The 72,089-nt window shown below is 38.7% G+C and overlaps 1 protein-coding gene across 1 annotated transcript; it reads right to left on the bottom strand.

Moving 5' to 3' along the window:
- Positions 1–21,667: 21,667 nt before the first annotated feature.
- On the bottom strand, positions 21,668–26,907 carry LOC136226183 (aquaporin PIP2-1-like). Its single transcript, XM_066014532.1, has 4 exons — positions 26,483–26,907; positions 26,098–26,393; positions 22,656–22,796; positions 21,668–22,060 (listed from the first exon to the last, which is right to left on the bottom strand). Exons 1-4 carry the CDS (start codon positions 26,787–26,789, stop codon positions 21,938–21,940), a joined length of 867 nt encoding a protein of 288 aa, XP_065870604.1. The 5' UTR covers positions 26,790–26,907; the 3' UTR covers positions 21,668–21,937.
- Between the last annotated feature and the right edge of the window lie 45,182 nt (positions 26,908–72,089).

Below are 72,089 nucleotides of genomic sequence, written 5' to 3'. Positions count from 1 at the left end.
AAGAAGAAGTTGAAGAATAAGTTGAAGAATTGAGGATTTAGTTACTTAAATACTGATTTTTTTTTGTCCAAAGATTTGATTATCACATTCCACGAGCGTTTGCAGCTTTTGTATTTCACGTGTTTCTTCAATTGCAGTCCGTGTCAGCAATTTAGGGTTCTGTTTTACAATTGGACAAGTTTGATGGGTTACGTTTTACAATTGGACAAGTTTGAGAGATAAGTTGTTACAATTGAAAGTTGGAAGGGGCAGTTGCAACATTTGTACAAGTTCAGGGATTATTTGTGTATTAGGCCTAATTTATAATTGACAAGTCTCTCTCACCTGATAAACCTAACATTACAAAACATAGATGAAGAGAAATGAAATGGAATCGAGCCAAACTGCTGCGTAATGCTAGCTACAGGGAACCGACAGTTCAGGCGTGCAAAATGTGGCATAAACCGGCACCTAATCAGCTATCATACTGCGTTGATGCAGCAATTTTTGCTGCTGAAAATGCAGCAGGCGTCGGCATCATTGTTCGAGATGCGGAAGGGAGGATTGTGGCGGGTAAAACGGCAAAATTGCAGTGTTGCCCGCGGGTGAAGGAGGTGGAAGCTGAAGCGCTGCTGCAAGCAATGCTTTGGGCGCAGGAACAGCAACATCAGTTGGTGGTCTTCGAATCTGATGCAAAACTTGTAATAGATGCGATACAAGGTTCGAATGGGGACGAATCGGAATTTGGAGACCTCATCTCGTGCTGCAAGGAAATTCTTCTTACAAATGACCTATTCTCAGTCAAGTGGATCCACAAACAAGCTAACGAGGCGGCTCATGCCATGGCAAAGTCGGCACGTTTAAACACTTGTCCGTTATTCTTTAATTCTTTACCGAGTTATGTTTCTTCAAATGTATTACATTCTTGCCAATTAATGGCCCATTAATTCATTAATTCTTTGATTCAAAAAAAAAAAAAAAAAGAAATCATATTGAATATGAAGTACTAATAAATTAACTAATTATGTATGTGCTCCTTAATATTGCAGATACAAACAAAAAAAAAAGATATATAATTGAGAAAAAGTAAGAAAGCTATATATGTTCCTGATAATGGAAGTTACCATGCATCTGCATCTTGAATCAAGGGATGATGGATAAATCAGTGGGAGGATAACCAAATGTTGAATTAGCAGCTTCACCATAAGTTACAGCATTCAATGATAGTACTATATTATTCAGAAAACCAAATGAAGATATCAGAAACAACAACATTGTTGTTATTGGAGCCATTTCCATACTTCTTTATGTTTCATCCATTTGATTTTTATATATGGAATATTTTCTATGTACTTTAATAAGACATGTTTTAAAAAAACTAAACTACTTACAATAGTTGCTTTTATTAGATTCTTCATAACTCTCACTCCACTTAGACTTAACACATATATATAACAATTACCATCTCCTTAATCAACTAATTTTTTTGTCAAATTAATTGTGATATTCAATTTTCATTTCTATATTTTTATTTTTTATTTTTTTTATTTGGTTTTATGATATTTTTCTTTGTTATGTTTTCAGAGGAAGAAGTACAGTGTCAATTTTAGTATAGAGGAAATTATATCAAAAATCAGATTTTAATTTTTATTTGCATTTATGAAAATCATTTTTATGGATTTTATCATTATATGATTTTCAATCTTAAAATATCAGAATATCACAACTTTAAATTTTTTTTTGTCAATTTTTCAGTTAGTCATTTATAGGAACAAAAAACCATCAGATTTGATATTTTAATAAATTTGTTTAAGAGAATGAGACACTTGTAAATAATTTATTAATCCTGATTATTGTGTATCATTCACTTTTTTTATATATAAAACATTAAAATATTTTCATTGCTAAAGTTGACTTGAATTTTGACTTAACTACTTTTTTTTGTAAGAAGGGAAGAAAAAAAAAACAAACAAACAAAAACCTAACCCGGGATCAGTCTAGGAAGACTGACCCCAATCCTATCCTCAAGAAGAGAAGGTAACAGAAAAGAATGAGAAACGGAAAGGGTAGAAACACCTAACATCCCCCCATGCCCAGCAGTTGCCAAGCGATCCGCCACGCGGTTTTGCTCCCTATAAATATGGGAGAAGGTAAGAGAATCGAAGGCAGGACGAAGCCTCAAGATGGCTTTAATGAGATTCTGACTCTTAAGACAAACAGCCTGTCTATCCAAAATCCTGTTGATAGCCTCCAAATTGTCAGACTCCACCGAAAGTCTTTTAACACCCATGCGAATGGCGAGTTTAATGCCAGACAAGATGCCCCAGAGCTCCGCAGTAAAGGAGGAGTCTGTACCTAAGTTATGGGTAAACCCAGCCAGCCAGGCGCCACCAGCATCCCGAAGAACTCCACCAGCAGCAATTCTGCCATTACTAAGGCAAGAGCCATCCGTATTCAACTTGACAACCCCTTCCTTGAGCTTCCTCCAACCAACTAACTGGACCTCTTTAACCGGGGAGGGGTGAACCAGGGGCTCTCCTTCAAAACTCTTTGTAATAACAGAGAGTTTTTTCGAGAAGTAAAACCGGAGGTCAGGAATAAAGACAGTCTTCTCAGCAAATAACTCTTCATTCCTCCATTTCCACATTTGGTGACAAATAATAGCGAAGAGAATAGCCCCGTGCTCCATACTGGCCAATAAATTCCCATTAACGCCTTCAGAGAACCAGTCAATATCAGAGAACCCTATAAAGGAAGGAAGGATGTGGTGAGGAAGGACCCCTTCCCAAACCTTTCTACTATTCAGGCAATCCCTCAAAGCATGGCACAAGGTTTCCACATGGCCGATGCATCTGCTACAGGCACCAGATACAGCCAAGTGCCTTCTGTGTCTATCTGCATTCGTGAGGAGCCTGTCTTTGACTCCCAGCCATAGGAAACTGCTAATGCGGTAGGGGACTTTGAGGGCCCAAATGGACTTCCAAATTTCCAAAGGAGGATCAGCCCTATTAGGGGTAAAAGCTTCATAGGCCGATTTGCAAGAATAAGAACCATTATTAGTCAAGGCCCAGCAGTGCCTGTCCTTATCCTCCTCCTGATTACTAATCTTCACACCTCTAATATTAAGGAGGGTCTCCAGGCTAAGAAAGGAGTCGAACTTAGACCAGATCCAGTCTCCCTCCGAGTCTACCACATCAGCAATTCTCCAGGAGAGGAGATCATTCGGCGGAGGGGCGATGCACACCTCAATCAACGGTTTGTCACCAATCCAGGTGTCATACCAGAAACTAATGGATCTCCCATTACCCACCTCCAAGCCAATCCCCGTACAGAACTCAGCAAAAACAGCACTAAGCCCTTTCCAGAGGAAGGAACAGCTGACAACCCTCTCCTTCGGGCCACCAAAGATTCTATCTTTCCTATACTTGCCGCACAGAAGACGAACCCAAAGGGAGGAGGGGGATTGCCACATTCTCCAAAGAAGCTTCATTAACAGGACTTTATTATTGTCCTTAGCTTGCCTTATACCAAGACCCCCCCTGCTCTTAGGCTGGCAGGCTTCCTTCCAAGGGACCAAGTGAATCTTCCTCCCATCCCCAGACTCTCCCCACAGAAAACGCCGATTAATTTTATCAAGGTCGTTGAGGACCGGCTCAGGGAGCTTACAGGCTTGCATGATGTGATTTGGAGCAGCGCAGTTGATAGACTGGATTAAAGTAAGGCGACCTGCAAGGGAAAGAGAATTAGCTTTCCAGCTAGCACACAAACCGTTAGATTTGTCCAAAATGTCTTTAAAAGAGACTTTGGACAAAGCATACGGGATTTATGGATGTTAATCTTCTGGCCAGAAGCCTCACAAAAGCAGTCGAGGATATCCATTACAGCCTTAATTTGCAAGTAAATGAATTTTTAATTTAATTTAAAACTTTAAGTGCGATTATCAAAACAAAAATTTTAAAAAATTAATAAATAATAATAAAAAAAAGTTGCAAGTAGTACAATTGTATAAGTTAGTGTTGGAGCATAAGATAAACTTTTAACTATTATAACATAATTTTGTTTCAAAAAAAAAAACTATTATAACATAATACAAACAGGGCCGGCTCGGGACTACTTGAGGCCTTAGGCGAAATATAAAATATGGGCCTTTATATACTAGCAAAACTATAAAAATAAATAGATGTATTTAAGTATAATGTCATTCTCTCTTTTGGCGGAGGAATACCTTACAACTTTTATAAATAGAAAAAAATATATATTTATATACATGAAATTATAAATTTAATATTCATCTAAAAATTGCTCTAGTCCGTTGAGATGCAAAATCACTAATTAAACTTTTATATTCAATATCCTTTAATGTCTCATTTTCAGTAGACAATAAAGCTAATCCATTTAATCTTTCGTGTGACATAGCAGAACACAAATAATTTTTAATTAACTTTAATTTTGAAAAACTTCTTTCTGCAGATGCAACTGTTCATATTTTCTCTTCATTATAAATTGCAATTTTCAATTTAAATAAAGAAAATATACAAAAATAACAAACAAAATATGGAAACTATAAAAAAATATATAGCAAAGTCACCTAAAGAAAAATCAAAGGAAGTATTAAATGGAGAACAATAATTTTATACTTGATAAGATGAATCCGTGAACAAATATCAATCCAGATTAGAATAGTTTAGCAAAATTGTAAGTGAGTATAAAAAAGAACTTGTAGAGAACCAGATTAGAATAATTGTAGTTGAGCATAATTGTAAGTGAATATAAAGAAGAATGTGTAGTAGAGAAATTTAATTGTATAGAACTCAATTTGTAAGGACTAATGCATATAAACACATTGTCTTTTCAATTTTTTGAACGTTAGAAAACTGATAACAATTGAATATGTTTTCCTTTCCAAGTCTGTGATCAAACACAAAAAAGATGAGATTATAATCTACTTACTAACATTTAGTCAATTGAGTGGAGCATTTTTTATCCTTCTAAAATAATAAAAAATGGCAATATTTTGTACTTTCCAATCTCCACATTAAATGAAACTGACAATTTTTTTTAACTTAAAATCGTATATATATAGCAAATTTACTCCAGCTCTCTTTTTTACCAATTAACTAAACTAACATATATATGGGGCCCTAATTGTTAGGGGGCCCTAGACAATTGCCTTGGTTGCCTAGAAGCCCAGCCGGCCTGAATACAAATAATACAAAGTTTCTAAATTCATAAAATTAAAGTGATGAAAGATAATCGAAAAAGATTCAAGAAAGAAAAAGTAAGAAACTATGGATTCAAGAAAGAAAAAGTAAGAAACTATGGGTTTACTGGCCTATTTTTCAGAAACACGTAGAGCTGAGAAATATGTTTTTTAGCACGTTTTTACTCGGAATTATATAGGTCCATTTCTGTAGTTCTTCACGTGTTTAAGAGTTCATAGAATACTTACAGAATCAAAATGGAATTGTATTTTTTTCCGCCATTTAATCAACTACTATCCATGATTTTTTTGGTACAAACATGTTCGTAAGGACTAAGAGAACATGAAATAAAATTGGTGGGATTAGTGGAGCAGTGGATAGACCTGTTCATAAACCTGTTGGTCCGTCCAGTTTATACAAACCTATTTTTTTTATGGGATGGGTGTGAACATATATATTTGGAAAAATTACACAAAAATTCATTTTTTAGAAACTATTTACAACTATATCAAGTTATAATTTTAGATTATGTCAAACTAGTAAAATCAGTACTTTTAATATATTTTAAAGATTATAATTTATAAATTAGAAGTCTAGAATATTTTTTTAGGATTTATGATTTATAAATTGGAGTCTAGAATTTTTAAATTATGGTGTAAAATCATAATATATAGAGAATAATGACATATTAAGAATTAAATTTGGTGATATAACTTAGTTGTAATTTTATACTTAATTATGATATTCATGTAATTTGACCCGGCCAATCCAAACCCATAAAAACCCGAATATAAAATAAGTTAGGTTTGTGATTTATCTCAAAACGCAAGCGAACCCGGCCCATCCCACACATTTATAAAAAAATATTATCTTTTTTTTGTGGGTGGGGGGGGGGGGGGCGGGCGAAACCTCAAATAGATTAACGGGAAGAATTTGCATCTTCCAAAATAATGTTTGACAACCAAACAGGTAAAACAGAAAAAAAAGTAATCGCTAACATTGGAACAGGCCCGCCTAGCTACCAAATGAGCAGCCTTATTCGCTAAACGAGAAACAAAAGAAAGTTTAAAATCGGGTTGAGAGTTTAAGATATCCCTACAGTCTTGAATAATTGATCCAAACTCTGAAAGATCTTGACGTCTAGAGGCAATAACATCAACCACGACTTTAGCATCAGACTCAAAATCAACTCTAGTGAAGTTTTGGCTAGCCAACCAACATAGACAAGTACGAAGAGCAAGTGCTTCCACAATTTTAGCCTCCTTCAATGCTGAAATAATGCAGCTACTCCCAAACATAAAAGAACCAAGCGCATTCCTAACCCCAGCTCCTAATCCACACTTTCCAAGTTGTGTAAAAATAGCTGCATCCATATTGTACTTGACTACTCCAGTAGAAGGTGGGACCCAATAGCTCATACCTGTGCGACCCTAATCAATATCTGAAGAGACACGTTCCCCTAATCCCACAACCTTAGTCCTAGATCTACTATCCCGAGATGTTAACCCTGAACCATGGCCTACCAAGCTAGGCTTGTTTGGCACATAGGCTCGATAAGCAATCCAATCCCAAACTTCATTCCTTACCTCATTCCAACTTAGATCAATTGGCCACCACTCTTCTTTCCAAACTACTTTATTTATGTGTTCCCATATTATCTTCAAGACACAACATATGTGAATGATCTTTTTTTTATAAAGACACTAAATCCTTTAAAAGCTATTGAGAAAACTGCATATCTTCCACTTGTGGCACCGCCAGACCAGCAACTCTCCAAGCTTCACCTGCAAAAGAACAAACTGTGAATAAATGTCGATCAGTCTCATCATCCTCAACACAGATTGGGTATTCCAAAGATAGTGGAACCCTTCTTTGAGCAAGTCTTTATCGAGTTGGCAAACATTTTGAGCACACCTTCCACAGGAACATTTTCAACTTTGGTGGGATCTCTAACTTCCATAAAACCTTCCAACCCTCACTTACCACAACACCAACCTCCACATTCATGCCAGAGGTATACCCAGATTTTACATTATAAAACCCATCCTTAGACCAATGCCACCTCAAAACATCCTCTCTATCCCTTAGAGGTAATATAATATCACATATAGCAGCAACCTCATCTTCACTAAAATAGTCTGTCAATTTATTCATATCTCAATGCCTCCTGTCTTCTTCTAAAAGATCACAAACTCTCAAATCCTCAAGACCCGGTATCAGAAAAGAATGAACTCTAAACCCCTCTAATTTAGGGGCCCATGGATCTTTCCATACTCTAATTTTATTTCCATTTCCCACTCTCCAAGATAAAACCTTTTTCCAGAATACTCACCCCACACCAAATACTCCTCCAAACCATACTAGGATTATTGCCTAATTTGGAAGAAAGTAAGTCCTCCTTAGAAAAATATTTAGCTTTTAAGACACGACTCACTAAAGCATTTGGGCAACTGAGTAACTTCCACCTTTGTTTCCCTAACATAGCCAAATTAAAAATGTGCAAATCTTTAAACCCCATACCTCCAACCTCTTTAGGTCTACATAATTTAGCCCAATCAAACCAATTCAACCCCTTTGACCCATCCATTTTCCTACCCCACCAGAAAGAATTCATAAGCTTTTGAAGCTCATCACAAGTAGATAAAGGAATAAGAAAAGTACTCATACAAAAAGTGGGTAAAGCTTGAGCAACTGATTTCAACAACACTTCCTTTCCAGCTTGGGACAAAAAACGAAAGCCCCAACACCCAAATTTCTTCCTCAATCTATACACCAAAAAGGTGAAAATACGCCTATTCGATCTCCCAATAAGCGATGGAAGACCAAGATACCGACCCGTGTCAAGAGGAGTCGAAACTCTAAGAATAGTTTTAATATCCTCCCTACACTCCACCCTAACATTCGAACTAAAAAATATACCTAACTTATGTAAATTTACAGCCTGACCAGATGCTTTCTCATACTCAGCTAGTATGCTCATAATTGTTCTTGCTTCTTGACTAGAGGCACCAAAAAACAAGAAACTGTCATCAGCAAAAAATAGATGTGAAATAGCCGGAGCCTATCTGCAAATTTTGCATCCTGAAATCAGATTCAACCTTTCAGCCCTCAAAATAAGCTTAGATAAGACCTCTGCACACATTATAAACAGATATGGGGAAAGAGGATCTCCCTGCCTAAGCCCCCTCTTTGGCACAATCTCATTAGATAATTCTCCATTCACTGCCACTTTATACTTAACAGTAGATACACAAAGCATAATCCATTTCACCCAAACCTCATTAAATCCCATTCTTTCCATAACAGTTTTTAAGAAACCCCAATCAACTTTGTCATAGGCTTTACTGATATCAATTTTAAGAGCCACATGTCCTGAAGCTCCCCTATTTTTCCTTTTCATATAGTGTATGGACCCTAAAGCAACCTACACATTATCAATTATGGATCTTCCAAGGACAAACGCAGATTGAGTCTCACTAATCAAATCAGGAAGAACAGACTTTAATCGATTTGCCAAAGTCTTTGCAACAATTTTATACAACACATTGCAAAGTGAAATCGGTCGAAAATCCTTAAGCAGAACCGCCTTTTCAACCTTTGGTATAAGTGAAATAATTGTATCATTAAGACCATGTGAAAATTCTCCCTGACTTAACCACACAATACAAGCATACACTAGTTCACTCCCAATCGTATCCCAAAAGGCTTGATAAAAACCCGGGTTAAGACCATCCGATCCAGGAGATTTATTAGCACCCATTGAAGACAAAGCATTTTTAAACTCATCAACCTCAAAAGGAGCAATAAGTATTTCATTCATAGAATCATCAACTATCCAATCCACCACATCCAATGTCTCATTTTCCCTCACTTCACCTTCAGAATAAACATCATTGAAATACCCTTGAACCATCCTAAGCATAGCACCCTGTTCCTCAGTCTCCTCCCCAAGACCATTACCCAATACAACAATCTGATTTCTCTTCCTTCTCTCCACAACACTAGCATGGAAGAATTTTGTATTCCTATCTCCCTCAGATAACCAAAAAGCCTTTGCCCTTTGCTTCCAGAAACGTTCCTCAGACTCCAAAATCTCATTCAATTTTCGTTTTGCCATAAAAAATAGAGCAATAGAATCCCTATCTTTCTTCCCATAAGAAGTCTCCATTTTCTTTTTCCAAAACCTGATTTGACTTTGAAAACGGGAATTAAAAACCCTACTCCAATCCTCCATAGACCTGATGCACTCTGTAAGTTTTATTGGTACATGCTTTACTCCCTGATTCCTCCAAGTCCCTCTAACCAACTCCCCAAACTCTCTTTCTTTTAACCAATTATCCTCAAAATAAAACCGTTTTTTTCTTTTTTCTACTAGTACCAGTTTCTAAATTGAGAATAATAGGAAGATGATCAGAATAAGACATCACTACTGAAGACAAATTATAATCAATAAAACGAGAGATCCAATCACTGGATGCAAATCCTCTATCCAATTTTTCACGGATCCAATTATTTGAATCCTTGCCTCTCTCCCACGTAAACTGACTACCCTTTAGCACTAGTTCATGTAGCTTACAATCACCAAGCACCTTTTGAAAATCCTGCATTAAATGACTAGAGAACTTTGCACCTCCCTCTTTCTCTATTACCCTCAAGATGCAATTAAAATCACCCATAATAACCCAAGGAAGACTAGACACACTAGCCAACTGTCTCAGCAACCTCCAGGAATCCCCATGCTTACTCCGATTAGCATAACCATAGAAACCAACAAACCTCCAATCTCCCCTTACATGATCAGATATCGAAGCATCAATATGATGATCCGAATAACTAACAATACTAACTTTCCAATCTTTTTTCCATAACAAAGCCAACCCTCCACTCCTCCCTCTTCTATTTATAGAAAACACTCCCCCAAAACCCATTTTCTGTTTTAAAGAAAGCATTCTATTTTCCTCAACCAATGTCTCAATCAAAAATAAAAGTGCCGGTTTTTGGGATCTAACTAACTCTTTAAGGGATAGAACTGCTTGGTAGTTTCCCAGACCACGACAGTTCCAACTTATGCAACTCATTGGGCCCGGTGGCCCTGACTACGAGGGCTCACCGATCTCTCATCACAAGAAACCCTCCCATCTATAACTGGAACAGAGGATCCTTCTTTCTGATCATTCACCTAACTTTCCTTCCCTTTTCCTTCCTCTCTCCTCCTTTTACGAGCTTCAGTCAGCTCAAGCTCAGTATCCTCAAGCATATGATCCCCAACCCCCTCCTCTTCCTCCACCTCCACCTCCACCCCCTACTCTTCTTCCTTAATCTTCACAAAAGACCCAACATTGGGCAAATCCCTACTTTAAAATCACCCACCCTCATTTGAAGCATATCTCCTCCACTCAACTTCTCCTTACCCTTATTCACAATATCCCCCAAGGCACTTCTTCCCCTTCCCCGCCTTCTAGAAAACCCAACACCCTCATTTATGCCTATTCCACTTCCCTCCCTCAACCATTTAGCCCCACTTTGATTCCCACCTTTACGGACTTGAGCCTTTAACCACTCACCCTATTCCCTCACCACTTCACCACCTTGCAAATCAAAAAGCTTCTCGCAATACCGATCTGTATGCCCCATCATTCCACAAATATAACAAAATATTCCCAACCTTTCATATTTAAACGTGACCAACACCCACTTCCCTTCCCCACACTTGATTTTCTTAAATCTTTTCAACGGGTGTCTACTATCAATACCAACCCTCACTCTCATATACTGCCTATGGAAGCCCATATTATTATTCATATCATATTCCATGAACGAGCCTAGAAAATTTTCCAACTGCTTACCAACACTTTCCGACATCGTTCCTACTGGCAAACCATAAATTTGCACCCAAATCGGCATTTGAAACAACTCTATCTGATCCAGACTATCTCCCCACTTCCAATTTTCCATAATTAGGTTGTAATTATCAAAAGACCAAGGACCCTCATCTAAAACTCTATCTCTATCCACATGATGAAAAAACACAATAGAATAAATATTATTTTTAGTCACCTCCTGAATATCCACCCCCCTCCCTAGCCTCCACAACAATGCTAAACGATTTCGTAACGTCATAAAATTCAATGGCCTATCTGAAACAAACCGAGCCAAAAACCTCAAACCAGTATCTACCCTTCCATCCCCTTGATTTTGAACTTCCACTTCGATGGACAATGCATCATTCCCCTCTATAGACATTCCTGCTAACCTAGTCTCCATATCTCTCTTATGAAATACAAAAACAAATCAGCAAAAATAACCAGCGCAAAAAGCCCAACACATCACACAATCATCACAAAAACAAATAACCAGCGCACATCACCCAACAACAGAATATTCTCAAATCAAACTCAATATATCAACCAGCGCCAAAAATTCCCACCAACAAATAATTCACAAACAACTATATCAGCTAACCAGTGCAGAGACGCCCAACAGAACAATAATCAGCAAAAATATGTCAATTTTATCTTCCAAAGAAAACAAATCATCCCATTTCTTTAGCAAAAATCAAAACACAAACTTGAAATTGAACTCCAAAAACAAAAAAAAAACTTTAAGCCACAAAACCAATCTAGCCCAAAGGTTTGTAATTGAGAAAACAATAGCAGATTTGCTAAAACACTCTCACAACCGGATTATGTCTAATATTTTACTTTTCATTTTAATATTATTTATAAATTAATTTATTAGCTAGCCATACAAACCAAAGTTCGATTACTTATGTTAGAAAAGATTAAACCAAAAACAAACAAACACAGAAAGAAAACATCAACAGTAAACAAGAAATTAAAAAGGAACGAGTTCAGACAAATCTGAGGCCTGTATTAGCAGTTTCCTTAAGACAGATGTTGTCGCTATTGACAATCGTCTCCCAAGATACAACAGATACGCAAGCGAACTCTTACCAAGTGTATAATAGTTATCACCGGAGTAGAACAAAACAACAGGTACAGATAGCAGAAATGTTTCAGAGAATAATTTCAAAGTATATCAATCTGACAGTTCCATCATGTATATATAGAACTTGAATGGATGTCTGTTCTCTAATGAACACGACTATTCATGAACGAACAAGATTGTTTATGAACTGACACGACTAATCATGAACGAACACAACTGTTCATGAACCAGGATGACTATTGGAATTTATACTAATTTCATTTATATATATAAATTTTCCAACAATCCCCCACATAAATGAAATTGGAAACGAGACGATTTGGATGTGGTGATAACTTTCTACAGCTGATATCTGCATAGGATAGGTAGCTAATGTGCCTTGAACCTTCCCTTGTGAAAGTATATTTACTTTACTAGCTGACTAGTAGACGTGATGCTTTGAACTATTCTGTCGTTTGTGTAAACGATGATATACCCCACACAGATACCAACATAACTCGGTATAGGTTCTCATGGTTATGTTCGTTATGGTCATGAACATCGCCTGGTTCTACGAGAGTTTAAGAGTACTAGGCCCAACTAGTCTCCATCGAAGCAATCCCACTTCACTCTAACATAGGTGATTTTATTTGCTCAGAATTTCTGACGCACAATGTATCATTAAAAGCATATAGCTTATCCTTTTTCCGTTGGTGTCACTGTTTACATCTAGGAATGGACTAGGGTTTAACCCCCTATAGTGAACGCATAAGGTTTATGCAATTAGGTTGTCCCTTTGAACCTAGATCTTGGGATCTCCAGTCAACTAGGTAGGGTTTTCCTTCACATAATGCCTCTTCTCTATGGGCTTTAGTCCCATTCCTTTCGATGATTTTTCAACTTGATCTCTATTTAACCCTTTGGTTAGCGGATCCGCTGTGTTATCCTTTGATCCAATAAAATCAACAGAAATAACAGTTGTTGAGATCAGTTGTCTAACGGAGTTATGTCGACGATGCATGTGTCGATGTTTACCGTTATATATCCCATTCCGTGCACTCTTAATCGTTGCTTGATTATCACAATGTATACAAATTGTGGGCACAGGTTTGGGCGACATAGGAACATCCTCCAAGAAGTTTCTTAGCCACTCGGCTTCTTCTCCTGCTTTATCTAAAGCTACAAACTCGGACTCCATAGTGGATCTCGTTATAATTGTTTACCTTGAGGATTTCCAGGATACTGCTCCTCCTGCTAGAGTAAACACATATCCACTCGTGCCTTTGGAATCTTTTATATCAGATATCCAACTTGCATCAGAGAATCCTTCTAACACAGCAGGTTCTCTCGTATAGTGCAATCCATAATCACGAGTATATCTTAAATACCGAAGTATTCTTACAATGGCCTTCCAGTGGATTTCCCCTGGATTACTCGTGTATCTACTTAAACTGCTGACAGTAAAAGCAATATCAGGCCTTGTACAACTCATGAGATACATTAGACTGCCTATAACTTTTGCGTATTCTACTTGGTTAACGCTTTCAGCTTTATTTTTACATAAATGTTGGCTAGTGTCGATTGGAGTTCTGGCGATACAAGAATCATTCTTACTAAACTTGTCAAGAATCTTGTCCACATAGTGTGACTGAGTCAAGATGATACCACTAGGTGAACGTTTGATTTGGATACCCAAAATCACATCTGCGAGTCCCATATCTTTCATATCAAACCGTGAATTTAACATGTCCTTGGTACTCTTCACCATCTTGTCATTACTTCCAACAATAAGTATGTCATCAACATACAAACACAAAATGATATATCCTTCATTTGTAGTTTTGACATAAATACATTTGTCACACTCGTTTATTTGATAGCCGTTTGTCATCATGACGTCATCAAACTTCTTATGCCATTGTTTTGGTGCTTGCTTTAATCCATATAAAGACTTCACCAATTTACAGACTTTTCTTTCTTGACCTGGAGCTACACAACCTTCAGGTTGTTCCATGTAGATCTCTTCATCAAGATCTCCATTCAAGAAAGCTGTCTTAACATCCATTTGATGTATTTCAAGGTTCCGTAAAGTGGCGATTGAAAGTATCATCCTAACAGATGTTATCCTAGACACGGGAGAGTACGTGTCAAAGTAGTTAAGACCTTCTTTTTGTCTGTAACCTTTTATAACCAATCTGGCCTTATACTTATCAATTGTTCTATCTGCTTTCATTTTCCATTTGAAAATCCATCTAGAGCTTAGTGGTTTTGTTCTCGGAGGAAGGTCTACTAATTCCCATGTATGGTTTTGCAAGATGGATTCAATTTCACTCCTTATAGCCTCTTTCCACAAAGGGCTTTCCGTTGAGCTTACAGCTGCCTTGTAGGTCTGAGGCTCTGCCTCTACCATATAGGTTAGAAAATCTGGACCAAATGATTTTTCTACCCTAGCTCTCTTACTCCTTCTAGGCTCAGCCTCTTCCTCAATTTCAACATCAGTTTCTTGTTGAGGGTCCGGACTGTTATCATCAACAGTTTCTAAAGCCCGTTTGGGTCTCAAACCATCTTCTTTTTCCTTACAAGGAAATATATTTTCAAAGAATGATGCATTCTTTGATTCCATTATGGTGTTCTTATGAATCTCAGGATTTTTAGATTCATGAACAAGAAATCTATATGCATTACTGTGAAGCGCATAGCCAATGAAAATACAATCCACCGTCTTTGGACCTATTTTCATTCTTTTTGGCAATGGAGCCATTACCTTAGCAAGACACCCCCACACTTTAAAGTAATTATAGGTAGGTTTTCTTCCTTTCCATAATTCATATGGGGTCTTGTCTAATTTCTTACGGGTCACTCTATTTAAAAGGTGATTTGCCGATAAAATAGCTTCCCCCCACATGTTCTATGGCAACCCAGAACTGTTTAGCATTGCGTTCATCATTTCCTTTAAGGTACGATTTTTACGCTCCGCCACTCCATTAGACTGAGGAGAGTATGGTGGTGTTACCTCGTGAATAATACCATGTTGCAAGCAAAATTCCCCAAATGGTTCAACATATTCACCACCACGATCACTTCTAACCACTTTAATCTCTTTATTAAGTTGGTTTTCCACCTCTTGTTTATAGAGAATAAATTTCTCTATAGCCTCGTCTTTGCTTTTAAGCAAATATACATAGCAATATTTGGTACTGTCATCAATGAAAGCAATAAAGTATTTATTACCTCCTCTAGTTTGAATAAACTTTAAGTCACAAATATCACTATGTATTAGATCAATTGGTTCTATTTTTCTTTCCACGGAATGGAATGAACATTTTGTTAATTTTGACTCTACACAAATTTCACATTTATGTTTATAATCAATTGGGAATGAAGGGATATGATCTAAATTAATTAATCTACGCATCGTATTAGAATTAACATGTCCAAGTCTACCATGCCATAAATCAAATGACTCAATGATATAAACGAAAGAAACGTCATTCTTATTAATATTCATTGAACTTGGATTACAAGAAATTGCATTAAATTTCCACATCCCATTGGATACATATCCTTTTCCCACATACATTCCCCCTTTAATCAAAATAAACTTTTCGGCTTCGAAGACCATCCTAAAACCATGTGTACTAAGGATGCTTCCTGAAACCAAGTTCTTCCGAATTTCTAGAACATACAAAACATTCTGCAGTTTCACTTCCTTTCCAGAAGTCATCTTCAGAATTACAGTCCCAATCTCCTTGATCTTAGAGGTAGCAGAATTTCCCATAAAGAGCTTTTCTCCAGTTTGAGGAGTCAGTTTCACAAAGGAATCCTTATCACAACAAACGTGACGTGTGGCACCAGTATCTAACCACTATTCCCTTGGGTTGGAATCAATCATGTTGACTTCCGACACCACAGCACATAAATTAATGTCTGATACATCTTGTTCTATGGTTTCCATTACATGTGCTTCATTTGGCCTAACCCTCTTTGGTCGCTTGCAATTAGATGACATGTGACCCTTTCTATTACAATTGTAGCATTTTCCATTGAATTTGGTATTTTTGGATATGCCACCTTTAGGACCCCATATCGGCTTCTTGCCTTTGCCTTTCTTGGAGTTCTCATTCGTCTCCGCCATATTTTCTTTAGCCACAGACTGACTAGACATATTGGAGACTTTCTTCTCCGTGCCTCTATTATCCTCCTCAATTCGGAGTCGGACAATAAGTTCCTCAACTGTCATTTCCTTTCGCTTATGCTTAAGGTAATTTTTGAAATCTTTCCATCCAGGCGGCAATTTTTCTATTATTGCTGCCACTTGGAATGATTCAGAAATTGACATACGTTCGGCATGTATTTCATGGATTATTAGTTGTAAATCTTGTACTTGACTTACAACTTTCTTAGAATCTACCATATTATAATTCAGAAATTGCCCAACTAAGAATTTCTTAGCCCCAACATCCTCTGATTTATATTTATGGTCCAGAGATTCCTATAATTCCTTTGTCGTTTGCTTGACTTGGTAAACACTGTAAAGTGCATCAGTCAAGCCGTTTAAAATATAATTACGGCAAAGGAAGTCAGAATGCTTCCATTGCATTAAAGGCAGTAGCAGCATCTACCTCATCCTCTCTTACAGGAGGATCATCCTTTAAGCATTTAGCCAAATTAAGCATAGTAAGGTAAAATAACATTTTTTGTTGCCACGTTTTAAAATTCACACCTGTGAATTTTTCAGGACGTTCACTGTGGCTGACAGAAGTTGGCACAGATACTGGCAGACGAAAACAAACACAGAAAGAAAACATGAACAGTAAACAAGAAATTAAAAAGGAAAGAGTTTAGAAAATCTGTGGCCTGTATTAGCAGTTTCCTTAAAACAGATGTTGTCGCTATTGACAATCGTCTCCCAGGATACAACAGATACGCAAGCGAACTCTTACCAAGTGTATAATAGTTATCACCGGAGTAGAACAAAACAACAGGTACAGATAGCAGAAATGTTTCAGAGAATAATTTTCAAAGTATATCAATCTGACAGTTCCATCATGTATATATAGAACTTGAATGGATATGTCTGTTTTCTAATGAACACGACTATTCATGAACGAACAAGATTGTTCATGAACTGACACGACTAATCATGAACGAATACAACTATTCATGAACCAGGATGACTATTGGAATTTATACTAATTTCATTTATATATATAAATTTTCCAACAACTTATTAGTAGTGTATTTTTTGTTGTGATTAGTAATTATTATTTATGTTCTATTATGTACTTATTGTCTTTTTTTTTCTATCTGATATTACAAATAACTAAACTTATTACTTATTTGTTTATACATTAAATTTAATTGTTTTTTTTATTAAAGATTACATTCACTAGATGAATCAATTAACTGTATTTTATTATATATTTTTAATATAGATATATTAGTGGACGGGCCGGGTTACGTTAGGGTAGGTTTGGGAATTATTATTTTAGCTTGATCCAGCTCGGCTCGAATCCGATATAAATATAATGCAGGTTGAGCTGGACTTGGACAAGTTAATTAGGTGTCAAGCCCACTTAAACCCGGTCCGAACCCGATCGGGTGCAGCCCATAAACAAATCTAGTAGTAGAACATCACATTTCACCTATAAAAATCATTCTTCACCATGAATAAACCACAAAACAACACATCCAAACTAAAAAACTCTCCCAAACCTATTTGCTCTTATTATTTCAACCTTTTGTGGGCTCATCTTTCCTTCTTCTTCCATAATTTCTCTTCCTTTTTTCACTAATTGTCGAGTTTGCCAAGTTCGTGACTTGAAAATTAACACTGTAAAAAAACTCCATCCCAGCAGTTGTTCGGAGTCTTCATGTTATTAGTTCTTTATTAGCTAATCAAGTATTATGCGTATTCTTGATTTGCAATTTCTCAATTATTTGCTCATTCATTTGCTTAAAAGCTAGAACTGTTAAATAACATCAATTACTGATTGCAGGGATCCGCAAATTCAAAAAAGTCAAAGGTTGAAATTAGTATATTTGTTAAAATATCGCTAAAAAATTTGGCATGCCCAATGAGACACATTGGAATGACACCATGAAAGCATATGGGAAAAGAGCATGTTACTTTCGAATCAAAAAAAACTCAAACTCAAAATCAAAATATGGAGCACTCTGAAGCTCTGGTCGCTGAAATGGTAAGAAACTTAGAAAAAGATAGTCGCCCACCACTGCCACCGCCACCTAATGCGTGAAGAAGAAAATGTCTCAAATTATGTATTTTCCAAAATGAGTTGAAAAGACGGATGGAGGTCATGAACAATATGATCGATAAGAAAAACAAACCATGATTCTACCATAGAAGAAAAGCTTGCTGGGTTGACGGAAGACGTCAACGAAATTCCAAAAAAGCATGCGAAAATAATAACTCAAAAATCTGCTACACAAAGTGCAACAAAGACTGGGAAGGAGGTCCCAAATGTGACTGAAAATATAAGCACCTGTCGGTATGTGAAGAAAACTCAAAATATGATGGCGAAGCAGGTGAAAAATATCCTGCTGGCAATGATGCCATATCACATCAAATCTTAGACCGGACCTAATAACCATGTTGAGTGCTGTGCAAAAACCAGTATCCATGGCTCAGGGTAATCTCGAAGAATCGTGGGTTTAATGCACCCTTTAATACTCTTATCGTGTATAATGAACCAAGTCCCAATGTCAATGTCCTTAATGACGAAGAGCGAATTCACAACATAGTAATGAGATATATGGGCCTGCGATACCTATTAGAATTCCAGAAATCCTATCCAATAGGAGGATTTTGACCCAAAATGGGTGTTTTAATAAAAATAATTCTCTATAAAGAGTCCAGTTAAAATATATTCCCACTGTAGGGCTCCTTTTAACTCGGTTCGAAACCGGAAGACTAACTTCCGGTTTCAATTTGCAAAGACACCGGAAGTTAGTCTTCCGGTTTCTATATATTATTTTTTTTTTTAAATGCAAAAAATTAGAAACCGGAAGCCTGTTTCTATTAATATAATTTTTTTTTTCAAAGCTTTCAAGTCCACTTCCGCTTTTCAAAAATTTGTTAAGTTAAATTTCAAAAAAGTCCCTTTATTTTTTTTAAACTTTTAATTTAACTTCAACCTTTAACTATTTATTTTTAAATTTATTAATTAAACATTTCCTTGTCAAATTAGTAATTAATAAATATCTAATTCGGTTAAAAATGTTTTATTCTTTTAAATGTGAATTTGAAATTATATTTTTAACAGTTTAAATTATGGTTTTTACAGTTTTTTATAATTTCAAACGTCACCGAAAAATTACGGTTCAAAGTGACAGTTAAATAAGAGTTAAACTATTTTAAACTGTAATTTAAAAGGTTCGAAATGACAGTTTAAATTACGGTTCGAAGTGACAGCTTAGATTACGGTTCTTTATAAACTTAACCGTAACATTATGGTTCGAAGTGACAGTTTAAATTACAGTTTCTTTATAATTACAGTTTGAAATATGGTTTTTTGCACTTTGAACATTTAAACCGTAATTTAACTGTCACTTCGAACCGTAATTTAAACTGTAAAAACCGTAATTTAAACTGTCACTTTGAACATTTTAAATTACAGTTTGAAATGGTTTAACTGTTATTTAACTGTCACTTCGAACCGTAACTTTTCGGTGACGTTTGAAATTATACAGAAACTGTAAAAACCGTAATTTAAACTGTTAAAAATATAATTTCAAACTCACATTTAAAAGAATAAAACATTTTTAACCGAATTAGATATTTACTAATTACTAATTTGGTAAGGAAATATTTAATTAATAAATTTAAAAATAAATAGTTAAAGGTTGAAGTTAAATTAAAAGTTTAAAAAAAATAAAGGGACTTTTTTGAAATTTAACTTTACAAATTTTTGAAAAGCGGAGGTGGACTTGAAAGCTTTGAAAAAAAAAATTATATTAATAGAAACGGGAAGCTTAGATTACGGTTCTAATTTTTTGTATTTAAAAAAAAATAATATATAGAAACCGGAAGACTAACTTCCGGTTCCGGTTTCTTTGCAAATTGAAACCGGAAGTTAGTCTTTCGGTTTCGAGCTTAAAGGAGCCCTACAGTGGGAATATATTTTAACTGGGCTCTTTAGAAAGAATTATCTTTATTAAAAGACCCATTTTGGGTCAAAATCCCCAATAGGAAATTATCAGCAATATGCATTACGAGATAGATTTTGAATTCCGAATTTCACATTGTTTTCAAGAGAAGAAGGGCAATCCACCAAGGAGCATATGTTCGATTCAATTTCCACTATAGCAGGTTAGTTGGCAAACCAATTTTTTTTTTTTTTTTTTTTGATAGTATTGGCAAACCAAATTTTGATATGCTTCAATTGTGTGTGTGTTCCCTGGTGCTCTTTTAGGTACAACATTTTCTTGGTGCACCATGCTACCATGAGAGGCTATATTGGAATCGAGAACCATGGAAAAATTCTTCCATACCAGTTTTATAGAACTCAATTAGAGGTATGTGTCATCGAGTTATCACGTATGAGAGCAAGCCAAGAAGAATTTGTTTTATCACCGGATTCAAAAAGATGATAAATCTTTTACAGGTTCAACATTCCAAAAATTTAATTTGTGAGGATAACGTAAAGGTGGCTAGAATTTGAAAATCGGGAGAAATTTCAGGGTATCGATTTTTAAGCTTATTATGGGCTCGTCCCAAAAGTATCTGAATACAAAGAACTCATGAGAAAAGAATATCGTAGGAAGAAAATCACGGGCGAAAAATCCCAAATCCTTAGATAATCCCAAGAAAAATACTATCTCTCACTATACTTTTAAGATATAAAAAATAGAAAATATTTTCAATTATTTGTTGAACCAAAAAATCATCATGCTACCACCTAGGCATGTAATCTCATCCAAAGAAGACCAAGAGTGTAAGTATCACGATTTTTGGAATTATAATACTCATTCATGTTGGGATTTTAGAAATGTTGTGGAAGGTAGAATCAATAGAGGAATCCTCAAATTTTCGCAAAAGAAAGAGATCATGTTAATTGAATGATGATCATTTCCCTGCGATAGTGATGATGATTCATGCAACCTCTATGGATATGTAGTTGATGTAAAAATACAAAAAAACTTTGTCTTTTATGGGGAAATACAGATTCACAAGGAAATATATATGGATTCCTAAGCTAACTGTTCATGAATCATAGATAAAATAAAATAAGGACCAATGAGGATAAAGTTTGTGTGGTCACCACAATATTAAAATGGATAAAGATGTAATTTACCCTCCCAACAATATACACTTCAGCATTCAATTATTTATTTCCCATCTTTTGTTCCTCATTTCCTCTTGTTGTCTAGCCTTGTTTTGTTTAATATTATCACTTTATAGGAAAGTGTCACTAAATGTTTAGAAATGTTTTTTTTTAAATGAAGATTGAAAAGAAAGTACATCAATCAAACTTATGAATAGGCAAATGAGAACTGAAATTGAAAATATAATAATTGTAATGATGAAGAAGAAGACAAGATGGCCTAAAAATTTCATATAAGCAAAGCAGCAGAATTTACCAAAGTACATACCCAGAACCTATCTAAATAATAACAATAATGGCAAACTGCAAACAACAAAAATCAAAGTGGAAATCATGACATTTTTAACTGGTTAAATAAAATGACAAAAATAATAATAAAAAGTAAAAAACGAGCCCCCTTTTTTCAAGATACTTTTTTTTTCTTTTTCATCTACATTTCCTCGACCTTCATTAGAAAAGGCTAAAGAAACCCACATTTTTACAAAATTAAGCAGATTGGTGGTGGCTCATGAATGATCCAAGTGCCTTGGCTGCTCCTGCTCTCAATATGAACTGGTGATAGAATGCTGCTATTGCTGCTCCAACCATTGGTCCTACCCAAAACATCCACTGCACCCAAAATTAAAAATTAAAAAATAAATAAATAACTTTTGCCCTTTTTAAGTATATTTCTAATAACAACTTCGATTGATCAAATACTCGTTCTTTGTATACAGTGGCGGAGCCTCAAAAGATAGTACAAAGATGCAATTGCAACACCTCTAGATCCCCTCTATAAAGGTAGAGGGTCCGCTTGTAACCACTCATCCCATGGTGGATTTTGGCAATAGTCATAATGTCTGTATCTATTGGGTCCATCTCGTTAAGGTCCAAAAATCTCTAATACTCATTTTTATAGGAAGGATTGGAAGAAAAATTATCATTCCCAAAAATGGATCAGGACAGTAACAACTAACCTCTTTCCATAAAAACTCAATCAATTGCCGTCAAGATTGTATATGGAGATATCCATGCATATAACATATATAATGCATAATATTATATAACAAACATATGAATCTCGTGCACCCTCCTTCCCCGGTGATTCCATATACTAAGAATTAAAACTAGAATCATAGTTAATTGGTAGCATTTAAGCATATATAGTGTAGTTTTGAATTTATAAAAATAAATTGTATGTATTGTATATGTAATGTAGACTTACATGATCATCCCAAGCCTTCTCCTTGTTGTAAATAACAGCAGCTCCTAGACTCCTAGCTGGGTTGATCCCAGTGCCAGTGATTGGAATGGTAGCCAAATGAACTATGAATACAGCAAATCCAATTGGAAGTGGAGCCAATACCTATTTTTAATCATAATCAATAAAATTACAGTTAATTAGTACTAAATTAGTTACCAAAACATATGGCTAAGGATGCATTAAACTGAAGAGTTTCCTATTACGATTGGAGTGCATCAAGGTTCCGCACTAAGCCCATTTCTTTTTGCCATCGTTATGGATGAACTAACAAGTTCACTTCAAGATGGTATACCATGGTGCATGCTGTTTGCAGATGATATTGTGTTGGTTGATGAGACGAAAGAAGGAGTGGAGATGAAGTTGGAACTATGGAGGCAAACTCTAGAATCTAGAGGCTTTAAGTTGAGTCGAAGTAAGACAGAATATTTGGAGTGTAAGTTTAGCGGCCGTAGGAGTAGGGAGGCAGGGACAATCACCCTAGATGGGAGAGTTGTTCAGGCCTCGGATTGCTTCCGGTATTTAGGATCTATTATCCAAACGGATGGAGAAGTAGATGGAGATGTTGCCCATAGGATTAAAGCTGGTTGGTCGAAGTGGAAGAGTGCTACGGGTTTCCTTTGTGATCCCGGCATGCCTAATAGATTGAAGGGAAAATTCTACCGGACGGCAATTAGACCAGCATTGTTATATGGTACGGAGTGTTGGGCAGTGAAACACTGCCACATCCATAAGATGTCGGTGGCGGAGATGCGTATGTTGAGATGGATGTGTGGTCACACGAGAAAGGACCGGGTGCGTAATGAAATAATTAGGACAAAAGTAGGGGTCACATCTATTGAGAATAAAATGAGAGAAAACCGACTAAGGTGGTTTGGCCATGTGAGACGTAGAGCGCTTGATGCACCGGTTAGGAGAACCGAAGAGTGGCAAAGGGATGTAGTGGTGAGGGGTAGGGGAAGACCTAAGCAAACTTGGAGGAGGGTGATCGAGAGTGATATGAGTTTATTGGGAATTGAGGAAAATATGGTAGTGGATAGGACGGAGTGGAGGGAGCGAATCTGTGTCGCTGACACGACTTGATTTTCACGGTTTTATATGATGGTTCATGTTAGCCGACCCCGAATCATTTCGGGACTAAGGCTTTGTTGTTGTTGTATACCATTTACAGCAACTCATAGATCTTTTCTTAGACAATCTATGCCTTATTAGGAAAGTGACAATGAAGGACAACAACAAAAGCCGTTTAGCATTTTTAAATGAATACAACCCATTTCTTATACGTAAAAGCCAGAAGTGGCAAAATGACAATTTAGTTCTGAATATAGAAGTTATTTTCTATAGGAACATCAAAACAAAAGGGCACATGGTATGGTATGGAAACACTTTTAATGTGTACCACAAAAATATTAACTTTTGTAGGAAATCTAATAATTATTGTGGGAAAAGTTTGTTATTTCATTTCATCACCATCTACATCTTGTCAATTGAAAACATAATGGGCTATATGATAAAATTATGTAGCCAGCTATTTATGTTGGCCTATCAATTTTTCAATATCTTCTCCTTTACAAAACAAACAAGGAACTTCAATTTATGATAGTACAAGTTAGAATATCATATTCAATCATGAACGTCCTAATTATAAATGTGGTTTTCTTTACTCCATTTTTTCATTTTATTTACATTTTCATATTAAAAAAAAAGTTTTAAGTGTTTAGTTAGAGAGCTGGTGTTTTGCTTTTAATACATGAAAAGGTAGTTTTTTTCCAAAAGTTTTATCCAACAACAAACCGTAACAGCAAACAACATGTAAATCAAATGGACAATTACCTCCATTCTACATTAGTACGTTTCATCATATTTTTTTTGTATTTTCCTCCTGTTAATGAATTTAATAGTAATTATTTTTTATCATTTTAAGTTTATAATACGAGCAACTGGGAACTAACATCTTGAATCCACACCTCAATTGTATCCCTTTCATGTATTTTTCCAATTTTATCTTTATTAATGAGTTTAGCATTAATTATTTTTTTTTATCATTCTAAGTTTTCAAAATTTATAAAGGGGTGTAATTTAATAAATGTTACAAAAAAAAAAAATAAGGAGTATAATAAAAAGATATAGATGGTATTTTATATTTTCTTTAAATTTAATGTAAATCAATTATTTCTTTAATATGTGTATGATTTAGTCAAATGTGAATATGGAACAAAAAGAAAATTTATTTAAGTGATGTTTGATAAAATTGAAAATTAATTGCCAAAAAAATAAGGACTGAATTTTAATTGATGAAAATATTAAATAATATAATTGTTATAAAAAATATTAGTTGATATAAATGTTAAGTTAAATATTTTGACTTATCAAAATAAGTGATTTAACTTAATTTACTAATTTAAGTGGTAGAAAAATAATTGTTATCAAATGCACTTAAATTAAATAAATGCTTAACATTATAATTTAAGTGATTAAGTCGATTATCAAACAAGATCTTAGTTCTATGACGAAACCCATAATTAAACTCTCAGATTTCCAAAGTTCAATCATTTTTAAACTTTAATAATTTTAAGAATTAAACTTCTGATCTTTAATTTTCAGGCACTTTGAGTCTTTTACCTTTTACTACAGATATGTTAACTCAATTTATTATAGATTATCAAATTTAAGATGTTTTATATTAAATTCCACATTCAAATAATTCAAATGATATTGTTTAAAGTAAAAAACACAAAATCTCTTTATAAATCATCTCTATTTTTCGATGGATATATATATATTCAAAATTCAGAAAAATTAATTGAAAAAATTAATTATTTAGTTCTTTAAAAAATAATAATTATTAAACAATGTCAAAATACATGATTGAACCCCTAAACCTTTTAAGATTCTGTGTGAAAATTAAAATAAATGTCATAATTCTTAAAACTACTAAAGTTTAGGGGTTTGATTTGGAAAAATAAATAAACCATTAAGGGCTAGATCCTTAAAACTCTAAAAGTTGAAGGGCATACTTATGAATTAGCCTAGTTTTATCATATCATTTGGAAATTTATAAAAACTAAATAGGGCAACAATTTATATACTATGAATTAACTAAAACGGGAATAATCGTTTCATAAACCTGAATAGGAAAACAGCAACAAATGGGTTAACAATGGACAAACTATACTCTCCTTTTTCTTTTTCCTTTTTGTGTGATATGACAAGGCTAGTTAATAGTACTATAAAGACTAAACTCTGTAATAAATGGTAGCAAGTCACAATTAAAGCCAAGAGACTGGAAATTTGTGTAAGAAAAATAAAACTAAACATATAATTACCCTATATATAGTACGCAATTTTCAATTAATAGTAACATTTGATATTTATTTCACAGGAGGAGAGATGATAGGATACATACAGGCACATGAGAATCCCGTGCACTTCTCTTAGGATCAGTGGCGGAGAAGACAGTGTAGACCAAAACGAAAGTACCAATAATCTCAGCACCTAATCCAACGCCTTTGCTGTAACCATCAGCAAGAGTATTGGCCCCACCGCCATATCTAGTGTAGTGTGCACTCTGAAACGCCTTAACCAGACCAACACCAGCAATGGCTCCTAAGCATTGAGCCACCATGTACATCACGGCTCGCGGCAACGACACCTTTCGAGCCAGGAATAGACCGAACGTCACTGCTGGGTTAATGTGTCCTCCTGCGTATCATACCAACATCTTATTGTTATACACTAACCTACGCACATACTCACCATTAACATGAAATAAAGGGAAGAAAATTAGAAACCTGAAATCCCGGCGGTGCAGTAAACGAGAATGAAGATCATGCCGCCGAAGGCCCAAGCGATACCGAGAATACCGACGCCGCCACAAGCGTCGGAATCCAAGTCAGGATCAGTCTGGACTTTGTAACCGATGACGGTCAAAACAGTGATGTAAAGGAAGAGAAGAGTAGCTATGAATTCAGCGATTACAGCTCTGTAAAATGACCATTTCCCGAGCTCCTTTGCATCAAAAAATGGTGCTGGAGGTGGATCATGATAATCTTTTGCTGAAAACGCTGCTCCCTCTGCAACTTCTGTGTCTTTCGCCATAGATCTTCCTTCTGCTTGATGAAATTCCTAAGAGAAAAATGAGATACTGCTAACAATTTTACTATTCAGAGATAGCTACGTGAGAGAGAAATAGAGAGATTAGGCCTAAATCGAGGTCGACTGAGAGGGGGTATATATGGCCATCACACTGCTACTGTACATATTGTCCTGTTTAGCTTTTTTTCTGTAAAAATATATTTATTTATTTTTTTTCTGTAAGAATATATATATTTTTTCAAATATATTAATGATGTAATATCTACATTGTTCATTCACGGAAAATCACGGTAATAAATTTAGTATATTTTTTTAATTAATTAAATTCTTCATCTTTTGATTTTATTTGGTGTTTAGTGGAGTATATTTTAGGGTTTGTAATTTATAATTTAGAATTGAAGTCTTATTTTTTAAAGTTTGGATTTTATAATTGAGGGTTTATAATTTCAGTAAAAAAGATAAAAACCTCTGATATGATATGAGCACCACCTCCGCACTGCAGCAGCAGTTGTATTTATTTGGTGTTTTATATATATAGTTACTGCTCAATCTTGTGCTCCCCCACTTACCTCCACAGTTATATTTTTATTTTTCTTGTTACCGACTTGTTTCTGTCCCTTGTCATTTTCCATTATCCATCTTTTCTTTTCTTTTGTCGTTTTTTAAAATTCTAAATTAAAATTATTCGAAATCTATGACTTTAATAAATTCAATTTGAAATTTTATATGACTTGTTATTTTTTTTTTTTTTTTTGAAATTGGCATTTGTTAATGTATATATAGAATAATTAATTTACAGTGTGTTTGATTTAGTTGCTACCCTTTGTTTGTTTATTGTTAATTCAAATTGTGTATACTTGATGCATGTTAGGAGTATTTAAATGTGGAAAAATTCAACTTCAATATCCTTTAGTTCATATTAATCACTAAGGACCCGTATTGTATTATGTAGAAAAAGTATTTTCATAATTTTTTAATATTTATTTACAGTCAATAGAAAATTTAAGATCAGTGAACAGAGAGAATAAGAAAAATATTTTACTTTTTGAAAAATAAAACATTTTCTTTCAAAAAAAAATAAAAAATAAAAAATTTTGTTAAGCCTTTTCCAACATTACCTCATTTCTTTACCCTTTTAAAAATATCACCCACACACCAATTCTTATTTTTCAACAAAAAAAAAACATTTCCTTAATATTTTTTAAAATAAGGCATAAGAGCCTCGTTTTTTATCTCATTATTAAAGAGTTTTTTCTCCTTTTTATTTCATTTTTTTATTAATAATGTATAATTGATAAACATTTCTCTTCTCCCTATTGATAAATATAAAAATAGATAATAATTTTACTAATAAAAATGTAAAAAATGAGTGAACACAAGAAGTACCATTAGACAATACGTATTTTAATGTCTTAAATAGTTAAAAGCCAAATTGGTTATATATTTTTATATAAAGTGCTAAAGGTCTCTCAAGGATGTTTTTATCATTTGTTGTTATGGGATAGAAAAGGACCTTGTTTGGAAAATAATTATTAGCTAATCACATTAGTTATTAGTTATTAGCTGATTACTTTTTTAGTTAACTAATTTAACTAACTGATTGTATAAATTTATTTAGTCACTGTTTGGTAAAGAGCGTTTTGGGATAAAAAGAGCGGTTTTGATCAATTTTAGCGGTTTGACCACTGAAACCGCTGATTGGAGTGTTTGGTAGAAAGAGGTTTGAGAGAGAGTTTTGGGATGAAAACGCTAATTTAGAAAAAGCTCATTTTAGGAGCTTTTTCAATTAGTGTTTTGCAATATTAAAATTAATGGACTTCTTTAACCCCTAATTATTTTAAATATATTTTTATATATTAAAAAAGAAATGCCCTTATTCGTCCTTTTGCATAAACCACTATTATCAATCAACTAATTTTTACCAAATAGGTCTACACAAACAGCTAGTCAAATCAGCTAATGTAATCAGCTAACAGCTAATTCCCAAACAGGGTCTTAATAAAACTTAGCTAATTGCTAATAGCTGTTTGTATAAAATAATAAATATATTTTATTAGTATATTTTATTTGGGTTAAAAGATAATAATTAGGGGTAAAAATGGCATGAAAAAGAGATGGAGCAATAAGGTAATTGAAAAGGCTCGTCAAAACTTATAAAGTGACTAAAACCTCTAATTTTACTTTAAAAAACTCTTTATCAAACAGAATCAGATGGTGTTTGTTTCAGCTTTTCAGATGAGCATTTAGCGTTTCACTCTAAACCGCGAAAAATATAGCGTTTGGTTAGATTTATACAATCGCATCGTTTAGCATTTTCTCTGGAAATTGCAACATTTTGGAGCTTTTCATGAAAAACTCCTATTTGAAACTTTTTATAAACAGTTGTTTGTAGTTATTTGTTAATGACAAAATTATCATTCTTATTTCCACAAAATATGTTTCTTCTTTAACATTATTTATATTTCTACGTATAATTACAGGACGAACAAAGTTTTTTTTTGTGTTAAATAAATTTTTTATATAGATTACTTTTATTAATTTGTGTAACACATTTTTTATTTTATAATAGGATACGGTGTAAAAATACCACTAACATTTATAGCTAAGAGCAATTTTACCCTTAACGTCTAAAATGATGCAATTATACCCCTAACGTTGGCAGTCATGAGCAATTTTACCCCTAGTTAGGTCAATTTGAGAAATAATTTATCAAACTGTCTTCTTGGTCATAAACACTTCACATGTGAATCATGTTATCATCATTAGTAACAGATCAGAAATATATATAAAAAAAAATTGTTGATTAATTTAAAACATGTCCATATTAGACATTTTAAATCCGAACAACAATAGTTCAATATAATTTTACCAAACACTAATAATTAAACAGCTAATAACAAACAGCTAACAACAACCGCAACAGCTGAACTAAACAGACTCTCGATATGACCCATCTCTCTCTAATGTATTAAATATATAGCTTATTTGTTATTTTATACCAAAAACTATTGGGAATCAACTAATTAGTCGATCAACTAACAACTAATGTATTCAGTTAGTTATTTATCATCCACGAAAAATATCTCTCCTTCCTGTTTGTGTGTTAAAAAAAGGGTGATCTGATTTGTTTATGAGCTTCACCTAATCCCTATTTACGGACGTAAAAGCTTATACTGGATGCCCCTAATTCCAAGCATCCTTTTATTTTACTTCTTATATTCCCTCAATTCAGATAAATATAAACTGCCGCTTATAAATTTAAATTAAAAAGAATTAATTTCATTGCACATTTCTATAAACTCAATTTACAATGAGCTGAATGAGGTCATCATCATTCAATTGTTTGGAAATGTGAATTTTACTTTAGGAGGATTATACATAGCTCCAATTTATTTTACAATTCTCTAGATTATTTTATTCAAAACAATTATTTTATTTTATAAGAAGGCCTATCTATCATATCAATTACTGTTATGCAGTTTTAATTGAGAAAAACAAAAATTCAAATTCAATATAATAATAATTAATGAATGAAAATAGGAGCAGTGGGCTTGAGTAATGACTGGACTAGAGTCCACAACCTATAAAGTGAATACCGACACACGTGATCACGATTATCCTGTGGTCACTACCCAATCGGATAATACAAATCAAATCTTCTCTCCTTTTTTTTTCTGTGTAAAAATACCCCTAACGTTTTGGATTTGAAGAAATTTTACCTCTAACGTCTAAAATTATACAATTTTATCCTTAATATTAGAAGTCAATCGTAATTTTACCCCTAACATTAATAAATTTGGTCAATTTGAGAAATAATTCATAAAACTGTCTTCTCAGTCATAAATCTTGTTATCTACACTTCACACATTCATTATTTTATTAGTAATAAATCACGAACATATGTGGGGATATGGAAAAAAAAAGAAAAAAATATTAAGAACATACTGTCTTTTATACGAGTTAGACAAAAAAAATCAAAAAATTCACCGAATTTATAAATATTAATCTTCAATTTATTATTAAATTACAAAAAAACATTATATCCTTTTTTTAGAACAAATTAATATGCAATTGGTACAAAATAAAAAAAATGACTGTATTTTATAATAGTGTCTGAAATTGATCAAATTTATCAACGTTAGGGGTAAAATTGCTTTTAGCTACAAATATTAAGGGTAAAATTGCACCATTTTAGACGTTAAGGATAAAATTGCTCCAGACCCAAAACGCTAAGGTATTTTTACATCTTAACCCTTTTTCTTTTTTCTTTTTTATAATTTACCCAATTTCCATATATTTTACTATTCGACTACTATTTTACCATCTCATTTATGCACAGAATTAATAATTTAATACATGTTTTACCATTCTTTTATACAAAACTCAATGAATTATATTAAAATAAAAAGCGGTACATCTAGTGGCGGATCCAGGATTTGAGGGAGGGGGGTCAAAACTCTATGTATAAAATTTTTAGACTAATCTTTGTAGCCTAGAGTAAAAATACCCCTAAGAAGGAGCAATTTTACCCCTAACGTTTAAAATGGTGCAATTTTACCCCTAATGTTTGTAGCTAAGAGCAATTTTACCCCTAACATTGATAAATTAGATCAAGAGCAATTTTACCCCCTAACATTGATAAATTGGATCAATTTCAAACACTATTATAACATACAGTCGTTCTTTTTCTTTATTTTGTACAAATTGCATATCAATTTGTTCTAAAAAAATGATATAATGTTTTTTGTAATTTAATAATAAAATTGGAGATTAATATTTATAAATTCGGTGAATTTTTTGAATTTTTTTTTGTCTAATTCGTACAAAAGATAGTATATTTTTAATATTTTTTTCTTATTTTTTTCACATCCCAACATATGTTTGTGATTTGTTATTGATAAAATAACGCATGTGTGAAGTGTAGATGACAAGATTCATGACCGAGAAGACAGTTTGATGAATTATTTCTCAAATTGACCCCAATTTATCAACGTTAGGGGTAAAACTGTTTTTGGCTTGCAACATTAGGGATAAAATTACAACATTTTAGACGTTGGGGGTAAAATTGCTCCTGATCCAAAACATTAGGGGTATTTTTACACTTTAACCATTCTTTTTGGACTAATTTTTTTTTAAAGGATAAAGGGGGGTGGGGGGCATTTCCCGCTTTCACACCCCCCTACATCCACCACTGGGTACATCCGAAAAAATGAGACTTAATCAAAAGGCTCCCTAGTTATAGAACGGACAATTGAGTTGAATGTCCTAATAAAATGAACTAAAACATTGGAACTAGCAAGAACAAGGCGTTTAGACTAGCTCGACTAGACGCTTAGACATCTAATTTGAAAATTCAATTTGATTTTTCCCAATTCGATCCTTTAGGCTTTTCCTTTACTGTCAAGATTAAAAAAATATATTTTTATTATGATTCGCTTTTAAACATTATGTTTGAATGTTGTTGAATTGTATTTATTGTTTTTAAATAATTTTATTTTATTGCATTTTAAACTTGTTTTGATGATATGATTTACAATTTTAATGAAATCGTTTTATAATTTTTTGATAAATTATATTTTTTTTACTACATATTTTAAAAATATATTATGAATATATATATATATATATATTAAATTATTTTTAAATGATATAATAAATATTTTAATTAGATTTATTTAAAAAATTTACAAATATAAATTCCATTAATTGAAACTTGTATCCATCTAGCTATCTAACTAGTGTCTAGCTTATCCTATAACCTTTATTTTGTAATTAAGTACTACTATTTATATAAAAATTAAAATCCTAAAATATAAAAACCTAAAACCTAAAAATATAAATCCTATATTCATAGGTGGCATCCAATTATTCATACGATGCATTCCCTACTCCACTCAATTATCTTACATGTTATTATCCTATTGGACAAGAAAAATGACTCCATATACAGTCAAGTGTACGGCCCCATCCCCATTGGAGAGTTTTGTAGAAGCGAAAGGACACGTGTTTGAATATAAAGCACTTGATTGGTGATACTGTTCTGCGTAAATCCACGTAAAATGTATGGCCTGAGATGGATTGACAGGACTGGGACCCATTTTATGTTTTATTAGATTCCTATTGGACAAAGGGAGCCGGAAAACAAAAGAAAAGTGCACAGCTCATCATATTTTTTGCATTTAACACTTCGCTTTGTCATGTCAAACTCATCATATATTTCTCCACATTACCCTTTCTTTACCTCTTATTTCCTTTAAAATAAAACTCCCATGGTAAATAAGGAAGGTAAATCCCCAAAACAAAAAGAGAAAAAAAGAAAACTTTAAGTAGTTCGTAATAAGAGGCACGTTACATTCGTAATAACCTAATAAACAAAATCATGTGAAATTTATCATCCAATCAGCAGTTTAGTTCCATTCCCAATAAATATGAATCATCTTCACTTTCCAATCTCTCTGTCGAAGGTTTTGACACCTTTAGATCAACCATGCTTAAAGGTGGTGGTTATTCGTTCCTTTATCCAAAGTTGTAATGAATTGCTGAGAGTCGATTTCAAACACAACCCGACGACATCCCTTTTTCCATGCCAGATTTAGGGCATAAAAAGCATCCCGTAGCTCGGGTAAAAAGGTAGTGCATATACCCAGATTTACAGCAAAGCTGCCTTTCCACTTGCCACAGTTATCCCGAATTAACCTCCCAGCTAGAGTATATTCAGGTCCCCCTTGCTTGCCCAATCAGTGTTTATTTTAACTCATGAATCATCTGGAGGATGTCACCTAATCCATTGTTCCACCCGTCATATAGTTCTAGTGGGATGAAGCCCTCATACGCTTTCTCAAGTTCCGTAGAATGAAACTCTCTTGTTCTTAATTAACTTCATGTATTTATAAAATTTAGATAAACTAAACCTTAACTAATAAATTTGTTAAATATTGGCATGGGTGAAGATGAAAATAATCTCTGGATTTGTGACTTTAAGGTAAGGATAACATGCAATAAGGTAGAAAAAAAAAGATTGAAAGATGGTCGGGTTCGATGTCCTTACTTTAATACTAAAGTCATGAGAAGTTGATGGAAAAGAATATAAAAAAAATGAAATTCTAGGTTTGAGAAAATGGGTCACTTGGTTGCATTAATTTTCTTATTTATAAAGTTCTAAGGTAATATTAATATTAATATTATAAATTATTATCTATCCAATCTTATACTTCCTATAATTAGATTTAGTACTATTCGAAATTTTTAATACACTATAAACTAAGAGTGAGATCAAATTTTCATATATCTAATTATTTAGAAGTGACATTCAAACTATCCAATTATCCAATGGACCTCCAAAACGAATTCAAGACAGCGACATAAGAAATGTCATAAAAAGAGTCTAGGAGAGGTCCTAAATAAGATTGAGATGCAACTCAAAGAACATCTTAGAGCCTTACATTGGATGTTCAGACAAAGCCCCTCAAGGGGATAAGTTGAACTCCATATGGTTGTGGGTTATTATCTAAATGCGAGCTGAATAAGTGTCTTCAAGACGGTATTAAAAGAATGTCAGGGTGAACACGATCTAAGAAACGAAAAACACATGGAGAATTTACATTGGAAGAACGTGATCATTAATGAAAGCACGACACCTATAAACTCTAATAGGGATCTTACTAACCTATAAATAGAATATTTAAGGGAATCTTCGGGTTTGCCTCTATTTCTGTATCACTCTCCTAAAAGTGGTATTAACTTAAGCATCACAGTATTTGCATCTGGCAGCGAACAATGCTCATATTTTATAGGAATTCACTAAATTGGAGAGGATGGACTTTGGACCCATGGGTAAATTACATACGTGATGTACAACATTTACCTATTATCACACTTTGGTGTACAACTTTCAATTTTGCACACTAAAGTGTACAACCTTTTAGTGACATCCCACTAAAGTGTACAACCGGTAATTATGACCGGTCAACGCGGATCAAACTGCCAAATCATCATTTTTCAACTAATCTCTTTAAAAAAATGGGACCCACTAAATATATAATTACCATACCACCCTTAAATAATTATCTTCATATTTATATATCTAACTCATCTCTCTCCTCCATTTTTATGCTTCTTTCTCTTTCTTTTCTTTTGTATCACCCTCTCTCTCCTCTATTTTCACACTTCTTTCTCTCTTTCATTTGTATCACCCTCTCCCTCTAAATAAAATATCCCCTCTCTCTAAACTAAATATCCATAGCTAAATATGAAGAAGCTAAAAAAAAAATTAATCACATGAAGGTTTCGTGAAAGGAAATTACGGGAGAGAATCATCCACAAAGTGTGAAACCCATTCAAGCTCAACCAAATCATCAGCCTGCGGTTACAAAATCAATATTTCTTAATTAATTCATCTCATCCAAAATCAATATTCCTTAACCAATTCATCTCGGTTATAATCAATACTCCAAAATCAGTGACGGAAACGTAATTACAAAACTTACAGGAACAGCAAGTTCACTGGCGAGAAAGGAATGGGAAAAAGTGACGAAGTTAGAATGATTATCATCGTCGACGCGGTCCTGAGAGGAAACAGAAAGAGAATCCTTCTCCTCTTCTTTGTCTTCCTCTTCTAGAAGAATTCTGTGTTTATCACCAAAAGCATTGTTGTTACCGATCAACAGAGAAATCGTCCGTTCTGACTCCGATATTATAAGACAACAAATCGTTGAAAAGAGACTGTTGAGTGGATTTGAAAGCAACAGGAGGCAAATACTCTCTTATTAAACTTGATTTCAAAGCTGTTGGAACATATTTTCACTACGCCAAAACCCTCTTCAGACGACGGTTAAAAACCGTCGTCCCGCGAGATATAAATCTGTCACGGGGCTCACTGCCGTCTATTGCACCTTCAGACGACGGTCAGGTTCTATCATGTTTCGTCATCACACATGACATTAGTCTATTTTCTTACTGTCATTTTACCCTTGTTACGATGCAGCTTATTTATTACTGTCGTCACCTTTAATGTCATCAAATGATATTTTTACAATTAAAACCGTCAGGTTAGCGTGTGGAAAATCGGCATATTCAATTTGAGATGACAGTTCGTATAATAATTTCTGACGTTATAGCCTGTTTAGATGACAGTTCATATAATAATTTCTGACGTTATAGCCTGTTTAGATGACATTTTTAAAAATTAAAATGTCACTTTATGCCTCCTTCTTCGTTTGAATTTCTGGTTTTTATACCTGAATATAGAAACATTCTAAAATATGAAGATGAAATTCTGTATGTCAATGGTTTTAATTTTATTGGAGACCAATACCCATAATATGTTTACATTTGTGCCTAATGTCAATCCATATCAATACATTTCTGAATTAAAACACCAAAATAATAACCAATACATTTGTGTCTAACGTCAATCCATATCTTCCATAAGTCAATCCATATCTTGGAGTAATAATTAGGCCTATAATCCCAAAGGTCTTGCTATCTGCAAGAGCCAATCAGGTCATTAATATTACACACAACCCTAAACTCAGTAGTAATTACGTGACCCTTCCCCTAACACGGCCTTTCACTTACCACAATCATATCACTATAAATATATGCATCATAATTCAGAATCATACCTTAAATAGCCAGAAATCTTACCAACAATGGATCCCCTTGTTGAAACTCCAGGAGAAATAATTGCTGACTTGACTAAGTTGTACGATGAGAACCCAGGGTGGCTTCTGGCCATCAATGGTACGTATGTCAATCCATAGTTGTTCTGTAACCCTTCCTGGTTTCTTCTATGTATTTCTAATGATTCTTCTTGGATGATAACGTACAGGTCCTCTCGATGGTAACTTCTTCCAATGGTCGATCAGAATGAAAGGCCCCCAATACACCCCATATGAAAGGGGTGTATTTGAAATCAGAATCAGATACCATCCGGATTTCCCAAACAGACCTGCAAGAGTAATATTAACTCAGACCAGTAAGATATAATCCCCTATATGAAACATACACTAATAGAGCTCTCCTCTTATTCTCAGTTTTGGTTCCGGAATAGGATATATCATCCTAACGTGGATACTCATGGTTCGATTCATCTTCCCCGTATCCTTAATGACCATCGCTTTTCCACTGCCACGGTATAATGCAACCATTTATCTATTTCATTTGATAAACATACAACATCATATTTTTGTTCTAATTATTCTATGCATTTTGTAGTGTCTGTGGCACATATATGATCTACTTCTACAGCCCCACAGTGAGGAGCCATTTCCTGGGCAAGAAGTAGTTGCTGAGCAATACCGCAGCAATAGGGAAGAGTATGAGGGGATTACCCGGATATAGACTGAGGAGTATGCAAAGTGCATATGAGGGTGTCCAAATCTCCTAAACTATCTTGGCTAAGAGAAAGGAGAATCGGAAGGAAATGTGAGCTCCAAATGTGGTTCTCATTCCAATTCCAAATTTCCTTTCTTTAGTCAAAATAGTTAAGGAGCGTTGGACCTTTAATTCCCCCCCTTTTGTAATATATAACGTACAGCTTTGTGCTCCTAAACTGACCCTTTTATAATGCTCCTTCCACTTGGTAATGAGGGTTATGATGTTGTGACCACAAGGGACTCTATTTGTGCTGAATATGAAGGGTGTTCAAATCTCCTAAGTTGTCCTGACTAAGTGAAAGAAGAATCGAAAGGCAATGTGAGCTCCAAATGTGGTTCTCATTCCAATTCCAAATTTCCTTTCACTAGTCAGAACAACTAAGGAGCTTTGGACCATCAATTACAACCGAAAGGCAACACTCATCCCCCCCTTTTGTAATATAACGTAGAGCTTTGCTATTCAGTTTGTATGTATGTGCAAGTAGACTAAACTCACCCTTTTACAATGCTCCTTCCACTTGGGTTGTACTCGTGGTACTCTAAACTTGGTAATGAGGTTTATGATGCTGTCAAAACAAGGGACTCTGTTTGTGCTGAATGCATCATAAACCTATCACCATGTTTAATGTTGTTGTTACGATATCAACCCGAGTGGAAAGGAACATAGTAAGAGTATGGCCAATGCACATACATAACCCTTTATGTAGAGCTTGTTATTCAGTTCGTATGTATATGTATATTCTATCTAATCAAAATATATCTTATCATTTGCAAGTCATATCAGTACATGCAATTAGCCTAAATTTACCCTTTAATACATGCTTCATGCATGCTTCATAAACGAATTGCATTCAGAATCCTTACTTATCATTTCAAATAAAAATGAGCCAGTTGAGTTCATAACATTTTCAGCTTTAAGAGTGTGCCTAACATGCTATAACAAGTTATTCAATACAACTTATTCAAGACAAATTATTCCTTACTTATCATCATAGGTCATGTTCAATTTCAAAAAGAGTATGGATATATCTTATCATTTGCAAGCCATATCAGTACACGCTTCATACATGCTTCATACATGCTCAATGACCATTTTACAATGTTCCTTGTACACATACTCATTAGGCACCTCAAACATAAGCATCAACAAAACATCAAATATAAACATGTTTCATACACATACACATACTCAATCACTTCTAGCAGTATAACTCATAGGTGTAAGAGTAGTGCCAATCTCAGTGAACATTCAAAACTTGAGAGTATAACTAATCAGCCACATGCTTAATGACCCTTTTACAATGTTCCTCTAATACTTGATGCATGATTAATAAGCTACATGCTCAAATGAACAATCGTACACATACTCATTAGGCACCTCAAACATAAGCATCAACAGAACATCAAACATAAACATGTTTCATACACATACACATACTCAATCACTTCTAGCAGTATAACTCATAGGTGTAAGAGTAGTGCCAATCTCAGTGAACATTCAAAACTTGAGAGTATGCCTAATTAGCCACATGCTTAATGACCCTTTTACAATGTTCCTCTAATACTTGATGCATGATTAATAAGCTACATGCCCAAATGAACAATCGTACACATACTCATTAGGCACCTCAAACATAAGCATCAACAGAACATCAAACATAAACATGTTTCATACACATACTCAATCACTTCTAGGAGTATAACTCATAGGTGTAAGAGCAGTGCCAATCTCAATGAACATTCAAAGCTTTAGAGTATGCCTAATCAGCCACATGCTTAATGATCATTCATACATAAAGTCTATGAGTCCTAGCTTCCTAAACAGTTATATCTAACCAATCAGTTCATACCAATCATTTCATCATCACCCAAAACATCATACATATATGTAATCATTCAGTTCAAACCCACATAACAATATATATACTAAATCAGGCTAGTTTCCTAAATCAATGAGTTTTAGGTTCCAAAACAGTACATCAAACATACACAATCACTTCTAAAAGCATGACCAATCAGTTCAAACCAACATAACATTAATATATATTCAGTAAGTTAAAGAAATCTTCCCATATGCTAAAGGCATGAACCGATTGACAATCTCTTCAGTCAGCCGTCCCATGTGCTGAAGCATTCTTACTATCCCTGCAAATAGTGTTCAAATAAAAAGGAAACAGATGAGTTCATTCCATCTACTGTATCAGGCACTGTCTTGCCCTAGATTAAAAAAGATAAAGACCCAAGCTTTACAGCAGTGAATCTAAATACAATAAAATCAGTGTAGCTAAGCGAGAGATCTAAACCTTTCAATGATAGGTCTGAAAATCACAAGATCCTTATACCAGCTGCTGAAATCGACATACACAAAAGTAAATCGGATGAGGAAAAGATAAGAGTAAGGAACAATGATGCATCTAGGAATGAAGAAAATATGGCTTACCAGTACCGTGTTTCCAACTCACCCAGTGATTGCTTGTTCAAATCAACCATGGAGATAGAGAGGGATGAGAGGGATGAAGCTTGCGTAACCTAAAACCGGGGTTTGGGATTGAGAGAGGGTTTATATATCAGCTGAAATTTCAGTCAAATGATATAGAGCGCCTAAAATTTGGTATGGCCACGTAAGTGAAATTTCATTTGCCGCTTTTTTGTTTTCGGCATACAATGACATTCATTTATTAGAAGTGTCATCTGTTGAGCGCATCAAATTTAACGAAAACGTGCGTTTTCTTTAGATGACAGGATTCTGTAATCGTAATGTCATCTGAGAATCAAGCGCATTTTTTATTTCGCCTTAAGATGACATACAGTGAAAATACTGTCACGAAAAATATTCAGACGACACGAAAACAAATGTCTGTCATGTATCTTGTGTCATGTGAAAGAGAAAATGACATAGTATTTTATTTTGGCTTTTTCATATTTAGCCAAATTTTTTTCAGCAGGAAGGGATATTTTTTTAGGCTTTTTCAGCAGGAGGCAATTTTTTTTTGGCTTTTTCATATTTAGCCATGGATATTCAGTTTAGAGAGAGATAGAATATTTTATTTAGAGAGAGAGATAGGGTTATACAAATGAAAAAGAGAGAAAGAAGTGTGAAAATGGAGGAGAGAGAGGGTGATACAAAAGAAAAGAGAGAGAAAGAAAAGAGAGAAAGAAACATAAAAATGGAGAGAGATGAGTTAGATATATAAATATGAAGATAATTATTTAAGGATGGGAGGGTAATTATATATTTAGTGGGTCCTTTTTTTTTAAAGAAATGAGTTGAAAAGTGATGATTTGGCAGTTTGACCCGCGTTGACCGGTCATAATTACAGGTTGTACACTTTAGTGGGAGGTCACTAAAAGGTTGTATACTTTAGTGTGCCAAATTGAAAGTTGTACACCAAAGTGTGATAATAGGTAAAGGTTGTACACCACGTATGTAATTTACCCTTGGACCCATTCATCAGAATTTTCACAAAATATCATTTAATGCGGTGAGTATTGAACTAAGACTTTATTATGGGTTCATTAGTTTCAGAGACGAAAAATACAAGTGATAGCTCTGTCAAATCAGTCCATCAAAACCTTCAGAATAATAGATCTCCAAAAGCTCTCGGGCATGGGAGGAAGGGATTGCAGATGGAGACGCATTCTGTCGAAAATGGCAGAAAACCACAGGTTCTGATAAGATTTGGAATCGCTCAACACTTCTAGAAAATTCTAGAATACTGATAGAATGAATTATGTCACACTCTTTTTTTTTATGATGGAATGTCTTTTGCAAAAATAACTACAATCACATTGTTCATAACATTGGCAAGTATGAGTTGATGGATACTTGATCAACTAAACATAAATAATGCATACCTATATGGAGAGATCATTGAGGAAGTCTATATGAATATCCCACAAGGCTGCAATGTTCCTCCCATCAAAGGTAGAGCAATTTATCAACTTCACAAGTCTTTCTATAGGTTGAAGAGGATGGAAGGTAGTGGAATGTGCATTTGACAACTACATTGAAAGATTTAGGGTGCAATCAAACCACTTCAGACCCTTCCTTGTTTATCAAAATCAAAGGTACACACTTTTTAGTTGCCCTACTAACTAGCAATTGTAGAGAAGAAGTAACAGCCATAAAAACTTATCTCAATGGCCTATTCAAAATTAAAGATCTTGGCACACTATAGTATTTCTTGGGCTTTGAAATAGCTAGGAATATAAACACCTCAATTAGAGGAAATTTTTCCTTGAACTCCTTCAAGAACAAATCCTTGAATCCAAACATGTTGATATCCCTACAACCCCAAACTTCAAAGCATCTTCAGACAATCACCGTCTCATAGACATACATGTCTACAAACAACTAATTGGAAAACTCCTCTATCTCACCCACATTCACTCTAAAATATTTTACACGATTCAACTACTCTCTTAACTAGGGATGGATACGGGTAGAGTACCCGTGGGTAGTGTCAATCTCAAACTCTTACTCGTTTATTTTTTAGTTATCCATACCTATCTCATTACCTTAACACGTATACCTTTTGCGTCTCATACCCATCCCATTTATTTTACATGTACCCACGGTTACCTTTACCCGTTAAGAATCAATACATACTAATTCAGAATATCACTTAGGCCCAAGAGGCCCAACGGAGCCCGACCAGCGAAAGGGCCAGGGCAACAGAAGGCCCACAGGTCCAGACAATTCACTATAAATATACCAATGAAGGAAGGAAAGGTGATTGGGTAACTATTTTCTACCTCACTCCCATTTGATTAGAATACACTCTCGAACTACTAACTGTATTGATCGTCAGAGTTTCCGCAGGGACCGTTCCCCGCGCAGAGACGACCCCCGAAGAAGCCAGGCCTTCCCGACGAAGACCCAAATCACTGTTCCGCATTCCCTGATTATTTGGTGCGGTGAAGGTGGACTACAAGTGATCTCGAAGCTTCAAACAAAATGCAAACCCCAACTGAGTCTGTTCCGATGATAGCGCCGGAAGTAGGAGCAACTAGCTCCATGACTAATATCGAGCGTTCCGTTCCGACCATTCCAATTTCCCCCAGAAACCTGGGACCACTGATGGAGGAGGTGAGCCCTGAAGAAGAAGAAACTTACAATACCACGCAGCTCCTCAGTGCGATACAAGGTTTTCAGACCACCCAGGCTATTCATACGGCGGCTCAGATGAAGATCATAGATCAACAGAGAAGCTTACAGGAGGAGAATGCCAAAATCTGGCAATACCTTAAAGAAGCAGCGGAAATGCAAAAAGAGGGGGTGCTACCAGGGGAGGCCACGGGACACGGGGTCCTCGCAGGGAGGGGCGCCGAAGCTGCCACGACCGGAGAGAGCGGTGCGCGGCGCGATGAGACAGCGGCCGCGAGTAATGAAGACATGTTGGAACTAAAGATCCAACGTTTTCTGGACAAGAGGGCCCTCGGGGGCGTCATGGGAGGAAGCATCACCTCCAGTAAAACACTGCTAGTACAAAGGATCATCGAGACGAGGTTCCCATAAGACTGGAAGGCTCCGCAGCTATCGCAGTATTCGGGCACCGAGGACCCGAACGACCACGTGGCATCTTTCATGAGTACCATCAACTTGTACTCGAAAGACGAGGACATCATGTGCAAAGTTTTTCTGACCACACTCTCTTCAAGTGCGCAAGAGTGGTATCAAGGGCTCGCTCCGGAATCAATTGACTCATTCGATCTCCTAAAGGACATTTTCCTCTCCCGTTTCGCCGCGACAGCGAAGGTAAGGAAGATCAGTTCGGACCTCAACGGGATCAAACAGCGAGCAACTGAGCCACTGCGCAACTTTCTTTCCAGATTTCACCATATGGCCTCTCAAGTCAAAGGTCTCAACCTCGAAGTGGCTCATGATGGCTTAGCAAAAGGGACCTCGTGTGAGCCCCTAAAGCAGAAGTGCTTCAGAAAGATGTTGCGATCCTTCGAAGAGCTCATGACTATGGCACAAACCTTCGTCCGGTATGACAACTGCGACCGGCCCACAGGGTACGAAGAGTCAGAAAGAGACAAGGCCAGAGGCGACACGCACAAACAGGAAAGAAGCAGGCCGACCGCAGAGGCACGTGACGAAGGCAAGGCGCGCAAGGAGGCCCCGATGCCTTTCCCAGCTCGAGTCGAGCGAACTAACATTGAGCGCAGAGGGGACCGATCCCATGGGAAGGAGGTGCATTATGCTTAGAGCCAGCCTCGCCGATTTGCACACCCAGCTCTGCTGGTCATTGAAGGCAAAGCCCGTGTAGAAAAGGAGTACTGCAAGTATCACAAATCCTCTGGGCACTCCACGGAGAACTGCTACCAGCTCCAGAAAGAGATTGAGCGGATAACCGAGCAAGGTGTGCCACCAAAAGCAGTTAGGCAGAGGGAGCAGAGCCCGAAGCAGCGGGACACCGGCCGAGCAGATGAGCCAAAGCGACCTAGGTACCACGGGGAGATCCACATCACAAGGGAGGGAGCTCCGGCACTCTACACGCCTCCGGAGAGCTCCCGAAAGAGAAAAGCAGTTGACCAGACCCTAACGTTGCAGCCACCACTCCGGACCAGCCATTCGGAGGCACTTATGGTCACCATCAATATCACCGGCTTTAAAACGCATCGAGTGCTGGTGGATACAGGCAGCTCGGTGAACTTGCTCACTTGGAAGGCACTCCGTGCAATGAAAAATGCTCAGACAGCCCTCCGAGCAGGAACTTTCCCCCTGGTTGGCCTATCGGAAATCGAAGTCCCAGTGAAGGGAGTCATCTCCCTGTCAACAGTCTTTACCGAAAGTTATAAGGAAGTAGAGGACACTGCAGAATGGGTGGTGGTCGATATCCCTTTGGCCTACAATGCCATCATCGGAAGACCTCTGTTAGCTAACCTGAAGGCCAAGGTTGATATCTCCGAATTATGCTTGACTTTGCCGGTCCAACATGGCAGAATCACCATCCAAGGGGATCACATCTTGGCCAAGACACTGCAGTGGGAGGCTACTCTGTTGGTCCCTTATAACGTAACAAGTTAGTTCCAAGGGGGGGATAGGAACTATTTAAAATTTTAATACGTTAAGGCTGACTTCTTTTTCTTTGAAAAAGGATCACACAGCGCGCTGCGTAAATAAGACACTAGCTTAGTCAACTGGTGACTAAGTCAGCTTCTTTCGTTGAGTCAGGAGATAGCACTTTGAGTCTATTCCTGAACTCAGACACTCAATACACACAACTCAGCTTGACCTCTTTACTTGGTCAGTTTTGATTAAGCAAGCAATATATATATTAAGGAGTTTAAGGTTAGAAAGATATTACTCAGCAGATTTATCCAGGTTCGGCCTCCAAGCCTACGTCCTGTCCCCGGAACACGTTCCGAGATTTCGAATTCTCTACTGAGCTCTTTAACGGTAGAGCATCAAACCTTTTACAACTTAGAAGCTGAGTATAACAAGAGTACCTTCCTCTATACCTCTACTCACTCCTAATCTCACGCTGAGTACTATAACCGAGTACTCAGCCTCTCCTTTCTAATCTTTAGAAATGATAAAGATTTGTCCTAAACAACAAATGCTAAGACACTTTAGATGATTGAATAATCAGTCTAGACTTTTACACAAAAGATATAGAATTTGGTGTAAGAATTTGCTTTGCTTTTTCTTGCAGAACTTTGAGTAGAATTTTGGTCAGCGTAATGGCTTAATCAAGTTCTGTGTCGAATGAAGCAACTGAAGGGCTCTATTTATAGAGACGTCGGAGGCATCGGTCATTTCGAATTTCGAAATAACCGTTGGAGGGAAACGGCTTCCTGTCGTTGTCACTCAGTCTTGCTCAGAGCTCTCGGCCAATCAGATTTGAGTATCTTCTGTCCTCGGTCAGTGTTGAGCAGCTTTTAGTCAGCTCGGCAGAATGTCTCTCCATTTATGGTAAGGTCAACTAGACATCGTTCTGTGTCTTCTGAACTTTACCCAAAGTGGAATTACTTTGTCTGGAAGTTGTTCTTGCTCAGCTGCTGTCTCGTACTCTTTGTCGATTCAACTCAGCGGCTTCACTCCGAAGTTGTTCAACGAAGGTCTTCTAGATCCTTCTCTTGCTGAGTTGCGTTTTGATCATAACGACAGCATTTTGTACACGCAGGCCGAGTTGTGTCGATCTGTTTGACTTGGGCTTTGACTTCCGTATTGGGCTTTGGCCTTTTGCTCTTTATGTCTTATAAATAATTTTAACTCAACATTGAACAAACACATTAGTATAATAAATCAAAGCATTTAAACTTAGTGTGTTTAGAATATATTTAATTTTACTTAAATAATTTTGTCAAATCAAAATCATCGACATTTCAAACTCAGTCTGCATTTTCTTGCTAAATTCTTTGCACATTGACTCATTAGTAGCACCGAAAATAATATCATTAACATATATTTGAGCCAGCAGGGTATCTTTACCCTTTCTCTTAATGAATAAGGTTGTATCAGCTTTGCCCCTGACATAGTTTCTAGTCAGCAGGAAACTAGTCAGCCTCTCATACCAAGCACGTGGTGCTTGCTTGAGGCCGTACAAAGCCTTTTTGAGTTTATAAACGTGGTTTGGGAATTTAGGATCCTCAAACCCTGGAGGTTGATTAACATAAACTTCCTCGTTTATAACTCCATTAAGGAATGCACTCTTAACATCTATTTGAAACAGTTTAAAGTTCATATAGCTTGCATAAGCGCATAAAATTCTAATAGCCTCTAGCCTTGCCACTGGGGCAAAGGTCTCACCGTAGTCAATACCTTCTTGCTGACTGTAGCCCTGAGCTACAAGCCTTGCTTTGTTCCTGACTACATTTCCTTGCTCATCCAGCTTGTTGCGGAAGACCCATCTTGTTCCAATGGTCTTCTGACTCCTTGGATGTGGCACTAACTCCCATACATCGTTTCTTCTGAATTGGTCAAGTTCCTCTTGCATTGCGCTCATCCAGAATTCATCTTCCTCAGCATCAGCGAAGTTCTTAGGTTCCTGAACTGAGACGAAGGCTACATTGCTGAGGTATCTCCTGAGTTGGTTTCTTGTCATCAGGGTATTCTCAGCGGCATCAAGAATAGCACTCTCTGAGTGTCCTCTTGGTATCCTTATCTCCATTGGTAGATTTATGTCTTGTGCTGTCTGTGTTTCAACAATCTCTGCAGGTGAAGATTGGTCAGTGAAAACAATATTTGGTTCACTTTTACCTTTGGTCAGCCCCTGAGGGAATGACTCAGCGGCTGTATCTTGATCAGCGGGTACTGAGTGTGGATCATCCTCGGTTAGCGGCAGATATCTTCCTGCAGGGTTAGTTTCGTCGAACTCAACATGTACTGACTCTTCTAAAACTTGAGGTCGTTTATTGAAAACTCTGTATGCTTTGCTGTTTGTTGAGTAGCCTAAAAAGATAGCTTCATCAGCTTTTGAGTCAAACTTAGCTAGGCTATCTTTGGTGTTTAAAATAAAACATTTACAGCCAAAGGCATGAAAGTATCCAATGTTAGGCTTTCGTCCTTTCCAAAGTTCATAGGGGGTTTTCTTTAATATAGGTCTAACAAGAGCCCTATTAAGAATATAGCACGCTGTGTTAACAGCTTCTCTCCAAAAGTACTTTGGAAGCCTATGCTCACTCAGCATTGTCCTGGCTATTTCAACCAAGGTTCTGTTCTTCCTTTCAACAACCCCATTTTGTTGAGGCGTCCTAGGAGCAGAAAAATTATGGTCAATGCCGCTGGCTTCACAGAATTCAACAAACTGTTGGTTTTTTAATTCTCCACCATTATCACTTCGGATGTGAGCCAATTTTAGGTCTTTATCATTTTCAAGTTTTCTAACCAAATTTGAAAATGTCTCAAAGGTCTCATCCTTGCTACTCAGCAAGATGACCCAAGTGTACCGAGAAAAGTCATCTACAATGACCAAGGAAAATCTTCTTCCACCCAGACTCAGCGGCTGAACTGGACCGAAGAGATCCAAGTGTAGTAACTCTAACGGACGCTTAGTTGAGACAACATTTTTACTATGAAAAGATTGTTTGGTTTGTTTTCCAGCTTGGCAAGCGTGGCATAGTTGATCTTTTTCAAATTTAAGTTCTGGCAGTTCCTCAACCAATTGCTTTCTTGCTAATTTGGCCAGGAGGTCCATGCTTACATGACCAAGTCTCCTGTGCCATAGCCATGAATTTTCTTCCTTTGAAACTAAGCATACAATTTTTGAAAACTTTTTCTCCAAGCTCAGCATGAAGACATTATCAATGCGAGGGGCAGTTAAAATTAACTCATTAGTTTTACCCTCGAATATTTTACATCCAGTGTCATCAAATATAACTTTTCTCCCATTATCACATAGCTGAGCTACGCTGAGTAAGTTATATTTGAGTCCGCTGACTAGGGAGACTGACTCAATAGTAGGATTACCTCCAATGGTTCCTGACCCTACTATCTTACCCTTTTTGTTGTCTCCAAAACTTACACTTCCTCCTCGTTTACGCTCGAATGTGATGAATTGAGTTTCATCACCAGTCATATGCCTTGAGCATGCGCTGTCAATATACCACATCTTTGACTTCTCGGCACATCTCAGGCTTATCTGCAATGTAACTAGTTACTTTTAGGTACCCAATTCGTTTTGGGTCCTTGCTTGTTAGGTTCAACAGGTAAAGCATCATATTTTATTTTATGGCGGCATACTTGGACAGTATGGCCATTCTTTCCACATAAGTCACAGCTGACTTTCCGTTTAGGATTTTTCACTGACTGGTCAGCACCCCAATGCTGAGCGTGTCAGCACACCTTTGTGGTGTGTCCTTTCTTCCCACAGAAGTCACACTGGACATTCTGCTGGGGATTCCATCTCTGCTGACCAGTACTTCGGTACTGAGCATTCAGAGGAATATTTCTTTTGTTTGGAACCTTTAGTTGGTTCTGAATGGATGTGACGTCCTTTCTCAGTTTCTTGGAATCTGATTGGACCTCAGAGACAAACTTTTGCATAATTCCGATATTACTATGCAAATCTGAGTTGTCCTGAAGAAGATATCGAAGGTCACTCAGTTTGACCTCCTCAACCTCGTCACATCGCCTGCTGAGTGCTCTAATTTTCTTATTACACTTTTTGACAAGTGTATAGAGGTCACTCAGGGCATTAACCATTTCATTTCTGAGCTGGGGAAGTGATATTACCTCATTTAATTGCTCCTCATCGTCAGATGCAATGGAGGGGTCAGCATGCTCAGAGATGCACGGCTCAGCAAGTTCGTCAGCCATAAAACAGATCTTTGCTGACTCAGTGGCATCAGCTTCTGATGATGAAGACTCATCACTGTCGCTCCATGTTGCCACCATTGCCTTTTTGTCGTTCTTCCTTTCTTTCCTCAGCGTGGGGCAGCTTGACTTAATATGGCCAGTTTGATGACATTCAAAGCATGTAATGGGCTTTGAGTTGTCCTTCTTGTATTTGCTGTCGCTGGACTCAGCTTTATACTTATCAAACTTTCTGTAAGGCTTCTTAGAATATTTGTCATTCTTTTTGAATAGCCTTTTCATCTTCCTGGTGAACATAGCCATCTCCTCATCATCTGTTGAGCTCCCATCAGTGGAGTCAGCTTTCATGACAAGAGACTTTTGCTTCTTGTCTTCAGACTTTTCCTTCACCTCGAAATTCTTCATCGAGATCTCATGGGTCAGCAGTGAGCCGATGAGTTCACCATATTTATAGGTGGTTAAGTCTTGAGCTTCCTCAACAGCTGTATTCTTTGCTTGCCAGTTTTTAGGAAGACTCCTAAGAATCTTCTTGACTTGTTCTTCCTCGGTGAAGATCTTCCCAAGTCTCTTGAGCTCGTTGATGATGTTTGTAAACCTTGCATTCATGTCAGATATTCCTTCATCATCGTTCATTTCGAACAGCTCGTATAATATCATCTGCTGGTTCACATTGGACTCCTTCACTTTGTTGGTTCCTTCGTAGGTGACTTCCAGCTTCTTCCAGATCTCTTGCGCCGACTCACAACCTGATATCTTATTATATTCTGCAACATCAAGCGCACAGTGAAGCATATTTATAGCCGCAGTGTGATTTTGTAGCTTCTTGAGATCATCCTCTGTCCATTTGGCCTCAGCTTTGATAACTGTTTGGCCAGCCACAACTTCAACAGGAACAAACGGGCCTTGGACTATTGAAAGCCATGCACTCATGTTTGTTGCCTGAATAAAGTTTTTCATCCTATTTTTCCAGAAGGTATAGTTAGACCCGAAAAATAAGGGAGGCCGAGTAATGGACAGCCCCTCAGGTAAGATCTGAGTTGTTTGGTTTCCTGGGAGAAACCGAGTGCTGTTTTCAGCCATAGTGGGGATCAGCTCAAGGTAGTTAAACCTTTAACAGTGAGCTTTTAAGCTCTGATACCACTTGTTGGTCCCTTATAACGTAACAAGTTAGTTCCAAGGGGGGGGGATAGGAACTATTTAAAATTTTAATACGTTAAGGCTGACTTCTTTTTCTTTGAAAAAGGATTACACAGCGCGCTAAGTAAATAAGACACTAGCTTAGTCAACTGGTGACTAAGTCAGCTTCTTTCGTTGAGTCAGGAGATAGCACTTTGAGTCTATTCCTGAACTCAGACACTCAATACACACAACTCAGCTTGACCTCTTTACTTGGTCAGTTTTGATTAAGCAAGCAATATATATATTAAGGAGTTTAAGGTTAGAAAGATATTACTCAGCAGATTTATCCAGGTTCGGCCTCCAAGCCTACGTCCTGTCCCCGGAACACGTTCCGAGATTTCGAATTCTCTACTGAGCTCTTTAACGGTAGAGCATCAAACCTTTTACAACTTAGAAGCTGAGTATAACAAGAGTACCTTCCTCTATACCTCTACTCACTCCTAATCTCACACTGAGTACTATAACCGAGTACTCAACCTCTCCTTTCTAATCTCTAGAAATGATAAAGATTTGTCCTAAACAACAAATGCTAAGACACTTTAGATGATTGAATAATCACTCTAGACTTTTACACAAAAGATATAGAATTTGGTGTAAGAATTTGCTTTGCTTTTTCTTGCAGAACTTTGAGTAGAATTTTGGTCAGCGTAATGACTTAATCAAGTTCTGTGTCGAATGAAGCAACTGAAGGGCTCTATTTATAGAGACGTATGAGGCATCGGTCATTTCGAATTTCGAAATAACCGTTGGAGGGAAACGGCTTCCTGTCGTTGTCACTCAGTCTTGCTCAGAGCTCTCGGCCAATCAGATTTGAGTATCTTCTGTCCTCGGTCAGTGTTGAGCAGCTTTTAGTCAGCTCGGCAGAATGTCTCTCCATTTATGGTAAGGTAAACTAGACAACGTTCTGTGTCTTCTGAACTTTACCCAAAGTGGAATTACTTTGTCTGGAAGTTGTTCTTACTCAGCTGCTGTCTCGTACTCTTTGTCGATTCAACTCAGCGGCTTCACTCCGAAGTTGTTCAATGAAGGTCTTCTAGATCCTTCTCTTGCTGAGTTGCGTTTTGATCATAATGACAGCGTTTTGTACACGCGGGCCGAGTTGTCTTGATCTGTTTGACTTGGGCTTTGACTTCCGTATTGGGCTTTGGCCGTTTGCTCTTTATGTCTTATAAATAATTTTAACTCAACATTGAACAAATACATTAGTATAATAAATCAAAGCATTTAAACTTAGTGTGTTTAGAATATATTTAATTTTACTTAAATAATTTTGTCAAATCAAAATCATGTGGAAAGGTGTTTCAACATACTTAACCTCGAACAGCGCTTTACCTGGAAGACGGTCTGATGGACATGAGGGGATACAATCCCATACCTATTGAACCGGTCAGCGACTATGCCATCACAGACACCAAGACAACGAAAATTGGGACCAGACTCACGCCCCATTTGGCCGACGAGATCAAGGCTGTTCTATCAGAGCATGTAGACGTGTTCGCTTGGTGCACCGAGGATATCACGGGAGTCTCACCCGAGCAAGCAACACACAGACTGAGCGTCGACCCCTCTGTGGAGCCCCTGAAGCAGAAGATGAGAGTGCAAGCAAAGGACAAACAAGCTGCAGTAAAGGAAAAGATCGAGAAGCTTCTACTGTAAAATTTATTCGCGAGGTTCACTATCCGGATTGGCTTTCTAATGTCGTACTTGTAAAGAAAGCCAGCAGAAAGTACCGCATGTGTGTAGATTTTACGAATGTTAATAAAGCATGCCCAAAGGATTCTTACCCGCTGCCTAACATAGATCAGCTTCTCGACCAGACAGCTGGTCCGAAAATCTTATCTCAGTTTGACGCCATCGCTGGTTTTCAGCAGATCCCTATGGACCCGGCCGATGCCGAGAAAACTTCCTTCATTACGCATGAAGGCACTTATTGCTACAACGTCATGCCTTTCGGGTTGAAGAACGCGGGGGCCACCTGCCAACGACTGATAGATAAGATGTTCACTCACCTCATCGGCAATACTATACAAGTATACATCGATGACATGGTTGTCCTAAGCACTGTTGAAAGCGACCATCCGCATGACTTGGCGGAAGTGTTTAAAATTTTCAGAAATTACAACCTCAAGCTGAACCCAGAGAAATGTTTCTTCGGAATTCGTAGCGGCAAGTTCCTTGGTTGCGTGGTGTCCGAGAAAGGTATCAAACCAAACCCCGCAAAGATCGAGGCAATCTTAGCGATGGAGGCACCGTGCAACTTACAGGGAGTTCAGAGGCTCAACGGAAGGATAATCGCCTTGGGACGGTTCATTTCCTGCTCGGCGCAGCGATGTTTACCCTTTTACAAGGCAATCAAGAAGGAGCATCCTTTCAGGTGGTCTATGGATTTCCAGGCGGCATTCAGCGCCATCAAAACTTTCCTCGCTACCCCTCCCCTACTGTCAGTACCAAAGTAGGGACGGGACATTCTCTTATACTTCACCATCATCAATGAAATGATAGCTATTGTTTTGGCTCAAGAAGAGGAGCCAGAGCTCTACCCAATTTACTTCTTGAGCAAGGTCCTGAAGGGGGCTGAGATCCGATACTCCGAGGTTGAGAAAGCTCTGTTCGCCATCACACAGGCGTCCGAGCACCTCCGACCATATTTCCAAGCACATACGATCGTGGTCAGGACCAATTACCCTCTCAAAAAGGCAGTCTAAAAACCAGAAGTCTCTGGGCGGATCACCAACTGGTCGGTCCTACTATCCCAGTTTGACATACGTTTTGAACCTTGCACTGCGATCAAAGCCCAAGTGCTGTCCGACTTCATAGTGGAGTTTACCGGGTCATCAACCAGCAAACCCACGCCGATAAGCATTTGCAATAGCGATATATGGACCATGAGTATGGATGGATCCTGCGGCCCAGAACGGGCAGGAGCAGGCATTGCGATTCAGGGACCTAATAATCTCCGAATAAGGTACACCATCCGTCTCGACTTCCCGACCACGAACAATCAAGCAGAGTACGAGGCCCTGGTCGCAGCTCTTCGGTTATCCAAAACGATGGTGAACGGACATCTGACGGTATATTCGGACTATAAACTCATCGTTATCCACATCAGCGTCACTTACAAGGTGAAGGACCCAATGATGTGTCGATACTTGGCCCTCGTAAAATCCTTGTTGAAGGATCTCGAAGACAAAGGAGTAACCTTTGACCTTATGCTTATCCCATGGGAGGAGAACAAAGAGGCAGATGCTATTGCCGCTCTCGCAGCAGGCGAGCAGTCCAGTGATCCGCATACCCTCATCGAGACTGTTGTGGCCCCGGCCATTCACGTAGAGTGCTCGCTACAGATCGACACGTCGGATGCAGCGGCTAGCGGGTGGAGAAGTCTGATAATCAGGTATCTTCAAGATGGAACACTGCCGGAAGATCGAACGCAGGCATCCCTCGTGGTTCGGCGTTCCTGGCGATACGCGATGCATGATGGCTTACTCTATCGGAAGTCCGCCACACACCCTTGGTTTCGCTGTATATCCGAAGAGGAAGGGGATCACTGTCTAAAGGAGATACATCAAGGCGTCTGTAGCTCGCATCAGGGCGCTCGGACGATTGCGAAGAAAGCCCGCCTCCAGGGGCTTTATTGGCAGACGAAGGATTCTGACGCGATGCGTCTAGTTCGCAGTTGTCAGGCGTGTCAATTACACGCCAATACTCATCACGTACCGGCGGCTCCACTCAAAGGCATTATCACACCTTGGCCATTTGCAGTATGGGGCATTGACCTGTTCAGCCCGTTTCCGATGGCTTTAGCACAGAAGCGCTTTGTAGTGGTCGCAGTCGATCACTTTACCAAATGGATCGAAGCTGAGGCAATCGCCTAGATAACCATCGAAAACGTAATCGGTTTCCTCAAACGAATAGTCATATACCGATTCGGAGTCCCTCACTCTTTCATCACCGATAACGGGAGGCAGTTCGACTGCAGTCAATTCCGTGAATTTTGCATAGAGTGGGGCATCAAAGGACGATACACCTCGGTGGCACACCCTCAGAGCAACGGCCTCACTGAAGTAAGCAACCGAACAATCCTGCGAGGAATTAAAATGCGCCTATCCGACCAGGGCCGAGCATGGCCTGACCACATCGCGGCAATATTGTGGTCATACCGTACAACCCCTCACTCGGGCACAGGGCGCACTACTTTTTTCCTCACCTATAGAGCAGAAGCAATGGTACCATCTGAGGTCATCCTTCGCTCTCCTCGGTAGACCACCTTCGAGGAAGTCGACAACAATGCGGAGCTTACGGAAGCAAGTGAGCGGTTAGAGGAAGAACGCCTTAATGCTTTATTATACATCACGGCCCATAAGCAGAGTATAGCGTGTTACCACGATAGGCGGGTTCGTCCCCGCACTTTTCAAGTCGGAGATCTTGTGCTCAGAGACGCCGCTGCTGCCCAGTCCCCGCTAGCTCACGGCAACCTCGGTCAATCATGGGAGGGGCCGTACAAGATCGACACTGTCCTCCACAATGGAGCCTACAAAATTGCCTCTTTAGATGGTTTGGTCTATGACAATAGCTGGAACATCCAGACATTGAAGAAGTATTATCAATAGCCTCCTGTAATGTGAATCATGAATAAGAATTTGTTTTTTACGAACAACCCCATGTTGTTACCGATTAAACAAGAAGCGAGCTACCCGATACGGTCCTCGCACTGAATAACTCAATACGTTATTCTCCTGGCTTCTCGATCATCTCGAAACGCCCATTAAATCGCACAAACAACCCCATGTTGTTGCCGATTAAACAAGAAGCGAGCTACCCGATATGGTCCTCGCACTGAATAACTCAATACGTTATTCTCCTTGCTTCTCGATCATCTCGAAACGCCCATTAAATCGCACAAACAACCCCATGTTGTTACCGATTAAACAAGAAGCGAGCTACCCGATACGGTCCTCGCACTGAATAACTCAAGATGTTATTCCCCAGGCTTCTCATTCATCACGAAATGCCTCTTAAAACGTGCCACAAAAACTCCATATTGGTACCGATTAACTAACCAGCGAGCTACTTTATACGGTCCTCGCACGGATTGACCCAAAACGGTTTCCCTAAGCTTCTCAAAGAAGCACCTAACCAATAAACCAGCCAAGGGCGGCGTAAAACGTGATCCTCGCTCACACAGCGTCATGCAAATTTTGAGCACTTTAACTACGTGCCCATGAGGAGGCAATGGGCGATCAAATATCAAACAGGATTGATTTTGTCATGAGCATTAACAAAGGAAATCCGAAATTGCAAATTTTCATTAGGCATACTAAACCACAGAAAAGTTGGGAAGCTTAAGCAAAAGATCATTAATACAAACACTGGAGCACAGACGCTCGACACAAGCTAAAATCCAATCTCTTACAACATTCCGTTAGCACTATTAGGATTAGGAATGGCCTCAGCATCCATTAAAGCCTGGTGCACTGCCCACCAGTCGACACATTCATCGATATTATGCCCATTTTGCCTGTGGTACAGGCATGCTTTCCCAACATGCATCACTCGATGCGCCGGATCAGCTGGGATAGGCCCCAGAAACCCCCATCTAGAAAATTCAAGAAAAACCACACTACGAGGTTTCAGCGGGTCGAAAAAGTTCGCCCCATGAGGTCGACTCGGAGAAGCATGGCATCCAAAACGTCGGCTTTCCATCTTAAGAGGAAGAATCATAACTCTATCAAGCTCGTCAGTAAGAATCCTCCTTACCCAGGCAGGATGCAGATTCGTCACAGGAACCACCGACTTGTCGGGATTTAGAAACCCAATCCCATCCCGCGACCAAACTTTCTTCTCAGTCGAAGACAATGCGCTGACAACTACATCGCACGAATCCGTCGCAGATCCAGTATAAGGCGCGGAACTCTCACTCTCCCCATTTCAGCTTCTCCGCGAAAAACCCCGGTTCATCCACACAGGGGAAGCATATCGCACTTTCTTGTCCAGCTCGTGATCATCCCTCGGGGGACAGTACACATAAGGATGAGGCATCGCCGAAATGGCTTTCTGCACCTCAAGCACCTTAGCGGAATCCACAACATCCCGAAGCGACATCACACGAAAACAAGAGTAAACAAACGACTAAGAATACAAGCACTCGAAGCAAGAACGCCACATGAACGAGAAACACAGACAAAAACCAACTCCTATTTATAGCAAGAATGGACAAGACATGACAAACACATCATGAAGGCTCAAATCAAATCAAAGTGCAAAATGATGATCAAAATAAACTGCCAAAAGATCCAAAAAGATACCAACCGTACAACCAAATTATTACATCTTTGAAATTAGAAAACAAAAACACATGATATCATCAGTTACACTTATTTCTTCTTGAAACGACCGCAGAACTCTACGGCTTTCGCCTGGGCCGCCTTATCGTACACATTCGGAGATAATATGACCTCCGGAGGAACATCATACCCGGCAGAGTGAGCAGCAGCAATGAGCATCATCCGATCCATTTTGATCAGCTTCTCCTCGCGCTGACCCGCAAGGGCACTCAACTCGCTAGCCTCTTTCCGAGCCACCTCTAGCTCTCGCTTAAGTTTCTCATTCTCATCGGACAGCGCGTCGGCTTGCTTGGATCTCTCGTCAAGCTTCTCCTTCACTCGGTGGGTCCATAGGGTGGCAAACTTAAGCATAACTTTGTAAGAGCGAAGCTTCTCCACATCAAGTTTCAATTTTTTCGCCAACTCCACTCTGCCTCCCGTCTCCACTTTCAGCTACTCGGTCAGCACGGCAATATCGCCCTCGTGGCGTTCCAATAACTCTCCAGCGGTAGCTAGCTTCCCAGTCGCCGTTTCCAGCTCTTTCATCGCATTCCATAGACCTTGCTCCATATCACGAAACAGATTCTCATCATTCACACACATGTCGAAGACAGTGTTAGCATTTTGAATGGCCTGCATAAAAATTGCACAACTCAGGACACAGTTGTTAGAAACAAACCTAAGCGAGAAGGTCAAGAGAGCTTACCACACCAAACGCCGATAGAGTCTCCACACCAAGGTTCATCTTGGTCACACCGTCCATCCAGGCAACTTCTCCGGGCACCTTAGCTACGCGAGCCATTGCCCAAGCAAGGTCAGACGTCGTCATATCGGAGTGAACCGACAAGCCCATAACGTATTCTCAGAACTTGGCGATCTTGACATCCATTCTTTTTACCATCTCCGGGTGATCTCCTACCCGATCCATCATCCCCGCTCCAAGCTCGGACCCACCGTCAGTACACGCTCGTTTAGAGCCGTCATTTTCCCCAACGGTATCATCTCCAGCACGTATCTTTTCGCCTTCCATCCCAGTAACGGCCTTACTCTTGTCTTTCTTACGTTTTCGGGTAAGGGGCCCCTGAATCTGATTCTCGACCTTTTCCTCTTCAACAGCCGTCACCTCCGTAGTTTCCTTGGCCTCTTTCTCTACCACGGGCATCCCTTGCGGAATGTCATCAGTAGCATCAAGGTCCTCATGCGTCGCAAGCACGCCCCCCATGCTCTGAACCACTTGGTTCGCATCTTCAAGCGAAGAAAACGACACCAGGGATCCGGAGGCAACAGCAAAAGCTTCCTCCGCAGTGTCGAGGCCAACACCGAACTCATTCGGATCAAAATCCATGCTGACGCGGGGATCTCCTGGACCTACAAAGCAAGAAAGAGCGGGAAATTTAAACCACGCATAAAATATATAGTAAAAACAGCACACAAGACGAAATAAACAAAACCTACAACCCCGACCCCTCACCTACAACAACGATGTTCACGGAAATCGCCTCTAGTTCTGCCAACTCTCCGGCTTTAAAGTTGTACCCGCATTTCCACTTCTCAAAGTCCGCTGCCATCCATCCGGATAACTGAGCCATTCGCCATTGGTTCCAGATATAGTAACCGACGGCCAAGAAGTGACGCACAAGCTCATCCACGTCTTGCTTACGATCTTTATCTGTCGAAAGCCCCTTTAAATATTTCACGAGCTGCTCCTCAAAAGGCAACTTTTCTCGCGGTTTCAGCCAACGACTGGAATCCATGGGCTCCTCGTTCCACACTACTCGAAAAGGGAAATCGCCGTCCAGTTTTCGCACCAAGAAGTAACGATGCCTATATTCATGAACTTTGTCCTTCAACCCGCCAATCACCTTGAACTTTTGATGCGAGAAGGTCATATGTTGCGATCGGGGCCCCTTGTTTGGCCGAAAGAACTCACGGAATACCAACCCAGTTGCCCGGTATCCAACTGATCGACATAATGAGTAGAATGCAACCATCATCCTCCACCCATTCGGATGGATCTAACCAGGGCACAGGTCATATTCCTTTAGAACCTCCACAAAAAAGAGAAGCAGGGGCAATCGCATCCCCGATTCCAACTGCTCCTCGTAAACCACGAGCTCGTTCGCACCACCCGCATGATGAGCACAGATGTCTTCTCCAAGCGCAACTACCTCATATGGCTTCCCCAATTGATACACCGTGGAGATAGTAGCTAAATTCGCGGAGACAATGATATTGTGTGCATCGTCCACCGAAAAAGATTCCGGTCTTTTTGGCCGCTCTACTCCCTCAAACCGCCTACCATCAACACTAGTGACCCCCGCTGAACGCGTCCATACCCTCTGGCGCATTTCCTCGTAAATCGAGGCCAGGGGACGCTCTTCGGTAATCAAACCCTCCGGTACTACAACCGCTACCTCAAGAACACCGGCAGCAACTCCTCCTACCGGCCGCTCGACACTAGGCGGTGCACGCACTACGATTTTCTTTTTCTTTCTCACACCAGCAACACTCTCCTCTCCTGTGTTTGCCCGCCTTTTTCGTTTTACGATCCGCGTTCGCGAAGCGTAAAATCACCCGGTGTCACTGGCGGCAGTCTTCTTAGGGCTCCCCGTGAAGAACCCTCTGACATACTCCCCCTCCCCAGAAAAAAACAACTAAACAAAAGAACTAAAGATAGGAGAAATAAGAGGTACGACTGACCTCGCAAAGGTTACGACAAGTGTCGTAGAGAATCTTCAGTAGAGCGCCGTCAATTAATATGCCCGGTGCCCAGCAAGCGCGAGCAAACGACAGAACACCGACGGAAAGATCGATAGAAAACAGCGACTCCAAAGGGAAAAAGGAGATGGTCAAATCGAACAAGGAGAAGGAATTTGGCGAAATAAGACAGAAATTGAGCCTCCCCCTGCATTTTATATCAAACCAAAAGTGGAGGCGCCGGCAACGCACGACATTCAATGTCTTTTTACGGCGCGTGCAGGAGCATTTAATGAAGGGGCAATCAATTGCGCGTTAAAACCCAGAGGCGCATGCAGCAATCTGAAGGGTCTCTATGAGGAAATCGGGCACCTTTCATAGAGCTATCAACCACTCGTTGAGAAGAGAATGATCCGCTGAAATTCTCGTCTCCTCGCATGCAATACTCGGCTAACCTAGCCGGGGGGGGACTACTTGATTCGGAATATCACTTAGGCCCAAGAGGCCCAACGGAGCCCGACCAGCGAAAGGGCCAGGGCAACAGAAGGCCCACATGCCCAAGACAATTCACTATAAATATACCAATGAAGGAAGGAAAGGTGATCGGGTAACTATTTTCTACCTCACTCCCATTTGATTAGAATACACTCTCGAACTACTAACTGTCTTGATCGTCGGAGTTTCCGCAGGGACCGTTCCCCGCGTAGAGATGACCCCCGAAGAAGCCAGGCCTTCCCGACGAAGATCCAGATCACTGTTCCGCATTCCCTGATTACATACTAAAAATATTACAAATTTAACCAAGTATAAATTTAATAAATCATCCATCTAAAAATTGAATAAATTAAATCTTAATCAATAACAATAAGTAGCCTAATGGTATCATTCAATAGTTGAAGAACAACGGGTTGGGGTTTGAAACCCACATCTTACATCTAAAAAACAATAATATATTTTAATATATAAAAAAATTACGACGAGTACCAAGTACCCTGAAAGGTTTTTCTATACACGTTCTATACTCGTCAAGGGTAATGGTTTTGATTTCATACAGGATACAGATTATCCCATTAGGATCGGATAGTGTCGGGCAGCTGCAGATACAATATCCATTGTCATCCCTACTCTCAACACCTCAACACCCCCAATTGATGATGACTTGCAAAGAGCTCATAGTGTATTGAGATACCTCAAAGGTTTTCTAGGGTAAGGCCCTTTCTTTCCCTCCAAAAACACCGTTGAATTAAAAGCATCTACAAATGATGATTGGGGATCATGTATAGAGAAAAGAAAAGCACTTACCGGTTTATGTGTTTTCCTTGGAAAATCCCTAATCTCTTGGAAGTCCAAGAAGTAATCAATTATCTCAAGAAGCTCATTTGAGACCGAGTACAGGTCCATTGCTACATCCGCTTATGAAATCCAATGGATTCTATATATTCAGTATGATTTCTAGATGTAAAGCCCTAAGACACCAGTTCTCTTGTGTGATAACCAGGCCGCTCTCCATATCGCTCACAATCTAGTCTTCCATGAGCGTATAAAGCACATTGACATTGACTATCACCTCTTGCAGGAGTAAATTCAAAACAATGTTGTTCACCTTCTTCCAATACAATCTACCAACCAAGTCGTCGATCTCTTTGGCCATGTTTGGTAAAAAACCGTTAGCTGATTTGAGTAGCTGATTGTGTAAACTTGTTTGATAAAACTTAGTTGATTGTTAATAGATGTTTATGTAAAATGATAAATAAGGACATGGTAAAGCTTTTCTTTGGGGTTAAATGGTAGTAATTAAGAGTAAAAATATCCTTCAAAAGAGATTGTGCAATAAACTAACTGAAAAAGCTCATAAAACCAGCTTTTTCAAAATTAGCTTTTTGAACCCAATAAGTTCTTTCAAACATTTTTTCACCAAACACCATTATTAGTGACTCAAACTTCTGATTTTACCAAAAAAAAAGAAGAAAAAAAGCTATTTACAAAACAAGGGCATTATCAAAGCCCAACATCTCATACTTTCGTGGATTTCAAGTCCAAACTCGATCTGATTGATTTGTATACCCCGAGTTTAAGGGGGTGTTTCACGATGCTCAATCCTAAAAAAACATACACACAAATGAAGAACAAAGATTATATTTAAGCCACCTCAGCAATCCGAGTATCAACAAAAAAGAGCAGTCAGATTGATCTAAGGTGCCGTTTGGTTCGCGGAATAGAATGGAATGGAATAGAATGGTTATTCCAAAGGAATAGAATAGCAAAGAATGGAATAGAAATTCTTAGAAATTACTATTCCTATGTTTGGTTGGTGGAATAAGGTAGAATGGAATAGATAATTTTTTTTATTAAAAAGACAATATTATCCTCAAATGTAATTTCTTATTTATTTTAAAATTTTAATTTTTTACTATAAATTGTTCAAATATTTAATATATATTATTTTAAAAAATATATAAAAAATAGAAAAATAGGAAACACGAAAGACGAAAGACGAAAAAAACACGAAAAATACATTAAAAACGAAAAAACAATAAGAACATGAAAACGGAAGAATTGTAAAAACACGGAAAAAAGAGAGGTAAAAAAACAAAATGTAAAAGCGCAAAAAAAACATTAAAAACACAAAAACAAAAGAAAAAAATGAGATAAAAGTGGAAAAGGGTGAAAACGCGAAAACATATAAACGTGTTAACACAAAAAAAAACACACACGCAAAATATGAAAAAACACAAAAAAAAATGTGCAAACCGTAAAAAACACAAAAACATGAAAAAAGTGGAAAACACGAAAATGTGAAAAAAATGAAAAACGTGAAAAAATCGAAAAACACGAAAACATGAAAAAGTGTTAAAAACACGAAAAATGCGTTTGTAACGTTTTTTTATGTTTTTCCGTGTTTCCCAAGTTTTCTTGTTTTTTTCCGTTTGTTCACGTTTTCGTATTTTTCACGTTTTGTCATGTTATTGTGTTTTATTTTGCATTTTTTCGATTTTTCACGTTTTAGTTTTTCGGTTTTTCCCCTTTTTGTTTTTTTTCGCGTTTTTGTATTTTTCGTATTTTGTTACTTTTTCGTGTTATTCACGTTTTTCCATGTTTTTCGTATTTTTTCATATTTTTTTTTTGTTTTTAACGTTTTCGTGTTTTGTTTGCGTTTTTCGCATTTTCATGTTTTTCACATATTGTCACGTTTTTGTGTTTTAGCATTTTTCGTATTTTTTCGCACTTTCGTGTTTTTATTTTTCACGTTTTTTAATATTTCGTGTTTTATCACTTTTTCGCGCTATTCCTATTTTGTGTTTTTCGTGTGTTTGCTTTTTTTTTTGCGTCTTCGTGTTTTTCGCATTTGTTCACGTTTTCATGTTTTTCGCGTATTTTATTTTTTGCATATTCTCGTGTTTATAGCATTTTCGCATTTTTCGTGTTTCATATTTTTCGCATTTTTACATTTTTTAACGTTTTCGTCATTTTTCCATTTTTCACGTTTTATATGATATAAATTATGGATTGACCAAAATTTATAAGATTTGGGAAAGTGATTAGAGAGAAGATTGAGGATTTAATGGAGGATAATTTTGTAAATTACAAAAATATAATATTAGGAATAGGTCATTCCTAAGCTAAATTGAAGAATAGCTATTCCATGAAATCAAGGAATAGGGATACCATGGAATAGCTATTCCATAAAAAAAAATCAACCAAAGGTGGTGATAACTTGCTGGATCCGATTTGATGATCTCCGCCGTAGTTACCTGCAAAACAGAACCGGAGACAGGATCTCCGGGAAAACTCTCCGACGATCAAGTCAGTTTTTGTAGGAGGGTTGGTAAATTGACAATAGTATTGTGGGAAAAAATGTGAATGTACCTTTCCCCCTTTTGCCTTAGGGCTTTTTATAAGTGTTCTTAAGTAACCGTCGAGGGCGGTTACCCCTTCCAGGCCATGTTCCGAGGGCGGTTACTCCTTTTTAGGTCATGGCCCCTCTCGTGGCTTTCGTGGCAACAAACGTGGTATCGTTTGTCCTGAGTGGGAGTTTTAGTGCTCCATTTAGGAATTCGGGGCGGTTACTCACTTCACCCGCTTCCTCTATTCGGGTCCCATCCCATCTTAGACCATGGATCTAAGTATGGGCTGGACCCGTGTAATGAATTCGGCCCGGTTTGGCTTCGTGGGTCATCACATGCCTCCCCCTTAGTTTGGCAAGAGCCCTTTAGGGTCTTTTTTATAGGAGACTCTTCGTTTTTGTCTGGATTTTCAAAATTCAAAAATTGTGACTTTCCCTTTCCCGTCGTTTCTTTTCCGGCATCCACCTTTTGCATCGTTTCTCTTCCGGCATCAACCTTTTTGCGTCCGTTCTTCTCTGTGTCGTCTTTCATATGTAAGTGTTCCTTTCCAGAATTTGTACCTCGCTCGATTCTTTGCTTCTGTTCATTTTCCTTCATCAATATGTCGAACCCTGACCTCGACTTCGCACCATTCGACGAAAATTACGTCCGCGAGGTCTCCCATGAGGTCGAGGAGATGGTTGATGAAGCTTCAACCAGCTCTCCTGGGTCTGATTCTCATCCCGCCGACTTCCTCCACCTGGCGAATACAACCGATGAGGGCCTAGGTTTTGACCCTAAAAAGTTGATTCCGCCAACTGTCCCAACCCCCCGTTTATTACCGAAGAAGGACAGGTCGGGAAGTCTAGTTTGTCAAGAGACAATTGACAATTTGCGGGAGCAGTATCCTTGGTTCCAAGGCCTCGAAACCCTTATTCCCAGGGAGGATAAAGGACCGGGCGACTACCCAAAGGGGTATTTTACCATTTTCGTCGCCCAGATCATCTGCGGCTTCACGTATCCGCTGGCGGATGAGGTTGCCTCCGTCCTTGGCGGTTATGGAATCGCACCCGGTCAGTTGCATCCCAATGGATGGGCCGATTTAACTCTGGACAAATTTCTGGCGGATTGTCTGGAGGTTCCCTTCTCGCTCAAAATTTTCTCCAAGCTTCATCATTTCAAAAGTTCGGCGGGGTATTTTACTTTCATCCGTCAGAGCGGTTACTATGGTTTTGACGAGAAGCTGAACAAAATCCGCGAGTGGGACCGATCTTATTTCTTCATTAAGTTTCACGAAGGGAATCCGAACTTCCTTCGCCGTTGGGGCCGACCAAATGTAAAGAGTTTGAACTTCGGTTACCCCAGCGAGGAAGAATCCGCTGTGATCAAGTTTTTGAAGGGTACTCCTTCCTTTGTATGGACATATGATCAGGCTTTCCACATGCTAAGGAGCCGAGTGGCGATTGCCTATCGCGAGGGGGATCACGTTGTCTATATCCCTTATCGCGTTTTTGTACAAGGTACTTTTTATTTCCAAGTTGATGATTTCTTTTAACCCTTTGCAGGGGTGATCCTTTATCTCAACTCGCTGCAGATCGGGAGGCTAAAGCCCTAGCGAGAAGGAAGAGGCGAATGGAGGGAAACACTTCAGTCGCAGGGGCGAATTCTCCTAGAGGGGCGATTACTTCTATCGAGGCGGCTTCTCCCGCAAGGGCCTCCGTTTCACAAGGTCCAGCTTCTGCTTCCGAGGACCTTCCCTTAACTAGGAAGCGGAAGAATACTGCGGATACAGAGTCTTCTCGTCCCAGAAAGAAAAACGCTTCTGTGTCCCTCACTGTTGGCGGTACACCTGTATACTCCTCGTCCAAAGGAAAAAGCAGTACACCAATCCACGAGGTATATTGATCTATTCCCCTTTTTTATGTTGTTAATTTTTCCTTCAGAGTTATCTGCTGTTCTCCTGATCTTTCTCCTTATGCATTCGCAGCCAATTCCCGATATCAGCGGGTGGTGGACTAGGACCTTTGGCATGGCTGTGAGCTTCTCGTGTAGGGACATTGTTTCTTCCATATGCAATGTCCTTGGGCGACTCCCCTCTGCTTCCCGTGTGCGAGAGCAAGTGCCGCTTCCTACTGCTATGCAGGTGATTGAGAAGCGGGCCATAGAGGTATATTGTTACTTGTGATATTCTCTTTCAAGGATCTTGCATTTGTAGTAACCGCACATTTCTATCCGCTCTTATTATCTGCGAATCATCCTTTATGCAGATTATTAACTTCACGGAGGGTGCTCTCCTAAGGGACGCTGAACGCGCTAAAGAGTTGGAGAACCTTGGTACTGAATTGGCGACTCAGAAGTCGCTTTATGATGATGTCCAAGGGAAGGTAAAGGCTCTTGAAGGCGCTTGTCAGAAGGTTATGAGCGAGAAGGAGCAAGCTCTCAGATCCCTCCAGGCTAAGTCCAACGAGCTGCAAAAGGTCCTTGATGATCTAAATTCATCAAAGGAGGCTCTCGAGATGCAAAAGAAGAAAGCTGAGGAGATTCTAGCCGAAGATGGTGCTCGCATCTATTGGTATGGGGAGCGAATTCATGCTGCTTATGAGCATGGGCATCCAGATCGAGTACTTAGCCGCCCCAAGGTTCCCATCCCCGAAAAGGATCTAACTGAGAAGTGGGACAAGCTGGAAGCCAAGGATGCTGATATGGATGAGGTACTCTTCTTAGATTGGCAGAGTTTTCAGAACCCTCCAATTAGCTGCGAGATCCCTACTCAGAACGCGGAAAAAGAGGCACCACAAGACCTTTCTCAGCCTGAGCAAGAGGTACCGCCCTCTGAAGCGGTTACTGATTCGAGGGTTGAGGATTCGCTTGAAGCAGATCCGCCCATTGGAGGAGATGAGGGAGCCGCTGAAGGCGAGGAGGGCCATAGGGGTGAAGGAGAGGAAACTGTAGCATAGTTTGATTTATATCTGGACTGTTGTATGTAACAAACTGCCCGTATATATATATTTTCTTTTGCTTGCCGCTTTACCTATACGTGCGATTGTTGCTTTATTCCTTATTGCCCTTTGTTTTCATACGTGACCCTTGCCCTTTTGCCGACTCCATATTTGTATTTCCTCGTAGTTTAGTTTCATTTCCGCTAGGGTGGACAGACCCTTTTTGCAATTTTTTGAGTACTCGTTAATTCGCTTAATTTTATGCCTTATCTTATAATTTTTCTTTCGAAAATAATATAATCATAAGGTTAATCATAAGGTTTTGCGAGTGATGCGTAATCATGCATCCGCCTTTCTTTAAGAGGCAACACATTTATGTGTTTTTAAGTTCAACCATAAGGTTTTTGCGAGTGATGCGTAATCATGCATCCGCCTTTCTTAATAGGCAACACATTTATGTGTTTTTAAGTTTAACCATGAGGTTTTTGCGCGATTTACCCGCCTTTTGTTTGTAGATAACACACTGAAGTGGTTGTCCTAAAAAGGATCCGCACTCAAACGCCGTATGCAACAATTGAACATCTTTATTGATAAAAGAAAAGACTTTTTGTTACATTGGTATATGAAATGTGCGGGATCAAAGCCTCATTAAAACATTTTATCAGAAAACCCAGTGGGAAAAAACTCATAAAAGGAAAAAGAGTACTCGTCATTTCCCTGAACTACCCGGCCCGTTTATATAGGCGCAGATTTTCTAGATTCCAGGTGCGCGGGAGCTTTTTTCCGCTCATTTCTTCTATTTCAAAAGTTGATGGTCCCAGCTTCTTGGATACTCTGTATGGTCCGATCCAGTTGACGCCTAATTTGCCTTTGCCATCTCTGGATTGTATTTTTTCCGCTTTTTTCAAGACCAAGTCGTTCTCGTTGATTATCACTTTTCGCACTCTTCTGTCATGATATTTTTTGATTCTATTGCGGTACACTGCCATTCGCATGTAAGCTTTTTCTCTTCGTTCTTCAACAGAATCCAATGAATCTCTAATGTTGATAGGTTTTTGTGTGTCGCAATAATCAATTATTCGATCTATAGGCGACTTGATTTCAACAGGTAGGACTGCTTCGGCTCCATAAACCAGCGAGAAAGGTGTTTCGCCAGTTGCTGCTTTTACAGAAGTTCTGTATGCCCATAACATATGGGGTATCTCATCCGCCCAACCTGTTTTTTTATCACCTAGCCGCTTCTTGATACCTTGAATCATGGCCCTGTTGGTAACCTCTGTCATACCATTCGATTGGGGATGGTTTACGGAAGAAAAATGATTCTTGATCCCCATGCTTTCGCAGTATGCTTTGAACTTGACACAGTTGAACTGGGTGCCGTTGTCAGTTATAAGCTTTTGCGGGATTCCAAATCGCATGATAATGTTCTCTCGAAAGAACTCGATCATTCGTTCAGGTGTTTGAGCGGTTACTGCCTCCGCTTCTACCCATTTGCTGAAGTGGTCAACTGCGACTACCAAGTACTTCCTTTTCTTTGTCGTTTCTGGGAATGGACCCACTATATCGATTCCCCATGTTGCGAATGGCCATGCCGTCATTATAGAGATTTGTTCGTCTCCGGGAACGTGCTTTTCATTCGCATGGATTTGACAGCTGTGACATTCCGCTACCATCTTCTGGGAATCCTCCATCACCTTTGGCCAATAGTATCCCATTAACTTGACCTTTCTTGCCAACACCGCGGATGCTTCATGTGCGCCGCACATTCCTTCATGGAGTTCTTGCAGTACGTAGTCTCCTTCATTGCGGCTAACACATTTCAACCATGGACATGTATATGATTTTCGATACAAAGTTCCATCTCGAATTGAGTATCTCGCTGATTGTCCAATTAGCTTTCTGGCTAGGCTTTTGTCATCTGGCAAATCTCCCTGCTCCAGATATTGGCGGATAGGTATCCGCCAATCTTCATCATCTTCCAGCTCTTCAATGACCATAATCTGACCGACTTCAAATGCCGGTGCAGATCTTATCTCCAAATTGCATGCTTTTTGATTCCATGGTTCTCTACTCGCCGCTGCTTTTGCCAGTTCATCAGCCTTTGTGTTTTGGCCTCTTGGAACATGCACCATTTCCCAGACGACTCCCTTGTGTGTTAACTCCTGCGTCAATCTGCCGACTATCTGATGGTATTTGACCAGATCTTCTTGTTTCACCAGATAGTTTTTTGTGATCTGATTTATCATGAGTTTAGAATCGCTGTAGATCACCACTCTTTCTGGCGTAAGTTCATTAAGCAGCTTCAATCCGCATATCATTGCTTCATACTCTGCGGCATTATTGGTAGTTTTGAAAGTTAACTTTGCCGCATAGTACAGGCGAATAACCTCCGGGCCTTTGATGACGACTCCCAGTCCAGCCCCATCTGTGGATAATGCCCCATCTGTGAACATGCTCCACTCTTCTTTTTGTGCCTTTGGACGTTCATCTTCATCCCACGTGAATTCATTCATGAAATCGGCAAGTACTTGACCCTTTAGTGCTGGTCTTCCTTCGTAGCGAATATTGAATTCCCCCAGGCGAATTGACCATTCCATTAATCGGCCGGATGCGTCAGGTTTCTGCAGTACCTTCCGCATTGGAATTCCGGTTCTCACAATGATAGTATGCGCCTGAAAGTATGGTTTTAGCCTAGCCTCCGTGGTTATCACCGCGAGAGCCATTTTGTCCAACTTCGAATACCGAAGTTCTGCATCCTTCAAGACCTTGCTCATATAGTACACTGGATATTGTTGGCCCTCTTCTTCTCGCACCATTACAGTGCATATCGCTATACTGGTGACGGATACGTAAAGAAATAAATCTTCTCCGTCCTCCGGCCTGCTCATTAAGGGCGGATAGCATAGCAGTCGCTTTATACCCTCAAATGCCTCTTGACAATCCGGCGTCCATTCAAAGGACTTATATTTTTTGATGGCATTGTAGAAAGGTAGACATCTTCTAGCCGAGCATGATATGAATCGCCCTAATGCCACCAACCGCCCATTTAGTCTTTGTACTTCTCTTACGTTCCTCGGAGTTTTCATCTCCATTACTGCTTTAACCTTCTCAGGATTCGCCTCAACTCCCTTGCCACTAACAATGAAACCCAGGAATTTTCCTGCCCTTGCTCCGAACGTGCATTTTTCTGGGTTCAACTTGAGGCCATATTTGATTAGCACTTCCAGGATTTCTTTGATATCCTGCGGGTGGTCTCTCATCTTCTTGCTTTTGATGATCATGTCATCTACGTAGATTGAGAAGTTCTCGCCTGACTTGTCTGAAAATATCTTGTTCATCATCCTCTGGTATGTTGCTCCTGCGTTTTTCAATCCGAAGGGCATCACCTTGAAGCAATAAGTCGCCTGATGAGTTATGAATGATGTTTTGATTTCATCCGCCTTCTCCATGGGTATCTGGTGGTAACTGGATTTCACGTCGGTGAACGATAAAGCTTCAAATCCTGCAGTTCCATCTACCAATATATCAATGTTAGGTAGCGGATACATATCCTTCGGACAAGCTTTATTCAGATCCTTGAAGTCGACACACATTCTGTACGTTCCATTTGGCTTTTTGACTAGCACCACATTGGCTAGCCACTCCGGATAGGTGACTTCTCGAATTGCATCTGATTTTAGCAAATCCGCCACAGCTTTTTCAATCGCCTTCTGCCGCTCTAGAGCGTGTCCTCTCTTTTTCTGTCGCACTAGGGTTGCACCTTTGTCCACATTCAAACGATGGGTTGCTATATCTGGACTTATCCCTTTCAGCACTTCATTCGGAGCGGCGAATGCCGACTCGCATTGGATCAACACCTCGGTAATGGCTTTCTTCGTTTCCTCGGGGAGTCCTGCCGCTATTCGTACATTCTTATCATTTGAGATGGCGAATAGTTCTGTTTCTCCTAATGCTTCTGCCGGAAACTTCTCATCAACTTTATCCTCTTCACCTGGCTTTGGTTCAAGTGACAATGTATAGGCTTGTTGAGATACAAGTTGATCACCTTCAACTATGACTCGCCCTTGGTGTGTTGGCAAATGTAATGTCAAGTGCTTCATTGAGATGAGCGATTCCGTTTCTGATAGGAACGGACGCCCCAAAATTATGTTGTAGGCCAACGGGAGATCAACAATTGCGAATTCTAGATCACCTCGCCATTTTAGATTCTTATCGCCCATTTCTGCTTCCAACACCACTTGTCCACTTGTTTGAGACGATTGACCTCCAAAACCAGTTACATCCATGAATGTATGTTCCACTCGCTCGTCATTAATTCCCAACTTGTTGAATGCAGTCCGAGGAATAACATTACAAGAACTGCCAGTATCAATAAGGACCCGCTTGACGTCCCATCCTTCTACAGCCATCGTAATCACCAAAGCATCCGCATGCGGCTCCGTGATTCGCGCAAATGAGTAATTGAGGGCATCCCCCCTATGCGTGTTGCTTTTTCGCTGTTCACGGCGAGCCCTTTTTGTTGGCGGCTCATAGATCCCGCCAGCTATCATGTTTATCACCCATTTCTTCTGTTTCTTTTCGGGCCTTGCTTCTCCCTCATGCGGGAGCGTTGTTTTCTCATCAATCGTTTCTTTTCTTACGAATTGGCCTAGCTTGCCCCTCTCAATCAGCTTTTCTATTTCCTTCTTCAGTTCATAGCAATCGTTCGTGTCATGGCCGTTCAATCTGTGGAACCTGCAATATTTGTTAGGATATCGCCCCAAACTAGTTCGGTCTTTCGCCTCGGGGAACCGCACATCCTTCTTCAGGGGGTTCTTTTCGATCCAAAGTAACACCTCCTGGCGAGTCGTATTCAATGGTGTTTGATATCATCCCCCTGGAAAGGAGCGATCGCCTCTGCGAACAAAATTACCCTTGGACTGGGTCTGGCGTCGATTGTCTGAAGTGGATCTAGCAGCATCTCTCTCCCTCCGGGTTTGAGCTCTATGTTCTCTGTTGACATCGTCCACTTCCATGAATTCCTTTGCTATCTTCATGAGTTCAGCCACTGTGCGCGGCTTGTTGCGGATGATTTCCTCCCGCATGCTCCAATCCGTGGTTCCATCCGCCATGATGTTGCGGATGCTCACGATATCCGGGTTCTGCAACCGCACCAGAATATCGTTGAATGCGACAACAAATTCCCTTAGGGAATTATAGTTCCTCTGTTTGATCTCCTTCAGCTGCCTATCCATCACATCTGCCGCTTTACAGCCCACGAACTTGGCACAGAAATCACGACTGTATTGATTCCAGTTGTGAATAGATTCAGCAGGTAAAGACCGAAACCAATCAGATGCCGCTCCGCCCAAAGTGGTCGAGAATAATCTGCAAATTATACTTTCACTCGCTCCCGCAACATCCATTAATTCTCTGTAGTTCCTGACATGAGCCTCAGGATCAGAACGTATTCGCCCCAGACGCCATTAATTCTGAATGCCCGTTAACCAAGGGTTCCGTGTGTTATAGTGGAAGGATTCCTGGCATTCCTAATGTCGGTTGGGATGTTTGCCAGGTCGGATGGATCGTCATACTAGGATCGTGGTACGAGTAGTTGCTTGGATGGCTGCGTGGGTTCATGCGACTACTCTGACCTATCTGGGTTAGCTCTCGAGATGGCTGCGGAAGCGCAGATATGGCGGCAGTAGTCGATGGTTGTGTGAGACAACAACAGGTTGTTGAGGAGCAGCCGCCACGGCGGTATTATGATCGGCCATTGCGGTTAACAAACTAATCATTCGATCCCCCGCCGCTTGGCTCATATTTGAAGCCAAGACTTGTCCTGCCATTTGTACGAAATCGCTATTGGACATCTCCATTTCATTTTGCACTTGAACCTCCAATAAGGGACTCAATTGTCCCGAAGGGCTTGACGAGCTAGGCACCCCAGGCTGCGTACTTGCAGGTTGCGAATTCGCAATCCGTGGACCCCTTGAGTTCATACTAGTGGATCTGGTTGTAACGCCGGTCGTTCGTGATGGTTCTGACATGTTCTTTGTGTACCTTTAACCAAATGTTGGTAAAAAAGGTCCACGTTCACCGCACCAATGATAACTTGCTGGATCCGATTTGATGATCTCCGCCGTAGTTACCTGCAAAACAGAACCGGAGACAGGATCTCCGGGAAAACTCTCCGACGATCAAGTCAGTTTTTGTAGGAGGGTTGGTAAATTGACAATAGTATTGTGGGAAAAAATGTGAATGTACCTTTCCCCCTTTTGCCTTAGGGCTTTTTATAAGTGTTCTTAAGTAACCGCCGAGGGCGGTTACCCCTTCCAGGCCATGTTCCGAGGGCGGTTACTCCTTTTTAGATCATGCCCCCTCTCGTGGCTTTTGTGGCAACAAACGTGGTATCGTTTGTCCTGAGTGGGAGTTTTAGTGCTCCATTTAGGAATTCGGGGCGGTTACTCACTTCACCCGCTTCCTCTATTCGGGTCCCATCCCATCTTAGACCATGGATCTAAGTATGGGATGAGCCCGTGTAATGAATTCGGCCCGGTTTGGCTTCGCGGGTCATCAGGTGGGAATAACTATTCTTTAGGAATAGGCTATTCTATTCCCCCTCTATTCCGCGAACCAAACGAGCCCTAAGTGTCATAATGTATTCAGTAATTGTAAATTACAATAATAACCTATCACCCTAACTAATTTTGTTTTCTTTCC

This window comes from Euphorbia lathyris, chromosome 4, assembly GCF_963576675.1.
Source record: "Euphorbia lathyris chromosome 4, ddEupLath1.1, whole genome shotgun sequence".
Taxonomy (NCBI): domain Eukaryota; kingdom Viridiplantae; phylum Streptophyta; class Magnoliopsida; order Malpighiales; family Euphorbiaceae; genus Euphorbia; species Euphorbia lathyris.
Note: the sequence above shows the minus strand (reverse complement) of the source record. Positions and strands in the feature narration are given on the sequence as shown.

Excerpts from the sequence above, each read along its gene's own strand:
- LOC136226183 (XM_066014532.1), bottom strand. The coding sequence starts at position 26,789 with ATGGCGAAAGACACAGAAGTTGCAGAGGGAGCAGCGTTTTCAGCAAAA. Across the intron at positions 26,394-26,482 it reads CTGCACCGCCGGGATTTCAG|GAGGACACATTAACCCAGCA; the intron begins GTTTCTAATTTT and ends TATGATACGCAG. Across the intron at positions 22,797-26,097 it reads CACGGGATTCTCATGTGCCT|GTATTGGCTCCACTTCCAAT; the intron begins GTATGTATCCTA and ends GATTAAAAATAG.